At 40.8% G+C, this 52763-nt stretch overlaps 1 protein-coding gene across 4 annotated transcripts; it reads left to right on the forward strand.

The window, feature by feature from the left end:
* Positions 1-6937: 6937 nt before the first annotated feature.
* EXD2 (exonuclease 3'-5' domain containing 2) lies at positions 6938-50075 on the forward strand. Of its 4 annotated transcripts, XM_012438137.2 has the most exons (11): positions 6959-7031; positions 10151-10259; positions 10409-10513; positions 17558-17937; positions 36020-36276; positions 37733-37859; positions 41895-42226; positions 43235-43341; positions 43606-43741; positions 44780-45136; positions 48611-50075. In XM_012438137.2, the coding sequence occupies exons 4-11, from the start codon at positions 17605-17607 to the stop codon at positions 48825-48827; spliced, it is 1866 nt and encodes a 621-aa protein (XP_012293560.2). In that variant the 5' UTR covers positions 6959-7031; positions 10151-10259; positions 10409-10513; positions 17558-17604; the 3' UTR covers positions 48828-50075. The 4 variants fall into 4 exon arrangements, with proteins under 4 accessions (XP_012293557.2, XP_012293561.2, XP_012293558.2 ...); XM_012438135.2 differs by lacking the exon at positions 10151-10259 and having other exon boundaries at positions 6947-7031; XM_012438134.2 differs by lacking the exons at positions 10151-10259; positions 10409-10513 and having other exon boundaries at positions 6938-7031.
* The last annotated feature ends 2688 nt before the right edge of the window (positions 50076-52763 follow it).

Genomic DNA, 52763 nt, shown 5'->3' on the forward strand with positions numbered 1-52763 from the left:
ATTGAGAGTACAGAAAGCTTCCATATACCCCACACCCAATTTCCTTTATTTTATTTTATTTTATTTTTTGAGATGGAGTCTCAATCTGTTGCCCAGGCTGGTGTGATCTCGGCTCACTGCAACCTCCACCTCCCAGGTTCAAGCAATTCTCCGCCTCAGCCTCCTGAGTAACTGGCATTATAGGCACCTGCCACCATGCCCGGCTAATTTTTGTATTTTTGTAGAGATGGGGTTTCACCATGTTGGCCAGGCTGGTCCCAACCTCAAGCGATCTGCCCACTTCAGCCTCCCAGAGTGTTAGGATTACTGGGTCACCACACCTGGCTTCCTCTATTATTAGTATCTTATCTTAGCACGGCACATTTGTCACAACTAATGAACCAATATTGATACATTATTACCTAAAGTTCATACTTTACTCAGATTACTTTATCTCTTACATAATGTCCTTTTTCTGTTCCAGGATCTAATCAAGGACACCACATTAGTCATCATGTCTCCTTAGGCTCTTCTTGGCTGTGACCGGTTCCCACACTTTCCTTGTTTTTGATAACTTTGATGGTTTTGAAGAGTGCTGGTCAAATATTTGGTAGCATGTCAGTCAATTGGGATTTTTTTTTTGTTTTTGAGGCAGGGTCTCACTCTGTCACCCAGGTTGGAGGGCAGTGGCATGATCTTGGCTCACTGCAACCTCCTCTTCCTCCTCCCAGGTTCAAGTTGATCTTCCTGCCTGAGGTTTCCAAGTAGCTGGGACTACAGGCACACACCACTATGCCTGGCTAATTGTTTTTAAAAAATTTTTTATAGAGACGAGGGCTCACTGTGTTGCCCAGGCTGGCCTTGAACTCCTGGCTTCAAGTGATCCACCCACCTTTGGTCTTCCAAAGTGCTGGGATTGTAGGTGTGAGACATTACCCAACCTTAATTGAGTTTTGATTGATATTTATCTCCTTATTAGACTAGGGTTATGTGCGTTTGGGAGGAAAGCCATAGAGGTGAAATGCCAATCTCATCAAATGTATTAATTAATGCCATTGTTCTAGAATTTTAGAAGGAGGTGGGTTGTGTGTGATTCAATCTATTAGCTTTAACTGGAGATCTCTTTCTGTGCTCTTTGCTCTGTGACTAGATGTCAGCTGTCCATCCTCTACCCTCCACCTCCAGCAGGCCCACAATTCACCTTTGTGACTTGTGGATGCAAAATCCAATAGGTATTCAAATTCCTCCAAAGAATCCGCTGGATCAAAAGGGTTAGAGAATGACATAGACTTTCCTGAACCTTACCTGTGGAAGATAGAAGATGAAGTTACATAACGTTCACAAACCCCATAGCAAAGGACTTAAATTCACCTCCCCAGACATTTTAAACATTTCTTTATCCCCTAAAGTCTCTTCTCGGTAGATATCTTCTTTCCAATAATTTTGGAGCCTTGCTGATTCCTTTCTCAATCTTTGAATGACTCATTGAGCCTTCTAATTCTTTATCCTTTTACCCTACAAAGCAATTCAGCTCAGCCCCTCATTCTGCCCCAAATATACCACTTATTGCAGAATGAAAGACATGCTGATTCACCAGTCTTTCAGCTCTCATTTTGGTGAACTTGCCCTTGGTGTGTGTGTGTGTGTGTGTGTGTGTAAGGGTGACTCACCTTTATTCTAAGAGGCTTTAGTGAATTTCTTCTAAATTAAGAAGAGGTAGAGATGTATGTGCCTTAGGAGAAAAAAAAAGAAGTTCTCTAAACCACCAAAAACCTTTCTCACTTGCTAACATTCTTTTTTGTGTTTTCAACTAGCTCCAGAGCTTCTTGAGTGCACAGACAATAGCTATACATTTTATAATCTTTATAGTACCTAATAATATTACCCAAATTTATAGAGGAAAGGAATCACTGGGCAGAAAGGATGGATAGAATATCATCGGAAGAGGCCAAGCACAGTGGTTCATACCTGTAATCCCAGCACTTTGGGAGGCTGAGACAGGAGGATTGCTCGAGGCCAGGAGTTTGAGACTAGCCTTGGCTGCACAGCAAGACCTTGTCTGTAATACAAATTTAAAAAATTAGTTGGGTGTGGTGGTGCACTCTGTAGTCCCAACTACTTGAGAGGCTGAGGTGGGAGGATTGCTTGAGCCCAGCAGTTTGACGTCGCATTGAGCTATGATCATGCCACTATACTTCAACTGGCCTGGGCAACAGAGCAAGACTGTTTCTTAAAAAAAGAAAAAAAATCAATGGAAGGAAAAATTTTTCAGAAAGAGTTTATCAGGCAGCGATTCCTCTAAGTTTTGACTTCCATCTTCATCTTCTACCTTTTTTGTGTATCTTCAGTGCTGGGCATTGTATTAAATAGGTTTTAGTTGACTGGTGTGGCATGCATTTATTATTAATATCTTTGTTTTCCCGTATCAGTTAGGGATTGGATTCTACCACTAGTAACATTGACTGCAGTGACTTAAGAAAATTAGAGGTTTGTTTTCACATGTAAAAGAAGTTCAGACCAGGTACGGTGGCTCACGCCTGTAATCCCAGCACTTTGGGAGGCTGAGGCGGGCAGATCACGAGGTTGAGACCAGCCTGGCCAATATGATGAAACCCCATCTCTACTAAAAATATAAAAATTAGCTGGGTGTGGTGGCATGCACCTGTAGTCCTAGCAACTCGGGATGCTGAGGCAGGAGAATTGCTTGAACCTGGGAGGTGGAGGTTGCAGTGAGCTGAGATCATGCCACTGCACTTCAGCATGGGTGACAGAATGAGACTCCATCTCAAAAAAAAAAAAAGAAGTTCAGAGGTAGGTTTCTCAGGGTTAGTATGGAAACTACAGAAGGCATCAGGGATCCAGGCTACATCTACTTCTACATTCCATCTTTCTAAGTACCTGGCTTCCATGTTTAAATTGCCTCTGTGATGGCAGAGAATTGTTGGAGCTTCAGCTATCAGGTCCTAGTCTAAGGAAGGAAGAAGTGGGAGAGCAATGACAAAAGGCAAAAGAGGCCTGTGGGAGTTATCTGTCCCCTCTTTATTTATTTGACAGAATTTCAGTCTGTCTGCCAGGCTAGAGTGCAGTGGTGCAATCATGACTCACTGGCACCCTTGCCCTCCCTGGCTCAAGGAATTCTTCCACCTCGGCCTTCCAAGTAGCTGGGATTACAGGCACACGCTATCATGCCCAGCTAATTTTTAACTCCTTTATAGAAACGGTGTCTCCCTATGTTGTCCAGCCTGGTCTTGAACTCCTGGGCTCAAGTGGTCTTCCCGTCTTGGCCTCTCAAAGTGCTGGGATTACAGGCGTGGGCCGCCACACCTGGCTTGTCCTCTTTGTCCCCTTTTACTTTCTTTTTTTTTTTTTGAGACAAAGTCTCTCACTCTGTCACTCAGACTAGAGGGCAGTGGTGTGATCTCAGCTCACTGCAACCTATGTCTCCCGGGTTCAAGCAATTCTCATGCTCCAGCCTCCTGAGTAGCTTAGATTATAGGTATGTGCTACCACATCTGGCTAATTTTTGTATTTTTAGTAGAGATGGGGGTTTCACCATGTTGACCAGGCTGGTCTTGAACTCCTGACCTCAAGTGATACGCCCGCCTTGGCCTTTCAAAGTGCTGGGATTACAGACGTGAGCCACTGCACCCAGCCTGTCCCCTTTTTAGAAACATTACCAAAAGTCTCATGCAAAAACTTTTGCTTATAACTCATTGGCCAGAACTTAGTCACATGGCCATACCTACTCCTAATGAAGACAGCAAGTTGTATTTTTTAAGTGCAATTTTTTAATGCCCCTGACTTTCATTGCTAAATGGAAAGGGAGAATGGATACTAGGTGGGCAACTAGCACTTCCTACCACAGTTCCTCTTGAATTTTCTGCACATGATGTTCCATGAATCCCTAGCCCAGTGCTTGACGTTAAGTTGTCCTTGGAATGAATAAACAAATGAAGAAAGCATTTTAGATAAATCAAGCAGTTCACACAATGACCTTTTTTTAAAAAAAAAATAGTTGACTTTGTTTCTAGAGGAGTTTTAGGTTTACAGAAAATTTGAACAGAATATGTAGAGAGCTCCCACATACCTCCCCTCATTACATACAATTTCATCTATTATTGACAACTTGCATAAGTATTGTACCTTTGCTACAAAATTATACTGACACATTATTAGCCAAAGTTTATAGTTTACATTAGAGTTCACTCTTCATGTTGCACAGTTCCATAGGTTTTCACAAAAGCATAATGTCATGTATCCACCATTGCAGTATCACACAGAATAGTTTCACTGCCCTAAAAATCCCCTTGCTCCAGCTATTCTGCCCTTCCTCCTCCCCTGGAATCTCTGGCAACCATTGATCTTTTTACCATCTCTACAGCTCTGCCTTTTCCAGAATGTCATATTGTTGGAACCATACAGTATGTGGCCATTTCAGACTGACCTCTTTCACTTAGAAGTACACATTTAAGGTTACTCCATATTTTTGTGTGTGTGTGTGTGGCTTGGTATCTTCTTCCTTTTTAGTTCTGAATAATATTCCATTGTAAGGATGTACCAGTTTGGTTATTCTTTTACCTACTGAAAGACATCTTGATTGTTTCCAGCTTATAAATAAACCTGCTATCAACATTCATGTGCAAGTTTTATGTGTGGTCCTAAGTTTTTAACTCATTTGGGTAAATAACCAAGGGGATGACTGCTGGATTGCATGCTGAGACTATCTATCTTTACCTTTATAAGAAACTGCCAAACTGTCTTCAGAAGTGGCTGTACCATTTTCCATTCCCAAGAGCAATGAATGAGAGTTCCTGTTACTCCACATCCTTGGCAGAATTTGGGGCTGACAGTGTTTTCGGGAGGCTGAGGTGGGTGGAGTCAAGGTCCATGAGGTCAGAAGTTCAATACTAGCCTGGCCAAGATGGTGAAACTTCGTCTCTACTAAAAATACAAAAATTAGTTGGGTTTGGTGGTGGGCGCCTATAATTCCAGCTACCTGGGAGGCTGAGGCAGAGAATTGCTTGAACCTGGGAGGCAGAGGTTGCAGCAAGCCAAGATCGCACCACTGCACTCCAGCCTGGGAGATAAGAGTAGACTGGGTCTCAAAAAAAGAAAAAAAGAAAAAAAAAGACAGAAAGAAATAGAACATTACCAGCACTTTGTGAGCCTCCTCATGTTCCCTTCCAGTTATTACTCCCCTAAGATTAGTCACTATATACAATGACTTCTAACAGCAGGGACATTTGGGTAGTTTCCAGTTTGGGGCTGTTAAAAGTATGAGCTTTTTTTTGTACATGCCCTTTTGGTGAATATATGCAGACGTTTCAGTTGCATATATATAACTAGGAGTGAAATTATTTTTTGTTGTGTTTTTGAGACAGGATCTAGCTCTGTCACCTATGCTGGACTGCAGTAGTGTGATCACAACTCACTGCAGCCTCAAATTCCAGGGTTCAAGAGATCCTCTTGCCTTAGCCTCTGGAGTAGCTGTGACTAGAGGTGCATACCACCGTGCCCAGCACTTTGGGAGGCCGAGGTGGGAGGATTGCTTGAGGCCAGGAGTACAAGACCAGCCTGGGCAACACAGTTAAACTTCCTAAAGTGCTGAAATTACACCTTGAGGCACTGTGCCCCACCTAGGGGTGAAATTGTTGGAACAAAGGTTTTTCATATATTCAGCTTCAGTTGATACCACTAGTTTAACAAAGTGATTGCATCAATTTAAGTTCTCTTCCGGAGCATATCAGAGTTGTGGTTGCTCCACAATCTTGCCAGGTATATGATGGCATCTCATTGTGGTTTTAATTTGCATTTCTTCTTTATCTTTTATTTTTTAAGGGTTTCGAGATGGAGCAGATAAAAATTCAGGGAGTTAATCCTCTATGATAGCTGCAAATTTCTTCCATAGGTACTTATTCAATGGAGTTTAAAACATTTGCCCCTGAATTGGAGACAATATAATGTACAGAATGAGGGCCACATGCTTTGCAATCAGATGCATGAGGTTTGATTTCTAACTCCAGTGCTTACTTGCTGAATTACCTTGAGGAAGTTATTTAACCTTTTTCTATTTTATGTAAAATGGCACTAATAATAGTACTGCATCATAGGGTTGTTAGGGGGATTAAAAGAGAAAAAGTAAGTAAAATGCATTGCAAAGCTCCTAGCAACAGGTGAACACAAAGTCAACAAATGGCAGCTATTATTATAACTTATATTGGTTATTTATGCACATCTAATTTCTCCTTCTGTTTTACACATTACACGAGAAAGGAACAGCATGCATGTAGCACACATTAACTGCCTCACATAAAATTAATTGCTAATAAAGACTGATAGGATGAATGATTTAATTTATAAACAGAAGGTACTGTGGTTATTACTATAAAAGATGGTGTAGGTTGGGCATTTTGCAATCCCAGCACTTTGGGAGGCCAAGTAGTGAGAATCGCTTGAGACCAGGAGTTCGACACCAGCCTGGGCAATGTAGGGAGGGAGACAGTCTCTAAGAAAAAAAAAAAAAAAAAAAAAGAGGGTAACATAAAATTATTATAGTGACTATAGGATAATCAGTACTGGTAATAAGGACTACATTACTTAAATACAGTGTTTTTCCTTCTATTTACTGTCATCGTTGAACAGAAAAACAGTACACAGGATACTAAAGAATGAAAAGTAGATGTCCCAGATAGCATTTGTGAGGGTTCTGAAGGGTTCTCCCTTCAAAGCCAAAACCAGAACACAAAAATACCATCCCAGAAAAAAATGCGTCACTTTTCTGAAGACGACATTAAGCCCTTGGAATTTTAACAGATCCTTTGTTCAACAGAGGAGAGAGACTGGGGTAGGCAACACTCGCCCCAGTAGCTTCCGTACAAGATGGCGTCGCCCGTTCGCACACCCCAACTGGGATTACGCCCTCTAGGCCTGCCGCAGGAACGGAAGTGGTTACGGCCCTAGTGAATCCGGGTGGGTTCGCGCAGGCGGCCTCACAGGTTCCATCTCTTTAACGTGAGCCCGCGGCAGGTGTGCGGGCCAGTCCGAGACCGCAGGTAAGTGAGGCTGAGGGGCCGGCAAGGCCTCGCGCCGGGATTGTGCTCGGGACATAGGGGCTTCCAGTGCAGACCAAGAGGGGTCGTGGAGCGGGGGATATTACCGTGTGCGGAGGTGACAATGCGGGGACCTAACTGTCCCGGAGCGAGTTGGCCCTGCCCCTCTCCCCGCCCCTCGACGTGACCCTCCTCACCCACGTCGCCCACGCGGGGCGACTGAGCACCCAGGTGCGCAAGGAGGGCCTCACCCCTGCCCGCGGCCTCCCACGCCCTCTTGGGCCTCTTTTCCGACCCCCTTACTCTGTCTCCGGGAGTCCCTACCAGACCTTTCGGGCTGCGTGTCCCAGTCAGCTAAAAAGGAGGCCCCGCCCGCGGCACCTGGTAGCTCCTCGGGCGCTGCGGGTTCGAGGCGGCCACAGCTGGTGTTTTCTCCCCTGGATTAGTGGGAGCCGCCACCCCCCGCTACCATTCCTGTCCTCCCGGACCACACCCTGCTCTGGGCCTGGTCGGGAGCCACCTCTCGCTTTTCACATCCCTGGGATGGATCAAAACTTAAGAAACTTAATCATTATTTATTACAAAATTGACACCTGCTCCTTAAAATACAAACAAGCATCCTTCGATAAGCTTTTGATGTGCTTTTGATATGAATACAATATTCAGACTCCTCTATATACCCTCTCCTCAAAAACACAAAATTATACTTTTTTTTTTTTTTAAGTTCTGTTACAAGGATAGAAGGAATTGCCGTGAAAGGTTTTTTAAATCATAGGAATTAGGAAGTGGGGGTCGGGGCGCAGGGGGGAAGATGGATTAAATTTGGTCAAGTTGAGCTTGTTTTAAAAATGTGTTTTTTAAATATTCCAGTTATAGTCCATGCATAAAGTCTTGTAACAAAAGTATGTAAAAATGTTAAACAAGATAGATTCTTCTTAGCTTGCTGTGCTCCTTGGTGGTGAGGGTGGGGAGTGAGGAAGACAGATCCTCTTTGATTTTTTTTCTCCATCTCCACCTTTTCTTCTTTACCAGTCCCTTTCCCACAAAATAAGAACTGTTGTCAGTTTGGGTGTATTTTTCTTTGCATTTATTGACAAGTATGTGTACGTGTAAGATATACGTTTGTAAGCTTTCATGTTAAACTTTTACAAATATGTATGTTTTATGCATTCTGCAACTTGACATTTTATGCTTAAAAATGGGTCTTGGAATTTTTTCTTTGTCAGTACCTAGAGATCTACCTATTCTTTCTACTTGCTCTGTAAGTTCCATGCTTATGTAAGATTCCATAGATTGTTTCCAGCTTTTTAATGTTAGACACAGTGTGGCGGAGAACATCCTTCCACACGCCTCTGTGCCCATGTGAGCATTTCTCAAGGATGGGTACCTGCAGGTGGAATTGCTGAGTGGGCGAGTATGGACATATAGGAATGCCAAACTGCCACCCCCAGTGTATAAAATAATTTTCTCCATGCTTTTTTTTTTTTTTTTTTTTTTTTTGAGATAGAGTCTTGCTTTGTTGCCCAGGCTGGAGTACAGTGGTGTGATCTTGGCTCACTGTAGCCTCCACTTCCTGGGTTCAAGCAATTCTCCTGCCTCAGCCTCCCAAGTAGCTGGGATTACAAGTGCCTGCCACCATTCCCCGCTAATTTTTATATTTTTAGTAGAGACGGAGTTTCACCCCGTGTTGGCCAGGCTAGTCTCGAACTCCTGACCTCGAGTGATCCACTGGCCTTGGCTCACTGTAACCTCTGCCTCCTGGGCTCAAGTGATTCTCCTGCCTCAGCCTCCCAAGTAGCTGGGATTACAGGAGTGAGCCACCGTGACTGCTCCCCCATGCTCTTTTGAACATTTAATGGTATGAATCTTTTCTATTTTTCCCAATCTGATGGATGGAAAAGCGATTTCTCATTGCTGTTTTAATTTGCATTCACCTAATTACTATTGAGATTGACTATCTTTTCATGATTGATGGCCATTTGTATTTCCTCTTTTAAGAAACATCTCTATTGGATTTTCTTTTCCTTATTATAGTAGTATTTTATATGTTCTGGATTTTGATCTTTTGTTATTCATATATATTTATAATATTTACTCCTTATTGCTTTTTTTTAAGTTGTGGCTTGTCTTTTAACTATATGGCATCTTTGTTGAAAAACAAAGTTTAAAATTTTAGGTTTTAATTTATCAGTCTGTTTTGTGTGTGTTTGTATTTTGTGGCTATCATTCCCAATCTGAGTGGTTGTTAAATGGGAGAGATTTTTGCTCTCAGGGTTATTTGGCAATGTCTGTAGACATTTTTTATTTGTTCTACTAGGGTGGTGCTGCTATTGGTTATCTAGTGAGTAGAAGACAGGGGTGCTTCTAAACATCCTACAGCGCATGGGAAAGCTTCCCACAACAAAGAATTTCACCAGCCAAAAATGTCAGTTATGCTGAGGTTGAAAAATCCTCCTCTACTCTTTTTTTTTGAGATGGAGTTTCGCTCTTGTTGCCCAGGCTGGAGTGCAATGGCATGGTCTTGACTCACTGACACTTCTGCCTCCCGGGCTGAAGCAATTTTCTTGCCTCAGCTTTCCGAGTAGCTGGGATTACAGGCATGCGCCACCACACCCAGCTACTTTTTATAATTTTAGTAGAGATGGGGTTTCACAATGTTGACCAGGCTGGTCTCAAACTCTTGACCTCAGGTGATCTGTCCACCTTGGCTTCCCAAAGTGCTGTGAGCCATTGTGCCTGGCCCCTCCTCTACTCTTAGAAAGAGCAGGGTTTTCTTCTAAAACTCTGTTTTCTCCTCAAAGTTCTTCTTGTGGGAATAGTTGAGTTTTTCTTTAATTCCTCCGGAATTGTGTGTAATTGTTGTTTTCCAAACACTGTCACTTTGAGTAGTCCGTTCATTCTTGAGCCATTAATCTGAAATGTCACACTTATCATGTACTAATTTCTTTTTTTTTTTTCTTCTTAATTTTTATATGTAGAGATAGAGATGAGGTCTTGCTATGTTGCTCAGGCTAGCTTCAAACTCCCAGCCTCAGGAGACTCTCCCACCTTGACCTTCCAAAGTACTGGGGTTACAGACATGAGCCACCTTGCCTGGCCTCATGTACTCATTTCTCTTACAGGGTCTATTTCTAGACTTACTTCTGTTCTGTGGCTTACTTTTCCAATTTGCTGGACCAATACCACAACATCCTCTATTAAACTGTATGTTATATGTTGACATCTAATAAGGTAAATACTCCATCATAATTATTTTATTGGAAGTCATATACTATATGAGCTTATGTCCTCTATTATTTAAAAAACAATATTTTGGCTATTATTAGTTTCTTTTCCAGATTAATTTTAGAGTCAACTTGTCAATTTTTTTTTCTTTTAAGAGGTAGAGTCTCATTCAGTCACCCAGCTGGAATGCAGTGGCAGCCTTGACCTTCTGGGCTCAAGTGATCCTCTTGCCTCAGCCCCCCAAGTAGCTGGAACTTCAGGTATGTATCACCATGCCTGACTAATTTTTGTATTTTTTATAGAGACGAGGTTTTGCCATGTTGCCCAGGCTGGTCTTGAACTCCTGGGCTCAAGTGATCCACCCGTCTTGGACTTCCAAAATGCTGGGATTATAGGCATGAACTACTCCAGCCCAAAATCATTTTTTAATGGCCTTATTGAGATGTAATTCACACACCATACAATTCATTATTCGAAGTGTACAATTTGATGATTTTAGTATATTCACAGAGTTGTGTAACCATCACCATAATTAATTTTAGAGCATTTTTACCACAAGTCACTCCCTCAGGGAGTAACTCCCTATCCCTATCCCCTAAAGTCACTCCCTATCCCTGACTCCCCTAAGACCCCAGCCCTAGGCAACCACTAATATTTCTGTCTTTCTAGATCTTGGTGTTTTGTATAAATGGAATCATAGAGTATGTGGTTCTTTTTTTTTGAGACAGAGTTTTGCTCTTGTTGCCCAGGCTGGAGTGCAGTGGCGCGATCTTGGCTCACTGCAACCTCCACCTCCCAGGTTCAAGCTATTCTCCTGCCTCAGCCTCCCGAGAAGCTGGGATTACAGGCATGCGCCACCACGCCCAGCTAATTTTGTATTTTTAGTAGAGACGGGGTTTCTCCACATTAGGCTGGTCTAGAACTCCCGACCTCTGATCCACCCGCCTTGGCCTCCCAAAGTGCTGGGGTTACAGGCATGAGCCACCGCTCCCAGCCATCAATGTGTGGTCTTTTGTGACTGGCTGCTTTAACTTCAGATAATGTATTCAAGATTCATCCATGCTACAGCATGTATCAGTTCTTCGTTCCTTTATATTACTGAATGAAGTTTCATCCTATTTCGTTTTGTAGGGCTGTGGTCAAAGTAACACAAACTGGTGGCTTAAAACAACAGAGATTTATTCTCTTGCAGTTAAGGAAGCTAGAAGTTCAAAATTAAGGTATCAGCAGGTTCGTGCTCTTCCTGAAGGCTGTAGGGGAGAATCCCACCTTGCCTCTTCCTAGTTTCTGGTGGTTGTAGGCAATCCTTGGCATTTCTCAGTTGGCAGTTGCATAACTCCAGTCTCTGCCTCTGTCTTCAAATAGTCACCTTCTCTGTGTGTCTGTCTCCACGTTGGATTCTCTTGGAGTACGTCTGTTTCTTTTCCTCCTCCCGTAAGGACACCAGTCATAGTGGATTAAGGGCCCACCCTACTTCGGTATGACCTCATTTTAACTTGATTACATCTGCGAAAACTCTGTTTCCAAATAAGGTCACATTCACAGGTACCGGGGGTTAGACCTTCAACATAACTTTTTGGGGAATATAGTTCAACTCATAACATACGGATATACTGTATTTTAATTATCTATTCATCAACTAATTGACATTTGGGTTATTTGCACTTTTGGGCAATTATGAATAGCTATGAACTGTAGTATGGGCATGTGTTTTCATTTCCCTTGGGTAGATACCTCCCAGTGGAATTGCTAGGTCATATAACTGTCAGACTGTTTTCCAAAGAAGCTGTACCATTTGACATTCCCACCAATGATGGATGAGATTTCTAATTTCTCCACATTATTGTCAGTTTATTTGTCTTTTTTTTTTTTGAGAGACAAGGTCTTACTCTATTGACCTGGAGTGCAGTGGAGTGATCAAAGCTTACTGCAGCCTCAAACTCCTGAGCTCAAACCACCTTCCTCAGCCTCCCAAGTAGCTAAGTCTATAGGCACGCTACTACTCCTGGCTAATTTAATTTTTTTTATATAGAGGCGGGGTCTCACTATGTTTCCCAGTCTTGTCTCAAACTCCTGGCCTCAAGTGATCCTCCCACCTTGGCTTCTCAAAGTGCTAGAATTGCAGGTGTGAGCCACCATACCTGGCTTTATTTGTTTTTGAATAGAACCATCCTACTGGGTGTAAAGTGGTATCTGATTGTGATTTGGATTTGCATTTCCCTAACAGCCAATGATATTGAACATCTTTTCATGTACTTATTGGCCATTTGTATTACCTTCTATCAGGAAATGTCTATTCAGTTAGCTGGACGTGTCTCTTCAGTTAGCACAACTGTAGTCAAGAGGCTGAGGCAGAAGGATCACTTGAGCCCAGGAGTTTGAGGCTATCTTGAGCTATGATTGCATCACTGCACTGTAGCCTGGGCAACAGAACCAGATCTTGTCTCTAAAAAAATATATTAAAAAACAAATTGAAGAAGAAAAATACCTAATCAGATCCTTAGCCAGTTTTTAAAATTTTTTAAATTATTTGATTGTAAGCAATTTATATATATTCTGGATATACACCCTTTCCAGATACATGATTTGTAAATATTTTTTCCCATTCTGTGTGTTGTCATTCTACTTTCTCGATGGTTGATTCATTCTTTTTATATGTATGTGTAATTTCAACTTTTATTTTAAATTCGGGGGTACATGTACAGGTTTGTTACATGAGTATATTGTGTTATGCTGGGGTTTGGGGTATGGATGAGTCCTTCATTCAGGCACTGAGCATAGATAGTTTTTCAGCCCACAGCCCCCTTCACTCTCTTCTCCTCCACTCTAGTAGTCCCCAATGTCTGTTGTTCCCATCTTTATGTCCATGTGCACTTATAAGTGAGAACACGCAGTATTTGGTCTTCTGTTCTTGCATTAATTCACTCAGGTCGTTAAAAATTTTTTTTTTAACTTTTTAGGCTTTTTCGTTAAAAGCTAAGACACAAATACACACATTCATGTTAGCTTAGACATACAGAGTCAGAATCATTGATATCACTGTCTTCTACCTCTACATCTCATCCCACTGGAAAATCTTCAGAGACAATAACAGGCATGGAGCTGCCATCGCCTATGATGACAATGCCTGCTGGAATAACTCCTGAAGGACCTGCCTGAGGCTGCTTTACAATTAATTTTTTTATAAGTAGAAGGAGTACACTGTAAAGTAAAAAATACAGTAAATACATAAACAAGTAATGTTTATTGTCATTATCAAGTATATACTGTACATAATTGCATGTGTTGTGCTTTTATGCGACTGGCTGTGCTGTAGGTTTGTTAACTCCAGCATAATTACCCACATTGGTGAATAATGCATTGTGCAGTAATGTTAGGACGGTTAGGATGGCTATGAAGTCACTAGGCAATAGGAATTTTTCAGCTCCATTGTAATCTTACAATTTTGTAGAACTATTGTGTGTGTGGTCTGTTGTTGACCGAAACATCGTTATGTGGCACGTGACTATATTTAACCCAGTATATTCCAAACATTATTTAAACATATGTATTAAAAAATTAATATGGAATTCATAGAGATAGAAAGTATAATAGGAATTATCAGGGGTGAGAAGAAGAAAAGAGTAGGGAATTCTCGTTGAGTTATAGTTTCTGTTTGCAAGGATGAAATTTTTCTGGAAATGGGTGATGGTGATGGTTGCATAGCAGTGTGAATGTACTTATTGTCATTGAATTGTACACTTAAAAATGGCTAAAATGGGCAAGGTGTGTTGGCTCATGCCTGTAATCCCAGCACTTTGGGAGGCCATGGCAGGAGGATCCCTTGAGCTCATGAGTTTGAGACCCGCCTGGGCAACATGGCGAAACCCTGTCTCTACAAAAAAAATTAAAAAAAAAATTTTAGCTGGGCATTGTGGGGGGAGTACCTATAGTCCCAGCTACTTGGGAGGCTGAGATAGGAGGATGGCTTGAGCTTGGGAGATGGAGGTTGCAGGGAGCTGAGATTGCACCGTTGCACTCCAGCCTCTGTTATAGAGCCAGACCTTGTCTCAAAAAAAAAAAAAAAAAAAAGGCTAAAATCGTAAATGTTATGTTATATATATTTTACCACAATAAAGAAATCACCATAAAAATCAGTATGGAAATTATCAAAAAAATTTACATTTTTTGTAGTAAGTATTCAAAAGTTTGGTGTGTATTTTACATGTATAGTACAGATTACATTCTTTTGTTTGTTTGTTTTTGTTTTTGTGATAGAGTCTTACTCTGTTCCCCAGGCTGGAGTACAGTGGTGCAATCTTGGCTCACTGCAACCTCTGCTCCCAGGTTCAAGCGATTCTTGTGTCTCAGCCTCCTGAGTAGCTGGGACTACAAGCACATGGTCACCACACCTGGCTAATTTTTGAATCTTTATTAAGGATGGGTTTTTACCATGTTGGTAGAAATGGAGTTTTGCCAGGTTGCCTAGGCCAGTCTCAAACTCCTGACCTCAGGTGATCCTCCCACTTTGGCCTCCCAAAGTGCTGAGATTACAGGCGTGAGCCACTGCACCCGCCTATATTTTACATTTGTTTAAATGTGTCGCCTACCCTGTTGTGTTTCCTGCCCTTTTATTCGTATACAAGCTATTCCTTCCACCTGGGGTGCCCTCCTCCTATCTGCCTCGTGCACCTGGAGAACTCTCACTCCTGTTTGAATGCCAGTCTCAGACACCATCTCTCTCAGCAAGTGTTTTCTCTTAATAATACCCCAGCTTGGCCAGGTGTGGTGGTTCAAGCCTGTAATCTTAGCACTTTTTTGAGGTCAATGTGGGCAGATTGCTTGAGCTCAGGAATTTGAGCAACCTGGCAAAACCCCATTTCTACCAAAAATACAAAATATTAGCTGGGGCATTGGAGCTCAGGAGTTCAAGACCAGCCTGGGCAACCTGGCAAAACCCCATTTCTACCAAAAATACAAAATATTAGTTGGGGTGCTGGCATGCATCTGTGGTCAGTCCTAGCTACTTGGGGGGTTGAGATGGGAGAATCACTTGAACCCAGGAGATCAAGGCTGCAGTGAGCTGAGATTGTGCCATGGCACTCCAGCCTGGGTGACAAAGTGAGGCCCTGTCTCAAAAAAATAAAAATAAAAACAATATCCCCACTCTTTCCTCAAGTACAAGCCATTCGCGTAGTTGTATGTGCTTCACTTGTTGGTGTTATCTCACTCTTTGCAACTTGTTCGTCATGTGTATTTTTCCTTGGCTAAATTGTGAATTTTTTGAAGGCAGATTGTGCCTTTCAGACTCTTTTTACCCAGGGTCTATTACGGCGTCTGGCTTATTGAATGTATTATACACATAGGTTTGCTGAATGATCCTTTGGCTTAAAAAGGAAGAAAAACATGCAGCTTACAAAACCTCTCCAAATAAAAATGAATTAATAAAAGCTTATGTTAGAATATGTCATTTTCTCTGAAAACAAATATTCAGTTTTGTATATAAAATTATGTTTAAGTTGAGAGAGAAACATAATCAAGATGCAAATTGGTCTCAATAGATGAAACATTTGGCTGAAATAGACAAGATGAAATTTAGAAGAAGCATTTTTGATTTAAATGCAAAATATAAATTACAAATATATAAAATGGAGAACTTGATTTGGCGTCAGTGAATTTTTAATTTCCTATAGGCTTTATATGACCCAACAATGAGATTCTGTTACTAAAAAATATATCATTTCATACAGCATTAATAAAATATAGGGTCCAGCTACTGGGAAGTAATAGTGTCACTGTAGCCGGCATCAGTTAGACTGTATCTCAAGTTTGTTTGTTGTTTGTTTGTTTTAGACAGGGTCTCACTCCTGTCACGTAGGCTGGACTGCAGTGGCGTGATCATGGCTCACTGCAGCCGTGACTTCCCAGGCTCAGGTGATTCTCCCACCTCGGACTCCTAAGTAGCTGAGGCTATAGGTGCGTGCCACCACGCCTGGCTAATTTTTTGTAAATTTTTTGTTTGTTTTTTTAAGTAGAGATGGGATTTTGCCATGTTTCCCTGGGTGGTCTTGAACTCCTGAGCTCAAACAATCTGCCCACCTCAGCCTCCCAAAGTGCTGGAATTATAGGCGAAAGCCATCATGCTCGGCCTCAAATATTGTATGTAGACCTGAATGCCACATTTGAAGAGATACATTGACAAACTTGGAACTGTGCAGAAGGCCTTGGTCAGGATGATAAGTCTACAAGCCAGGTCACGGGAAGACCGTAAAGTGGAGTCTCACAGCTCTCTCCACCTATTTAACAGGCTGTAAGGAGGGAGTAAACACTTGTCATTGCAGAGGCTATCAAAGAGGGCAATTTGTTAGTAGACAGCTTTACAGAATGCAAGAACTTTCAACAAAAACTGCCTCTGAAGGTAGTTTTTGTCCTCTTTTATTATATATTACTGTTGCACTTTTACTGTTATTTTAATAGTACAGAAATAGTGCTGTATACTCATTTCCTTCCCACATATGGAGAAAGCCACATGTTACAGAAAAATGAAAAAGGGACAATTTTGTGGCTTCATTTATTTACATTAACTGCCTGGCACTGTGGACACTTCAGTTTGTAACTACCTTCTGTGCATCTTGGATATCTCTATGTTCTACCTTTTTCTTTTTCTTTTTTGATCCTTTCTCTTTTCTACCACCCTGACTTACCCTACAATAACCAAATAGTTTCTATGGAAAACCACTGAGCCTTCTGGAGCAACAGAAAGTGTTGACTCCAGCCTGTTTCCTTCACTCCCTCACTGTTACACCTTCCAGAAAGTAAAAAAAAAAAATATTCCCACCAACTGACTGATGGTTATGATTTTTTTTTAATTGAGAAGCAAAAGTTTTTCTTCAACTATGAGGTGACCAAAGGTTTAAAATGCAAAATACTTTGAAGAAGATCCATTAACTAAAAAATTCATTCATTAATCAGCAGTTGGAGGTGAGGGTTTAGCTTATCGTTGTTTTTTTTCCCCCTAAATCACATTTCATTGTGCAGATAGCCTGTTGTTTTGATTAATATGTTTTTATATCATTAAGAGAGCCCTGGGGAACTATCAGAGGGCAGGGAGATTTCCTGGGGTATGGATGGAGATAGAGATGGAATACAGAGATTATGAAGATGAAGAAATCAAACTATTGCTGCTATTTCACATGGAAATTTATAGCAGTTGTTTTAGTTTGTGGGCACAGAGATTATAAATGGTACTTTTTTTAGGGGGAAAACTTGTTTACATAAAGGTTTATATTCTATATATAAATATCTTTTTGCCATTTGTTTTGCAGATTGTGGGATTAGTGATATGCTTTTCTAAAGAGTAGAAAAGTCGAAGATGTCTAGACAGAACTTAGTGGCTTTGACAGTGACTACCCTTCTGGGTGTGGCTGTAGGGGGGTTTGTCCTGTGGAAAGGCATCCAGCGCCGCCGAAGGAGTAAAACAAGTCCTGTGACCCAGCAGCCACAGCAGAAAGTGATGGTCACTGCAGAGCTGCCCCCTCCAGAAGATGACCAGCTGCACTCCAGTGCCCCCAGATCTTCGTGGGAGGAACGGATCCTTAAAGCAAAGGTGGTGACAGTGTCTCAGGAGGCTGAATGGGATCAAATCGAGCCCTTGCTTAGAAGTGAATTACAAGATTTTCCAGTACTTGGAATTGACTGTGAGTGGGTAAGTTAAAAAGCGAAAGTTAAAAAAGACAAAAACAAAACAAATAAACCTCCTGCTTTTCCAACTGGGACCCTGGATGATCAAGTAGAAAATAATGTTAAAGGAAAATGAATTCTCTTGTTCTCAACTTGCTTGTAAGCAGATTTTAGCAGCAGCAGAAGCTGATGCTCCTCTCAGGATAGGGGAGTGCTTACAATTATGGATTCTGGAGTGAAACCTGTATGAATTCTGTTTTCCCCACTTACCATTCTGTGAACTTGGACAAGCTATTTAGCCTCTCTGAGTGTTTGTTAGTAATAGGAATGTCATGATTCCTACCTCCAGTGGCTTTTCTAAGGATTCAAATTCCCCATAAATAATTCAGCACAGTGTTAACATAAGTGTTCATGAAATATTAACCACTGTTAATATTTGTAGTAGCATTTTCTTTTCTTGAGACAGAGTCTTGCTCTTGTTGCCCAGGCTGGAGTGCAATGGTGTGATCTCGGCTCACTGCAACCTCTGCTTCCTGGGTTCAAGTGATTCTCCTGCCTCAGCCTCCTGAGTAGCTAGGATTACAGGCTTGTGCCACCTTGCCTGGCTAATTTTGTAATTTTAGTAGTGATGGGGTTTCTCCTTGTTGATCAGGCTGGTCTCAAACTCCCAACCTCAGGTGATCCACCCGCCTTGGCCTCCCAAAGTGCTGAGATTACAGGCGTGAGCCACTGTGCCTGGCCTGTAGTAGCATTTTCATAAGGATACCATGGAGAAAATAGTTAAGGAAGTCTATTTAAATGGAAATTATTACTTAGGATTTTAAAAGATAACAGTTAACATTTGAAACACCGTTTAAACCATGTACTGTATGTTTTGCTCTCATCATCTCATTTAATTTTCACAGTATGGGCATAACGTGGAGATATTGCAGGTTTGGTGTTAGACCATGGCAATAAAGCAAAGGTTGCAATAAAGTGAGTCACATGAGTTTTTTGGTTTCCCAGTGCATATAAAAGTTATGGTGAGTGTGTTGGTGGCTCATGCCTATAATCCCAGCACCTTGGTAGGCTAAGGTGGGGAAAATCAGTTGAGGCCAGGAGTTTGATACCAGTCAACCTGCTCAACATAGCAAGACCCCGTCTCTACAAAAAGAGAAATTAGCCAGGTGTGGTGATACCCACCTGTAGTCCCACCAACTTGGGACACTGAGGCAGAAGGATGCTTGAGTCCAGGAGGTTAAAGCTATAGTGAGCTATGAACGTAACACCGCACTTCAGCCTGAGGGGCAGAGGGAGATCCTGTCTCAGGAAAAAAAAAAAGTTATGTTTATACTATACTATAGTTTATTAAGTGTGCAATAGCATTATATCTTTAAAAAGTACGTATTTTAGTTAAGTAGTTTATTGCTAATAATTATCTGAGCCTTCAGCAAGTTGTAATCTTTTTGCTGATGAAGGGTCTTGCCTTAATATTGATGGCTGCTGACTGATCAGGGTAGTGGTTACTGAAGGTTGGCGTGCCTGCGACAGTTTCCTAAAATAAGACAGCAAAGAAGTTTGCCGCGTTGATTGACTCTTCTTTTTATGAAAGAGTTCTCTCTACTATGTGATGCTGTTTGATAGCATTTTACCCACAGTAGAACTTCTTCTAAAATTGGAGTCCTCTGAAACCATGCCATTGCTTTATCAACTAAATTTATGCAATATTCTAAATCTTTTGTTGTCATTTCAACAGCGTTCACAGCATCTTTACCAGTAGATTCCATCTCAAGAAACCACTTTCTTTGCTCCTCCATAAGAAGCAACTCTTCAGCTGTTAAAGTTTTATCATGAGATTGCAGCAATTCAATAACATTTTCAGTTTCCACCCCTAATTCTATTTCTCTTGCTATATCCAGGAAATGTAATCAAAAGAGGCCCTAAGCAGAATGGCTCCACAAAATCAGTTCACAGGTTGGTAGAAGAGGCCACTAGATGCCAACACTGATGACCAAGAAGAGAATACCTGACAGTGTGGCAGTCACAAAAGCCCTTACACCACAGCTACTGAGGGTGTTTCTTTATATCAGCAATAGTAGTAGTAGTTTATACCAGTTACCTTGGGCCATCAAGAAAGGATCAGTGATTTTGATCTATTCTATATGAAAAGTTATATCATTTTAGAACTATTTACATCAGCAACAATGAAAGAAAACAGAGTTTAAGTGGTAAGGCTTAGCAGATTAGGAAAATTCACATGTGCCAAGCACCTAGATTATTCCAACTAAACGAAGTATACCTTGAGCAACAACAGGGTAGACTGAAGTGAACAGTAATTGATCTAATAATAATACACTTTAATTACTATAGCAGAGGCATAGATAAAGTGGCAAATAATCTAACATCCACATCATTTTGACTTTTGATATGTATTAAACTCAGGTTAGATGCCACATTTCCCTTCAGGCATGACTGTGTTTTCCTGATTGCTGTTATAAAAAACTTAATGAAAAAGTCATTCATGGCTTTTTTTCTTGTAAAAAGAAGCATAAATTTAAGAGATGAATAAAGAAAACAAAAATATGCTAGGCATGGTGGCCCATACCTGTAATCTTAGCACTTCGGGAGGCTGAGGTGGGTGGATCACTTGAGGTCAGGAGTTCGAGACCAGCCTGGCCAACATGGTGAAACCCCCACTCTCTACTAAAAATACAAAAATTAGCTGGGTGCGGTGGCAGATGTCTGTAATCCCAGCTACTTGGGAGGCTGAGGCAGGAGAATCGCTTGAGCCCAGGAGGTGGAGGTTGCAGTGAGCTAAGATCACACCACTGCACTCCAGCCTGGGCAACAGAGTGAGTGAGACCTTGACTCAAAACAAATAAAAAAGAAAACAAAAATGAAAGGAAAAATCATCCATTCTTGCTCTCTTTATTTCTCCATTCCTGTTTTGCTTTCTTTTTCATTCACTTTTATATAAATGCATATTCAATTATTATTTTTGTTTTTCTTTCTTTTTTTCTTTTCCTTTTTTTTTTTTTTTTTTTAGGAGACAGGGTGGTGTCACTCTGTTTCCCAGGCTGAAGTGCAGTAGTGCTATCATTAGCTCACTGTAACCTCAAACTCTTGGGCTCAAATGCTCCTTCTGTCTCAGCCTCCCAAGTAGCTAAGACTACAGGTGTGCGTCACCACTGGCTAATGTTCTTGATTTTTTTTTTTTTTTTTCTGAGACAAGGTCTTATTCTGTCACCTGGGCTGGAGTGCAGTGGTGGGATTTTGGCTCACTTTAGCCTAGACTCCCTGGGTTCAGGTGATTGTCCCACCTCAGCCTCCTGAGTAGCTGGAACTACAGATGTGTGCCACCACACCTGGCTGATTTTTTTTGCATTTTTAGTAGAGATGGATTTTTACCATGTTGCACAGGCTGGTCTCAAACTCCTGAATTCAAGAAATCTACCTGTCTCGGTCCCACAAAGTGCTGAAATTACAGGCATGAGCAACCGTGCCCAGCCTATGTTCTTGCTTTATAGTCAATATTTGTTTAGATTTACCACAGTGTTTACCCTCCTCTATTCTTATTCTTTTTTTTTTTTTAGATGGGGTCTCACTTTTTTCCCCAGGCTGGAATGCAGTCAGTGGTGTGATCACAGCTAACTGCAGCCTTAACCTCCCAGGCCCAAGTGATCCTCCCACCTTAACCTCCTAAGTAGCTCGGATTACAGGTGTGAGCCACCACACCCTGTCTCTTTTTTATAGAGGCAGGGTTTTGCTGTGTTGCCCAGGCTGGTCCCAAACTCTTAGGCTCAAGTGGTCCTCCTGCCTTGGCCTCCCCAATTGCTGGGCTTACAGGTATGCATAAGCTACCATGCTGGGCCTTTTTTTTTTTTTTTTTTTTAAAGAGATGAGGTCTTGCTCTGTTGTGCAGTTGTATGATCATGACTCACTGCAGCCTCAAACTCCTGGGCTCAAACGATCCTCCTGCCTCAGCCTCCTGAGTAACTGGGACTACAGGCATGTGCCACTGCACCTGGCTAATTTTGTTTTTTGTAGAAATAGGGTCTTGCTGTGTTGCCCTGGCTGGTCTTCAATGCCTGGCCTCAAGTGAGCCTCTCATTTGGTCCTCCTACAAGCAGAAGCCACTGCACCCAGCTATATTTACCTTTTTCTTTGCTTACCATTTCTTATATCTCTGACCTTCTTTGGGGGATCATTTTCCTTAAAATCATTCTTTGACGGTTTAGGGCCCATTAATAATGAACTTCGTTATTCTGAAAATGTCTTTATTTTTATTTTAATCTTAAAGAGGTTTTTCTCTGAGTATAAAGTTCTGGCTTGGCAGTGTATCATTTTCAAGATAGCATTCCATTGTCTTCTGGCTTCCATTATTACTGTTGAAGATAACTGTCAGTCTATATCTTGATTCTTTGTAAGTAATGTAATTTTTCCATATCTCTTCTTAAGATCTTTTCTTTGAGTTTATGGTTCTGAAGATTCACTATGATGAGTCTAGGTGTTTTATTTCTGGCTTGGGATTCAGAAAAATATTTGGATAATAGGATTGATATATTTTATCAATTTAAAAGTGCTCTTTGAAGATTGTCTTTATCCTTTCTTCTTTCTTGCTGGAATATAATATTTAACGTATCTTAGTCTCTCGAGATTCATTCATTAGTACAATTTCTTCCCATCTCTTTTACAATTCCCTTTTTCTTTATTTGGCTTTGTCTAATCTGTTTAATCTGTCCCCTGAGTCTTTTTTTAGACTTCTTTATTGTGAAATATAACTCATCAAGAAAAGTGCCTGGAACAAAAATAAACACTGAATGATTTATGTAAAGAGAACAGCTGTGTAACTAGAAACTAGGTCAAGAAACAAGATTCCTAGGACTCCAGAAGCTCCTGTTGTGCCCACTTGCAGTCTTTGTCCCCTCACTGCCCTCTAAGGGTTACCATTATCCTGCTTCATGATATTTACTTTCTTGTTTTCTTCATACTTTTACTACTTAGGCATGCCTCCCTAAGCACTGCCATTTAATTTTACCTGCTTTTAAAATTTAGTATAAATGACTCATCTAGTATGTGCTCTTTTTTTGGTCTGGCTCCTTTTTCCAAACATTGTGAGATTTACCTGTGTTGTGTGTGACTATGATTTGTTGCCATATAGTATTCCATGGTATAAATGGAATATACCATGATTTATTTATCCATTCTACTATAGTGTATGAATATAATACAGTGTAGGCCAGGTGGGATGGCTCACGCCTGTAATCCCAGCACTTTGGGAGGCTGAGGCGGGTGTATCACCTGAACCTGAGGTCAGGAGTTCAAGACCAGCCTGGCCAATGTGGTGAAACCCATCTCTATTAAAAATACAAAAATTAGCCAGACATGGTGGCACATACCTGTAATCCCAGTTACTCCCAGTTACTCAGGAGGCTGAGGCAGGAGAATCGCTGGAACTGGAACCTGAGAGGCGGAGGTTGCAGTGAACCAAGATTGTGCCACTGCACTCCAGCCTGGCTGACAGAGTGAGACTCCATCTAAAATATATATGTATATATACACACACATATATATGTACATATATATAAAATACAATATAGCATCATTTACATTTGGGAGCTCTTGCAAAGAATGCTGCAGTTGAACATTTACACTCATTATTGGGCATATGTGTCTATGAGTGGAGTTCTGGGTCATGGAGTTTATGTGTGTGTGTGCCCATGTATGTGCAACTTTAACTTTTATAGATGATGCCAAACTGTTTACCAAGATCGTTTTCATGAATGTACCTTCCCATCAGTAGTATATGAATGATCCCATTGTTTCCAGCTGTTTTCAGAAGTGATTATACTAATTTAACCTCCCTCTATATGAAAATTGCCTGTATGAAAATTGACTTCATTTTACATCCTTGTCAACATTTTGGTACTGTCATATTTTAAAATTTTATCTATTCTGTTTGGCTTATAGTAATAGTTCATTATGATTTTAATTTGCATATTCCTAATCACTAATGAAATCGATCATCTTTTTTGTATTTTATTGGTCATTTAGATATTTTCTTTTATGGAGTGTCCGTTCAAGTCTTTTGCCTCATTTTCTTTTTTTTTTTCTTACCTCATTTTCTATCAAGTTATCTTTACAGGCATTCTTTATATATTCTGCATATGAACCCTCTGGGAGTTAAATTTATGTTGTAAATGTTTTCTCCTATTCTGTGAATCGCCTTTATATTCTTTTAATGTTTTCTTTTGATAAACAGAAGATCTGTCTAGTACAGTTTATCAAGTCTTTCCCTACACACAGTCATGAACATATTCTCCCTAGGTTATTTTCTTGGAGTTTTATGGTTTTAACCTTGGCCATTCAGATTTACAATCCACCTGAAATTGATTTTTTAGGTGTGTTTGTATATGATGTACAATAGGGTTAAGTTCCATTTTCTCTCCCAAAGGAATAGCCAATCTGCCTAGAACCACAAATTGAAAAGATAAACCTTTCCTCATTGCTCTGCGATGCCACTTTATCACAAAACAAGTGTCTGTATATGTCTAGATCTGTTTTTGTTCTCTTTGTCTATTTTTCTATTCTTACACCAATTATTAGAAACTTCCTTATTCACTGTTGTTTTAGAATAACTCTGGATATCTGGGACAGCAAAACCTGCCATCTTGTTCTTTTTCTACAATATTGTGGATATTCTTGATGCTCTACATTTTCTTTTCTTTTTTTTTCTTTTTTTGAGATGGAATCTCACTCTGTCACCTGAACTGGAGTGTGGTGGCACAATCTTGGCTCACTGCAGCCTCCACCTCCCGGATTCAAGCCATTCTCCTGCCTCAGCCACCAAGTAGCTGGGACTACAGGTGCCTGCCACCATGCCTAGCTTACATTTTCTTACAAGTTTTAGAATCAGGTTTTCAGGTTCTATAAAACTTTCTTGAGATTTTGATTGAGATTGTATTGTGTAGATCAGTTTTTAGGGAACTGACTTCTTTATATTATCAAAGGGTTTTTAAAAATTGACATGAAATTGTATGTATTATGTAAAGGATAATGTTTTATGCATATATACATTGTAGAATAATTAAATCTAGCTAATTAACAAATGCATTTCTTGACATAGTTATCATTTTTTAATGATGAAAACACTTAACCTACACTATCTTTGCATTTTTCAGTAATATATCATCATTAACTATAGTCACCATGCTGTACACTAGATCTCTTGAACTCATTCCTCCTATATAACTGTAATTATATATTCTTTGATCAACATTTTCTCATCCTCCCCTCCTCCCAACCATTCTAGCCTGTGGTAACCACTATTCTACTCTCTTACTTCTATGAGATGAACTCTTTTATTTTTTATTTTTATTTTTTAGAGACATGATCTCTCTCTGTCACCCAAGCTAGAATGCAGTGGCATGATCATAACTCAATACAGCCTTGAGGTCCTAGGCTCAATCAATCCTCCTACCTTACCCTCCCAAATAACTAGGACTATAGGCATATACTACCACATCTGCCTAATTTTTAATTTTTTTTTAGAGATGAGTTCTCACTATGATTCTTAGGCTGGTCTCAAATTCCTGGTCTCAAGCTATCCTTCCACCTCAGCCTCCCGAGTAGCTGGAATTACAGGAGGGAGCTACCATGCCCACCAAGATCAACTTTTTTAGATTCCACATGTGAGTGAGCTCATGCAGTATTTATCTTTCTGTGCCTGGCTTGTTTCACTTAACATAATATCTTCCAGGTTTATCCATGTGGTTACAAATAAGAAGATTTTATTATTTTTTATGGACAAATAGTATTCCATTTTAGAAAGATATATATATATTTTTATTATATATATATCTCTCTCTTTCATAATAGCATATGTGACATTTATCCATTCATCTGTTGATGAACACTTAGGTTGATTCTATATCTTGGCTATTGTGAATGGCGCTGCTGTAAACATGGGCGTGCAGATGCAGATATCTCTTTGAAATACTAATTTTATTTTGGTTGGGTGTATACCCAGTAGCGGAATTGCTAGACCACAATATTGAGTTTTTGAATCTAAGTATTTATTTAGACCTTTAGTTTCTCTTAATAATGTATTTATAGTTTTCTGTGATTTTAAAATTTAAGTATAAATGGAGAGTTTAAACATTTTTTCTGTTTCTTTCTGGTACATGAAAATGCAGTTGAGTTCTATATAATTCTCTTGTATTAAGGAACCTTCCTAAACTCACTTATTCTAATTACTTGTAGATTCTTTTGGATTTCTATATGGACTATTATCTTTGAAAATGACAATTTTATTTCTTTCCTGTCCTTTATGTTGTTTCTCTCTTTTCTTCCTGTGGTCTACCTGGCTAGGATCACAGTACAGTGTTCAGTAGATGTGATGATAGTGGGCATCCTTGACTGATTCTCTGTCTCAAAATGACAGCTTTCAACATCTCATCTCTCCAGTAGGCTTGTAGATCCCTTTATCAGATTAATATGTTCATTTCTATTCTTGGTTTACTAAGAGTTTTTTTTTTTAAATCATGAATGGTTGTTGAATTTAATGAAATGTTTTCTGCATTTCTTGAGATAATTATGTGTATTTTCTCCTTTATTTTGTTATTGTATTGAAATACATTGATTTTTGAATTCTTGGGATAAATCCAACTTGACCATGATGTCTTATTCTTTTTATAGATTGCTAAGTTCATTTTGCTAATATATTTTAGAGGATTTAAAACAAAATCTGTTTATGAGTCATATTGGCCTATAATTTGTCTTTCTTAAAATGGCCTTGTCGGGCAATTGATTTATTTATTTATTTTGGAAACAAAGTCTCACTCTGTCACCCAGGCTGGAGTGCAGTGGCACAATCTTGGCTCACTGCAACCTCTGCCTCCCAGGTTTAAGAGATTCTCCTGCCTCAGTCTCCCGAGTAGCTAGGATTACAGGTGTGCACCACCACACCCAGCTAATTTTTGTATTTTTAGTAGAGACAGGGTTTCACCATGTTGGCCAGGCTGATCTTGAACTCTTGACCTCAGGTGATCCGCCTGCTTTGACTTCCCAAAGTGCTGGGATTACAGGCATGAGCCACTGCACCCAACATTTTTTTTTTAAGGAGACAGAATTGTCTTTTCACTCAGGCTGGAGTGCAGTGGCTCAGTCATAGCTCACTGCAGCCTCAAATTCCTGGGCTCAAGCAATCCTACCACCTCAGCCTCCCAAGTAGCTGGGACTACAGGTGCACACCACCATGCCTGGATAATTTTGAAATTTTTTTTTTGGAGATGCGGGTCTCGCTGTGTTGCCCAGGCTGGTCTCAAACTCTTGAGTTCAAATCCTGCCTCAGCCTCTAAAGTACTGGGATTACAGGTGTAAGCCACTGTGCTTGGATATTGTCAGGCTTTGATTTAAAAAAGTCATGCTAGCTTCATACAACAAGTAAGGTGTTTCCTATTTTTATGTTCTCTGGAAGAGTTTGTATAAGATTGTCATTGTTTTTTCCTTAAATGTTTAGTTAGAATCTACTGGTGAAGCCATCTGGAGTTTTCTTTTAAGGGAAGTTTTTGAATTATGGATATAATTTTTTGAATTGTTATGGAGCTATTTGTGTATTCTATTTCTTAATATCTCAGTTTTGTAAATTATATATTTCATCTATCATCTAAATATGTCATCTTTCAAAATTTTTAATTGTTGACATAAGCCAGGCATAGTGGTTCGTGCCTGTAATCCCAGCACTATGGGAGGCTGGGGAGGGAGGATCACTTCATGCTAGGAATTTGAGACCAGCCTGAGCAACACAATGAGAATCTGTCTCTACAAAAAATTTTAAAAATTAGCCTGGCAAGGTGGCGTGAGTCTGGAATCCCAGATATTCATGAGGCTAAGGTGGTAGGGTGGCTTGGGCCCAGGAGTTCAAGGCTGCAGTGAGCTATGATGATGCCACTGCACTACAGCCTGGACAACAGAATGAGACCCTGTCTCCCCCTCCAAAAAAAAATTATTGGCATATACTTGTTTATGATATCCTCTGACAATTTTTTTCCTGTTTGGTAGGTAACTAGGAAATGTCTCTTTTTTCATTCCTTACTTTGCTTACTTGTGCTTCTCTCTTTTTTCCTGATAATTCCTTCCATGGGTTTATCAATTTTATTAGTCTTTTCAAATAACCAACTTTTGGCTTTGTTGATATTCTTTATATATGTGTTCTATTTCATTGATTTTGTTTATTTCCCTGTTTTCTTGGGTATAATTTCTTATTCTTCATTATTTTTCAACCAACTTTAATCTGACATCTTTTCATGTGACAACACTGAAACTGATCAAGTTGGTGGCTTTCTTGTTTTCCAGTCCAGTGGACACTTACTTGGACTCATTATTCTAGCTCTCAGAAGCATCACACTCACATTCTTCTATCTCCTATCTTATTATCCTTTCACTTTTTCCTTTTCTGATTCCTGTTTTACCTGATATCTAAATATTGAAATGGCTCAGGCTTGGTTTCTTCTGTATCCACCCCAGAAATTGCAAACTCAGATGCCTACAAGAGCCAAACAGGTGATATAAATGAATGATATAGAGTGATTGTTTGCATTTTCTAATACATAGGAATGTTCTTAAATTCATAAGGAAATATAGCCCCTCTCATTTTTTCTTTAAACATAATGCTTCTAGGATCTATCTTTCATTTTTGTAGTATTATTAGAAACGTGGATCCTGAGAAATATTTCTTTGTATTAGAAAAATAGTGGTATACAAATATGATGGTAAGTGGAAGATAACAGTTGGCTTCAGTTGAAAAGACATTATGGTGAATTAGAGAATTCATGCCTCATATAAATGAGAAAGCTGCCATATAGTTCAAGCCAACTGTTACTGGGTTGTCCAGTTCTTTAAAAAGATACTTGGAGTATGGATTTTTAAAAAATGTGAACTCTACTAATTTAAAAATTCTGGCATAAGTTTTTAAATACATGGAGACCAAAAATAATATTATAATAAAAGCGTGTCTGTGAGTCAGCAGATGGATCTGTAGGCCACTAATTTATGTCTTCTAATTTACATTCGTTTCTTGTATTCTCATCTAATTGTATGACTTCAAATACCATGGTGATTGCTCTCAAAATCAGAATGCCAGCCTTTCATATCCACCTGCCAACTTGACATCTCTCCTTGAATGTCTAATAGTCATCTCAAACTTAACATGTTTCTAACAGAACTCATTCTTGATTTTTCTTCCCAAACTTGTTATCTCTAGTCTTCCCCACCTTTAAGATTAAAATCAGCGAGACATTCTTCTCCCTAAGAGTTGTCCAACGGGATGGTGATACAATTGAAAGTCAGAAATAAACAGGCAGTTATAACATGTTACATTTCTTTAATGGCAAAATATATGCAAATTCAAATAAGTGGTAATACAAAGCAGGAAATAACACAGCATGCTATCACAAAGAGGTATAGGTTTCTTTGAGTTACCCATAGTGATGTGTAACTGTGGATAAATCACCTGTACAAAATGAATATTCTGCCATGTTTTAGAAGCTATTATTGCTCTTCTCCTGAGGCGGGTGGAGACATTAAATGCCTTTTTGGTCCCCTGACTCCTGCCTTGTCCTTTCTGGAGACTCTGGCTACATATTTCCTTGCGTAACAGGTACAAATAATTGGTGCAATAAAGGTTGAGCTAGGGATTTTTCCAACACCATCATCCTATAGATCCCATGTATTAGTCCATTTTTTCCCTGCTATTAAAAAAAAACCTGAGACTGGGTAATTTATAAAGAAAAGAGGTTTAATTGGCTTATGGTTCTGCAGGCTGTTTAGGAAGCATGGCAACATCTGCTGCTGGTGCGGCCTCTGGGAGCTTTTACTCATGGTGGAAGGCACAGCGGGAGCAGGCGTCTTATATGGCAGGAGCAGGATCAAGAAGAAGGGGAGGTGCCACACACTTTTTTTTTTTTTTTGATATAGGGTCTCTGTCGCACAGGTTGGAGTGCAGTGGTGTGATCTTGACTCACTGCACTCTCCACTTCCCAGGTTCAAGTGATCCTCCTACTGCGACCTCTGTAGTAGCTGGGACTACAGGCGCACACCACCATACTTGTCTAATTTTTGCTTTTTTTATTTATTTGTTTGAGATGGAGTTTCGCTCTTGTTGCCCAGGCTGGAGTGCAGTGGTGTGATCTTGGCTCACTGCAACCTCTGCCTCCCCAGTTCAAGCGATTCTCCTGCCTCAGCCTCCCAAGTTGCTGGGACTACATGCATGCACCACCATGCCTAGCTAATTTTGTAATTTTTTTTAGTAGAGACGGGGGTTTCACCATGTTGGCCAGGCTGGTCTCAAACTCCTGACCTCAGGTGATCCACCTGCCTTGGCCTCCCAAAGTGCTGGGATTACAACAGGCATTAGCCACCGTGCCCAGCCTTTCTTTCTTTCTTTCTTTTTTTTTTTTTTTTTGTAAAGATGGGGTTTCCCAACGTTGCCCAGGCTGGTATCAAACTCCTAGACTGAAGTGATTCGCCCACCTTGGCCTCCCAAAGTGCTGGGATTACAGGCAGGAGCCACCACACACTTTTAAACAACCATATCTTGTGAGAACCACTCAGTATACAGTACCAAGGGGGAAGGGTACTAAAGCATTTATAAGAACTCTGCCCTCATGATCCAGTCATCTCCCACCAGGCCCTACCTCCAACATTGGGGATTGGAATTCAACGTGAGATTTGCATGGGGACACAGATCTGAACCATATCACACCTCTACTACCTCCTTAGTCCAAGCCTCAGGAATCTTTCATCTGGGCTATTGCAAATCTTCTGACTAGCCTCCCTGCTTTGACTCTTGCACACATACAATCCTTTCTCCATACAGTAACCAAAATATTTTTTAAAATGCAAATCAGATTTTGTCAGTCCTCTGCCTAAAACCCTTCCATTGCTTAGAATGAAACGCAGATGTCTCAGTTACCTACATGTTCTTAAGGACTTACTTGCTGTAGCTTCTTTCAGCATCTCTGATTTTGTCTCCTCCTACTCTCTTCCCATCCTACTCTTATCAGCGTCTAGCCACAATGGGCCATAATTCTTTTGCTTGACAGGGTAAACTCATTCCTATCTCAAAACCCTGGTCTAAATTTAACTGATACATAAACTCCACAGACTAGGGGTGCTCATTAGTTAACCTGTTCCAGCCCAAAAGATGGCCCATGTCATTCTTTACTCTCTGCTGCCTTCGTGGGGTCATTTAAAGAATCACTGGCCATTCCAGAAACTAGTTTTTAAGAATACTGTTTTGTTGTTGTTGTTGTTTTTAAGAATACTGAAGCCAAAATGGATTATCCCCTGGCTTCTAGAAGGAGGACCTCTAACCCAACGTTCTCTAAATGAATCACTGAAACAGCAAAGAGTGTTAAAAATTTTATCTATGGCCAGGCACGGTGGCTCAAGCCTGTAATCCCAGCACTTTGGGAGGCCAAGGCGGGTGGATCACAAGGTGAAGAGATTGAGACCATCCTGGTCAACATGGTGAAACCCCGTCTCTACTAAAAATACAAAAAATTAGCTGGGCATGGTGGCGCGTGCCTGTAATCCCAGCTACTCAGGAGGCTGAGGCAGGAGAATTGCCTGAACCCAGGAGGCGGAGGTTGCGGTGAGCCGAGATCGCGCCATTGCACTCCAGCCTGGGTAACAAGAGCGAAACTCCATCTCAAAAAAAAAAAAAAAGAAATTTTATCTATAATGATTGTTGGTATTACTCAGTTAAACTTTGTACTTTTGTGTATATATAATAATATAACACATTAATACAGTATATATGTGTAATTTATAAACATATACAGTATATGTCTCAAATATTTTTAGATATGTTGACTAATTTTAAAAACCCTAGATTAAATAATGCTAAAAAGACCACTGAATTAAATAATGCTAATGAAATTAAAGCGTGTCACTTTTTAATAATGTTGGTAGGACAAGGTTTTCATGTTTTCCATGAGTAGTGATGTCACGGTAAAAAAAACATTAAAAAGCAAAAGGGGAAATATGAGAAATAAAGACTAGGTATCTTATTCTTTAAGCCAATTTGGCTTAAAGAAACATTATCCTCTCCTGGAAACATTATTCTTCCAATTATTTATTCAATATAAGTTATGTACCTAGTGGAATCATAAACATTTGGATTCCTAGTTGAGAAAACTTTGATTATAGTATATTGGATCTTAAGCACAATCCAGAAACATTAAAGACATCTCAGTTTACCTATCTGTCTGTCTATCTATTTATTTAATGTATTTTATCTTTGTCTTTTCTTTTTACTCACCAGCATATTAACAAGGAAATTAATGCATGGTAGACAATGGGACCTGACTGTAAAGAGGTACAAATATCCAACCTAGGAATTTGTAGTGAGTTTTATGTCAAATTAGCAGTACTACCTATTAGAAGTAGAGATTTATAACTTTTTCTTGGAGAAAGTTAATATTATAGAGGGAAGGAAGTACTCATTAATTTTTAAAAAGGTGATTTGGTCACATCAAGATGAATGATTAGAGAACAGGAACCCCAGTAGTCAAGTTTTTTATAGGTCTTTTTAACCTTGGCTGAGCTTCAAGAAATAGATGACAAGTTCAAACTGTCATGCTTTCATGTAAGGATACGGAAATAGCCCTCATTGGTAAAGCAGTGCCTGAGAAGGAAGCCTAAAACTTTTGTGAATTAGATCATGGTTTTACTCAGCATTGGAGAAGAAGCTGAGGGCTAGAGGGCTGGGCATGGTGGCTCACACCTGTAGTCCCAGCACTTGGGAGGCTGAGGTGGGCAGATCACTTGAGGTCAGGAGTTTGAGACCAGCCTGGCCAACATGATGAAACCCTTTCTGTACTAAAAATACAAAAATTAGCTGGGTTTGGTGGCAGGCACCTATAATCCCAGCTACTTGGGAGGCTGAGGCAAGAGAATCACTTGAACCCTGGAGGCAGAGGTTGCAGTGAGCTGAGATTGCACTACTATACTCCAGCCTGGGCAACAGAGCAAGACTCAGAAAGAAAGTTGAGGGCCAAAGCCCTCCCCAATTTTTTTTTAACAGCAGTTCTTTTTTGATCTTGACTATTTCCTCTGTGTGATTTTGGTCACTTCAACTATGCAATGTCCCTCCTCTGATTACTTGTGACACTTTGCTTGAAACATTCCTTTGGCATTTACCATGTCATTTTCTGTGTGTGTGGGCTTGTGTGTATGTGTATCCATCCTACTACTCCTGTAAGATGATAAATTCCTTAAATCAGCACGCTGTCTTCCATTACTTTGTATGCAACTGTGGCACTGCAGGCCTAGCAGGCAGGTAGTACAGTAGGGAGAGGACCACACTGCCCTAGAGCAGAGTTTCTCAGCCTCCTTGCTATTGACTTTTTGCGCAGATGATTCTTTGTTTTAAGGGGATATTTTGTACCTTGTAGGATGTTTAGCAGCCTTTGGCCTCTACTTACTAGATGCCTGTGTTTCCTCCCCACTTGATCTGACAACCAAAAATTTCCCCACATACTGCTAAATGTCTCTTGGGGTGCAAAATTACCCTCAGTTGAGACTGGGAAATTTAGGTGGTAGTCCTAAGTTTGCCATGATCTCACCATATGTGGTCAAACTGATTCGCCTATATTCCTCTCCTAACAAGTGAGAAGGACTAGAATTTATTGGGTGCTTAATCTGGGTTTTGTGGATAGCTTTAGGGAAACTTTAATCCCTTGAAAATGTATGTGAGTTTTGTGTGTACATTTTTCTAGGAATAACATCCTTAGCTTTCAACATTTTCTCAAGCTTATCTATGACTCTAAAAAGATTAAACCTCAGCCAGGCGCAGTGGCTCATGCCTGTAATCCCAGCACCTTGAAAAGCCAAGTCAGGAGGATCACTTGAGGTCAGGAGTTCAAGAGCAGCCTGGGCAATATGGTGAAACCTCATCTCTACAAAAAATACAAAAATTAGCTGGGTGTGGCTGCCTGTGCCTGTAATCCCAGCTACTCGGGAGGCTGAGGCAGAGGAATCACTTGAATCTAGGAGACGGAGGTTGCAGTGAGCCAAGATCGCGCCACTGCACTCCAGCCTGGGCAACAGACCCAGACTCTGTCTCAAAAAAATAAAGAAAAAAGATTAAACCTCAATCACTTATTACATCAAGTTTTTTGTATCTTTTACAATTTAAAGCCCCTAACTTAGGCTCAGTATACATTTTTTTTCTTTCTGTGAACATGTGACTAGAAAATGCTGAGAAAGCACTTTGTGCTACCAGGATTCATTATATTGTCAGGTACCACTTATTTACACTACTGTATCTCCTACCCCTTTTTTAAAAATTGGATTTTGAGTTAGTGATGATAAAGTAAATGACTAGAGTTACCTGCATGTACATTAGAGAGACTGGATAATGAAAAGAGGATGTTTATCATTTTGAACTCTACAGCCTTTTTTTTTTTTTTTTGAGACGGAGTTTCACTCTTGTTGCCCAGGCTGGAGTGTAGCGGTGTGATCTCAGCTCACTGCAACCTCCGCCTCCAGGTTTCAAGCGATTCTCCTGCCTCAGCCACCCAAGTAGCTGGGATTACAGGCATGTGCCACCACCCCCAGCTAATTTTTGTATTTTTAGTAGAAATGGGGTTTCACCATGTTGGCCAAGCTGGTCTCAAACTCCTGACCTCAAGTGATCCACCCATCTCGGCCTCTCAAAGTCCTGGGACTACAGGCATGAACCACTGTGACTCGGCCTCCTTAGCCTTTTAAAATCGGCATGTTCTTTTGCTGTGCAGAAGCTCTGGAGTTTAATTAGATCCCATTTGCAAAAGAAACAATCATTAGAGTGAACCGGCAACCAACAGAATGGGAAAAAGTTTTTGCAGTCTACCCATCTGACAAAGGGCTAATATCCAGAATCTACAAAGAACTAGAACAGATTTATAAGAAAAAAACAAACCTATCCAAAAGTGGGAGAAGGATATGAACAGACACTTTTCAAAAGAAGACATATATGAAGCCAACAAACATATGAAAAAAATGCTCATCATCACTGGTCATTAGAGAAATGCAAATCAGAACCACATTGACATATCATCTCACGCCAGTTAGAATGGTGATCATTAAAAAATCTGGAGACAGCAGATGCTGGAGAGGATGTGGAGAAATAGAAACACTTTTACACTGTTGGTGGGAATGTAAATTAGTTCAACCATTGTGGAAGACAGTGTGGAGATTCCTCCAGGACCTAGAAATAGAAATTCCATTTGACCCAGCAATCCCATTACTGGGTATATATCCAAAGGATTATAAATCATTCTATTATAAAGACACATGCACACGTATGTTCATTGTGGCACACTTTACAATAGCAAAGACCTGGAACCAACCCAAATGCCCATCAATGATACACTGGACAGGGAAAATGTGGCACATATACACCATGGAATACTATGCAGCCATAAAAAACGATGAGTTTGTGTCCTTTGTGGGGACATGGATGGACCTGGAAACCATCATTCTCAGCAAACTGACACAAGAATAGAAAATCAAACACCGTATGTTCTCACTCATAGGCGGGTGTTGAACAATGAGAACACATGGACACAGGGAGGGGAGCATCACACACTGGGGTCTGTTAAGGGGGACCATGGAGGGACAGCGGGGGGTAGGGAGTTGGAGAGGCATAACATGGGGAGAAATGCCAGATATAGGTGATGGGGATGGAGGCAGCAAACCACATTGCCATGTATGTACCTGTGCAAGAATCCTGCATGTTCTTCATGTGTACCCCAGAACCTAAAGTGCAATAAAATATATATATATTTAAAAAATTGGCATGTTCCATATGACTGCCAGTGTATGTCCCAGAGCTTCCCTGTGTCGGCTGGTCACTGGTTATGGCTTTTGGGGTTCTCAGTAACCTTTGTTTAGGCTGCTGCTTCACAAAGTCCATTGCATTTGTTACTGTAGGCTTATCTGTAAATGTAAACCAAAATCTGGTCAGATGCTCCCTTTGGGAAGTTAAGGATGTACCTCTTAGACTTTTTTTGTCATAGTTATATGTTGTGCTCGCTGCTGTGCTAAGGTGTGAACCACAACCCTGTCTTCTTCTGTTGCAGGTAAATTTGGAAGGCAGAGCCAGCCCTCTGTCACTTCTACAAATGGCTTCCCCAAGTGGCCTCTGTGTCTTGATTCGCTTGCCCAAGCTAATCTGTGGAGGAAAAACACTACCAAGAACATTACTGGATATTTTGGCAGATGGCAACATTTTGAAAGTTGGAGTGGGATGCTCAGAAGATGCCAGCAAGCTTCTGCAGGATTATGGCCTCGTTGTTAGGGGGTGCCTGGACCTCCGATACCTTGCCATGTGGCAGAGGTGTGGTTTGTATGAATGCTGGGATTCCTGTAGCTGCAGGACAAATATTTTAGCAAAATTTATAGATGCCTGGGAATCAATAGTGAAATGATAGTGAAACATGAAATTGTATAGGAGCCTAGAGGCTTCTGAGATGCATATAGAATTTGTGAAGAGACGTTCCAACTTCTGTGAAGCTTTAGTTACCTAGAATTGGTCTTTTTAGATGAAACATTAATGAGATATCTCTGTAAGCTACAGGCTAAAAGCTGGTGGTCCCACTGGCTAAATTATGGCTGCAAAGGTTTTTTGTTTTTCTTTTTTCCTGAATTATATTTTGGGAAATTTTTATGTAAATCAAGAAGATTTAATGTAAAAATCTGTATTTCTGGCTTCTCTTGAAAAATTAGGTGATATGACTATACTGAGTCTACAGTTCTAGATGGCAGCATTTGGCTGGGTAGCATTTGTGCCCTTTAGATGAACATACTCTGTTTAGTTTGCCAGAGTCCCTTTCGCTACCATTGTAACCCTGGCTCCTCCTGATAAACCTTTGAGGTTGTAGACCCTGCTTTAAGCCAAAACTGATGGTAGACCAGCCCTTATTTGGGAGGAGGAGAGATTTCCTTTTCCTTTAGAATTTTATTCCTATGGAAATTTGATTTCAGCTTGGCTTTTAGGGGTGGGGCCTCATAATTACCTCCTCATGTTTATGTACAAATCCTCGCTTATAACAACATGGACTGAAACAGCCTCTTGCCTTGCCTGAAGTGACACAGTCACTAAAAGGTTGGAGATTTGGTAAACTAAGAGAAGTCCGGATTAAAATCTTTGTTTATCACAGTTTTTTTCCCCTCTCCTCTGGCGTGTATCCTGAATATCACAGTTTTTTAGTATAAAATGGAATTTTATTTTAGTTTGTTAGTTTGGCTTATATAAAGCTCTTATAAGTGAAGTATAATTTTTAAAGCAATACATTAAAATATTGCTATAAAAATTAAAACTCTTTGAAAGTCTATGGAGTATAACAGTACAAGCCTCCCTTCATCAGCTTTCTTTGGCACCAGCTCCCCAGAGGTGCCACTGTCACTGTGTGCTGTTAGAGGCAGTGTGGATAGAGGCTAAAAGTTGACCTGGGAGCAGACTGCATGGGTAGGCGTCCCAGTGCTGCCACTTTCCAACTATATGACCTTTGGCACAGTACTAAGCCTCTCTGTTCCCCAGTTTCCTCATCCATAGAGATTACAGTGTGGCCACCTCATAGGGTTGGTGTGAGTATTAAATGAATTAAACTACGTAAAGGATTTATAAATAGTGTTTCACAAATAGATAACAGATTGTCATTTTCTTTGATGTCTAGTGAGATTGAGTATCTGTTATCTCTGTTTATTGGCTATGTATATGCCTTTTAAAAATGTTCTTGTTCATGTCCTTTGCCCATTTTTGATGCATGGTTTTATTTATTTCTTCCTTTTAGAAACAATTTACTCAGTAATGGACTTAGCCTGAAATCCCTCGCTGAGACTGTTTTGAACTTTCCCCTTGACAAGTCCCTTCTACTTCGTTGCAGCAACTGGGATGCTGAGACTCTTACAGAGGACCAGGTACTTCTTATCAGGGTAGATGAAGAATGGAAAGTTATTGCTTCTGAAGTATAACTTTTTAAAATTCAAATTCTATAATATAGTATAAGTGTTGGATGGAGATGCCTTAAAATAGATTCATCATGTGGTGATAGTCCAGCTAACTGGTCTACAGTAATCACTTAAATAAAAGATAAGAGTCCTGTTGTTGTTTTATTTTTGAGATGGAGTCTCACTCTGTTGCCCAGGCTGGAGTGCAGTGGTATGATTTTGTTTCACTGCAACCTCTGCCTCCCGGGTTCAAGCAATTCTCCTGCCTCAGCCTCCTGAGTAGCTGAGATTACAGATGTGTGCCACCACATCCGGCTAATATTTTTTGTATTTTTAGTAGAAACGGGGTTTTACCATGTTGGTCAGGCTGGTCTCGAACTCCTGACCTCAAATCATCCACCCACCTCAGCCTCCAGGTGTGAGCCACCAAGCCCAGTCAAGAGTCCTGATTTTTTTGAGTATTTCCTATGTTGGACATTTCAGAAAAAGGAATTTTTTTTATGAATACAAATGCATAATTTAAAAAAATCATAGTGTTATAAATGAGTAGGAGTTATAACTTATTTTAAGAAGCAGTCAGTAGTTCCCTGCATTATCTTTGCCCATTCCTAATCCTTCTTCTTCTTCTCAGAAGCAACCACTTTCATTTCTTTCTGGTAATTACCATTATACTTCTAAATTACATGCATGCATTATTCTTTCTTATTTATATATATTGTCTTTTGACATTGTACCATGGAATATATGGTTTAGTACTCTTGCAGCTCCCCTGCCTTCAGACAAATACTTCTTTTCCCCATCCTCCCGATTTAGGTAAATCATTATTTTTATCAGGTTAATATCTAGTATTTATATTATTTATAGCTGAGTCACATGGTAAACTGCAGTTACTTCCCAGGATCAATAATTAGCATTTTGTTTGCATAGTGTTCTATGTACCTGTTATTTCCACCTGAGACTCCTTACCTAGGGTAAGGAAATAAGGATCTCCTCTGGGCTGGTTCAGACTCACGTCAGGTCACTTACTTGGTTCATTTTCCCTTGGAGCTCTCCCTCCTAGAGCCCTCTATCATCTGGCTCCTCCCAGGACAGGCTGCACTCTAGGCCTGCTGCCCAATCCTCATCTTGGAATTTGCATTTATCATCAGCCTGGGAATTCCCTTCACCTCTCTCTCTTCCATAGTAGATATCTGTTTTTTAAATTCCATGTCTTTTTCCTTTCTTATCTTGACAGAGTACATTCATAACAGCTTCTTGAGAAAGGGAGCATAAGAAGTAAAAAAAAAAAAAAGTCAGTAACTGTGTCTTTTCTCTCAGGTGACTTAGTTTCTCCGGAGATGAATCATCTAGTCTTCTATTCAAGAAGTATAAGCCCCACTGCCTATATTCCAGTTTCTGAGTGCAGGAAAGGTGCTGGTGGTCTTAACATTCAGTGTGTAGTCTCTCCCTTAATCCCCCTTTCTTCAGGTGACATTTTGTCCCTCCCTTCAGTTGTACCTGATATTACCAGGTCCAGATCCGCTGTGGTTTAACCATTATATGATTTAAACTTGTACTGTCTTTTGAACTAGGGAAGGGATAGTTGTCTGGCCCTGTGCTGTAAAGGAGGAGATCAGGATGTAAGTGTTCTCTATGGAGATTTCACCTTATCCTTCTGTTTTCACTCTTGCTTTCACAGATACCTGGTGCCTCCATTCCTCATGCTTTCCTGGTCTCTGTGGCTCAAACCCATTTGAACTTTGGCTTTTTGCCATACCACTTCCATAGGCCTAGTTTCAACCTTGTTTGCCAAGTCAGTTACCACATGTTCATCCTTGAGAAATGTTAACTGGTTTCCAAAGTAGCTAGACCATTTTGTATTCCCACCAGCAGTGTATGAGGGTGTTGATGTTCTGCATCGTTGCTGACATTTGTTATTGTCAGTCTTATTATTAGAGCCATCCTAGTAGGTATGAAGTGGTATTTCATGGTGGTTTTGATTTTTACATTTCCCTTGTGACTAATGGTGCTGGGCATCTGTTCATGTGCCTGTTGGCTATTTGTATATCTTCTGTGGAGAAATATCTATTCATATCCTTTGCCCATGTTTTAATTGAGTCATTTGTTATTTTATTTGTGAGTTTTAGGAATTCTTTGTATATTTTAGATCCTTTTCAGATACATGATCTGTAAAGTATTTTCTCCCATTCTGTGGGTCATCTCTTCACTTTCTTGATGTGGTTGTTTGAAGCACAATAGGTTTTAATTTTGATGAGCTCCAGTTATCAGTTTCTTTTTTAAAATTTCTTCTTTTAATTGCTTATGCTTTTGGTGTCATATTCAAGAAATCATTGCCTCACCCAAGGTCATTATGATTGACTCCTATGTTTTCTTCTAAAAGTCATATAGTTTTAGCTCTTGCATTTAAGTCTGTAATCCATTTTAAATTGGTTTTTGTGTGTCACGTGAGGTAGGAGTCCACATTCACTCTTTTGCATGTGGACCTCCAGCCCTAGTACCATTTGTTTCTTTATCATTAGAAAATAACGTGTTAAAGAGTACTCTGACGTCTTCGCATTCAAGGACACATTCTTCTTTGGGAAACAGTCTGCTAATAGATATGTAGATTGTTGGATCTAGGTGGAAAATTTTATCAAAACTTGTTTTATTCTAAAAGTATAAATGATCCTTACTAATGGAATTATTCACTGCCTTGGTTATTAAAGGTGAACTAATAGAATTTTTTAAAAGTTCTTACACTTTTTGTGGGGGAAAGCTATTAATTTTAGTTTTTTTATGTGACAGGGAGTCTCACTCTGTCACCCAGGCTGGAGTGCAGGGGCGTGATCTCGGCTCACTGCAACCTTCGCCTCCCAGGTTTAAGTGATTCTCCTGCCTCAGCCTCCCGAGTAGATGGGATTATAGGTGTGCACCGCCATGCCCAGCTAATTTTTCATATTTTTAGTGGAGTCGGGGTTTCACCATGTTGGCCACGCTGGTCTCGAACTCCTGGCCTCAATTATCCGCCCACCTCAGCCTCCCAAAGTGCTGAGATTACAGGCGTGAGCACCATGCCTGGCCTAATTTTAGTTTTGACCACAGTACTTTTCTTTTTTTTTTTTGAGATGGAGTCTTGCTCTGTCTCCCAGGCTGGAGTGCAGTGGCACAGTCTCAGCTCACTGCAACCTTTGCCACCTTTATTCAAGTGATCCTCCTACCTCAGCCTCCCGAGTAACTGGGATTACAGGTGTGCACCACCATACCCAGCTAATTTTTGTATTTTTCGTAGAGGCAGGGTTTCACCATGTTGGCCAGGCTGGTCTTGAACTCCTGATATCAGGCGATCCACTCACCTCAGCCTCCCAAAGTGCTGGGATTACAGGGGTGAGCCACTGCACCTGGCCCACAGTACTTTTCTTTATGACCAGCTTGCCTATCACCAGGTGCTTAGGAGGATGACTTACCACTATTAAATAAATAAATTCTAGGAATGAGCCCGGTGACTTTGATTTGAGGCCCATGTTTGAAACTTATTTGTTTTCTTTGTTTTCAATAGACATGGCAGGTCATTTCTGATTGACAGTCACACAAGCCTCTTAGTGAATCATGGTTTCAACTATCCCAGAGGATGACTGCCTCCAAAGTGAATTTCATGTACTAATTGTCAGGCCTTTGTTAACTACCCTTCCCCCAAACTTGACAGAAATCTGTCCAGCAATTTGGTAGCAGATAGAAACTTCACTAATTTATATAGGTGAGGATTTTCTAGCATTTGGAGTAAGTCATTATTTTAGCTATTTGAGTTAAAAATATAGGGAATATGAGATTTAATCATACTATTCAATTGACTTTTGTATAGTTTGAAAATTTTTATAATAAAAAGTGTTAAGGAAGTATACGGTATCTAGGTTGTCAAATATTTTGAATTAGGATCCTAAGAGTTATCTATTTCTTTGTGGTTGACTTTGAAGTTGCTCTCTCTGGTTTGCCTTCCGGATTCCACTGATCTCTGACTTTTCTCTTCAGGTAATTTATGCTGCCAGGGATGCCCAGATTTCAGTGGCTCTCTTTCTTCATCTTCTTGGATACCCTTTCTCTAGGAATTCACCTGGAGAAAAAAACGGTGACCACAGTGGCTGGAGAAAAGTCTTGGAAAAATGCCAGGGTGTGGTAGACATCCCATTTCGAAGCAAAGGAATGAGCAGAATGGGAGAAGAGGTTAACGGGGAAGCAACAGAATCTCAGCAGAAGCCAAGAAATAAGAAGTCTAAGATGGATGGGATGGTGCCAGGCAACCACCAAGGGAGAGACCCCAGAAAACATAAAAGAAAGCCCCTGGGGGTGGGCTATTCTGCCAGGTAACCAAGTCACTCCCTGTCTAGTAAAGAGTCAGTGGCCCAGCCTTAGCAAAGGGTGTGATGCTTCCCTTGGGTCTGGGGAGAAGGCTTGTAGTTGAGGAGCAGCAGCTCTCCAGGGGTTAATCTTGCTTTTTCTTTCCATCAGAGACATTTGGACTCTCCTTTGCTTTTTTTGTGTATTTTTCTCCCTTTCCCCTTATTTTACTTTTTTATCTTTTGATGGAGTGAAAATGAGGAAAGCTTAGCTTAGTTCTGTCATTGACTCTGATGTGACCTTAGGCCTTAACTTCTCCAACTGTAAATGGGGGTATAATTATCATTCCTTCCTCGTCTCAGGATAGCTGTGAAAATAAATAACACGTAGTGCCTCATACTTTTCAGGAGAAATGCATCATCTGATTTCTTGTTCATATGTCATTTGATTATTTAGAGTGACATCCAGCTCCAAGAAAATGTTATTCTCTAGCCAATGAACAATTTCCTGTACACCTTATTCCTCTATCGTAGAAAGATGACTAAGTACTTTGGAGCAGAAATTTGGTCCCTGTAGCAAAGTGCCTTTAGGAATTAATTGGATAATTAAATTGAAGGAAGTGTTATTGCATGTGAGTCAGAAGTAAATCCACATGGCCCTCATTACTTTGGCTTGAACTTTAAAATTTTAATTTACTTTGTTTAACCCAATGATTTGGCAGTTTTCTTGTTGCTCTGTTCTTGTTTGCATTCACAGCAGAGCTGTGTGTAAACCACCCAACTCACTCCCTAACGTCCCAGTCTGTAATTGTAAAAACTAGAGGCAGAAAAGAATTCATTTTTAGTTCTGTTTCCTATACCAGTGCAGGTGGAGGATTAAACATGGTTTCTTGCTGTTTGTTTTTTCCATAGTGGTGAATTTGACCTTAGTGTTGAGAATAGTTTGAGTTACTCAGAGGAGAGCATGGGAAGGCAACAGACATTTTGACCCACAGTTAGCTTTCAGTTTGAGATTTCTCATTCCCTTCCCTGCAGAAAATCACCTCTTTATGATAACTGCTTTCTCCATGCTCCTGATGGACAGCCCCTCTGCACTTGTGATAGAAGAAAAGCTCAGTGGTACCTGGACAAAGGCATTGGTGGTATGAGATTCAGCTGTCCTCACTTATCTCTTAATTAGGTGCATTGGATGCTGGGAGGATTGGGGAGTGAGATAAGGAAGAGGGAGGGATAGAAGAAGGCAGGGAGACCTTGAGATGTGCGGGACTGGGTAGGCACAACCTGAAAATTGTGTTCTCTTCCAGGACACAGCAGAGAACAGTGAAGGTAGTGCTGCTTCTTGTCGGAGGGGGGGTGCGGTGGGGGAACGGGGGGAATAGTCAAACACTGATGTCTCTTCTCTTAAGAGCTGGTGAGTGAAGAGCCCTTTGTGGTGAAGCTACGATTCGAACCTGCAGGAAGGCCCGAATCTCCTGGAGACTATTACTTGATGGTTAAAGAGAACCTGTGTGTAGTGTGTGGCAAGAGAGACTCCTACATTCGGTGAGTGTGGCATTGGGCCACCCTGGTTTTCTGTGGCAGATGGAAATTGCTTTTGTAGCCATATGTAGATCCCTTGGGGGCTGTGGCTGAGTCTGTCCACTTTGGCTGAGAGGCTTGTCCCTAGGGAGCATCCAGCTTCCCCAAGAGCTCTGGTACTCTGCTGCCCTTGCTATAATGGCCCTAGTCTCTCCTGAGCCATTTCTCAGTTTCTGGAATGCAACACCATGCTCAGTAATGGTCTGTCATGGAGAAAGTGGTTCCCTTTTGCTCATGAAAGACTGAAGACCAGTTCCTTCAGAAGCTGCGTCCTTCACATCCTCACTTGACTGGTTCACCAGCTTTCTAAGCCGTGGTTTTATTCATGGAGTATCCAGATGTCCTGAAGCCTGCTCTGTGCTGTAATACTGTTTCACATCAGTGTCCCTGCACCATGAGGGTGAGGCTGCCGACTATGCCTGAGTGCCCGGACACTTGGGCTTTCTCCCTGGCTTCTGTGGAGTCACTCACTTTCCTCCATTCTCCCCTGCAAAGGGAGACAAAGTCATTGCTGCCAAGAGTTTTTCCTGAAAGTGTAGTTCTCCTTAGAAAATAATGAGGGACTCTGGTAAAGCAGGGAAATAGAGTAAGGGATTCCTCAGATGAAGGAAATTGACTTTGTCAGGTTCCTAGGCTTTCTTGAGAGAGTTGTTTGCCAGGTGTCAAAGCCCATTAGAGTATCTTTTCAGTTTTCTGAGATTTTCCCTTCTGGGAGCACAGCCTTCTCAGAGGTTGTTATTAACCTCTCACTACGCTGGCCCTCCACTGAAGCCCACAGCAGGTGGTCTGTACTTACTTGCAGGAGAGAGGAAGCTGAGACACAGGATGGGCTGAGAGTGGAGTAGGTGATAGTGCCTTTCTGTGATCTGTGTTGGGCGGTGGTGCCCAAGGCTTCCCAGTCATACTTAGGCCCTGATTAGAACCCCAGTAGCCTGTTTGCTTTCTTCCCATGTGCTCGATCATACGCTCATGAGCACTGCTTTCTGGCTGGGCTTGTTCCAGGAAGAACGTGATTCCACATGAGTACCGGAAGCACTTCCCCATCGAGATGAAGGACCACAACTCCCATGATGTGCTGCTGCTCTGCACCTCCTGCCATGCCATTTCCAACTACTATGACAACCATCTGAAGCAGCAGCTGGCCAAAGAGTTCCAGGCCCCCATCGGCTCTGAGGAGGGCTTGCGCCTGCTGGAAGATCCAGAGCGCCGGCAGGTGCGTTCTGGGGCCAGGGCCCTGCTCAACGCGGAAAGCCTGCCTGCTCATCGAAAGGAGGAGCTGCTGCAAGCACTCAGAGAGTTTTACAACACAGACACGGTCACAGAGGATATGCTTCAAGAGGCTGCCAGCCTGGAGACTAGGTACAACGCACAGTTCTGCCCAGAGAAGGGATCGTGGGTGTACCAGGGACATTAACCCTCACTACTTAGTAAGATTGCTTGCCAGGGAGGGGGCATCAGCTTACTTAGGTGCAGTGCCTAGCCTCATGCTTTGCCTAGTAGGTGTCTAGCAGTTGAAGATGCCTTGGGAGTGGAATAGAACAATCTACTTGACGATTTCCTTTTTATAGGAAACTTGCTTTTTGTGAGGTGCCTCTTTGACATTTTTTAAGATCATACACTTAAGTTCGGTCATTTTTGTGATTAGCACGAGAGTGCAGTTGTGATGGAGCTGCATCTTACACATTCTATGCAGACGTAAATCCTCATGCCAGCACATGGGATGAAAAAATAGTCCAATAATACTCTCAAAGCTCTGAAGTTCCCCTCAGTATCCATGGGGTTATCCATGGTTCCAGGACCTCCCTTGGATACCAAAATCTACCAGTGCTTAAGTGCCTGATGTACAATGGCATAGCATTTGCATATATCCTATACACATCCTCCTGTATACTTAAATCATCTGTAAATTACTTATAATACCTAATACAATGCAAATGCTATGTAAGTAGTTTTTGTAAATTGTTTATGAAGTGATGATTAGAAAAAGGTTTGTGTATGTTCAGTACAGATAGTACAGATATATTTTTTTCCAAATAGGTTTTTCTTTTGACATAGTATATGGCTCTGTCACCCAGGCTGGAGTGCAGTGTCACTAGCCTGGCTTGCTGTAACGTCTGCCTCCCAGGCTCAACTGATCCTCTCACCTCAGCCTCCCAAGTAGATGGAACTACAAGCATGCGCCACCACACCCAGCTAATCTTCGTATTTTTTGTAGACATGGTGTTTCGCCAGGCTGCCCAGGCTGGTCTCGAATTCCTGACCTCAAGCAACCCACCTGCCTTCACCTCCCAAAGAACAGGGATTACAGGCATGAACCACTGTGCCTGGCCCCAAATCATTTTGATCTGAGGTTGTTTGAATCCACAGATGCAGAACCCACAAAGGTGGAGGGCCAACTATATATGTGGTTTTGTGTCTCTGACATTATACAGGTCTGTGAGAACTGTGACTAATGAATTCATAGTTCTTATCTCACCTGTACTCCAGGGTATTGGCCCACTAAATGGAATGTTGAGCAGAATTGCTGTTACTATTTAAATTACTTTCCTCTTTTTTCCTTCCTTCCTTTCTCCCTCCTTCTCCATGAGTACGTAGTTGAATTCATGTGACATAATGCAGTGTTCTGAAATGAGAAATGAATGGCCACATGGCTCAGATATAAGAACTCTAGGCTACCGTACACGGTTCTGCCTCCCAGCTGTCACTTTTTCCAACAGGACTAGAAGTTGAAATAAGGAAACTGATAAGTTCACAAATCATGAAAGTGGTGCTGGTTGTCTATAGGATTTTTGTTAACTAAAAAATAAAAAAGTAATTATAACAGCCAATATTTAATTTTTTTTTTAAACAAAAATTTTTTTCACTCATGCTACTGATCCATTACGGACACTGCAAATATTTATTGAACAGATATTTATAGATGTATTATATCTTGCAGCAAGCAAGCTAATAAACTTCATGTAAATAGCCTTAATTGTTTCTCATGACAACCTGACGAAGTAGGATTTAGATTTCTTACTGGTTAACTGCTACTGTTATATCTTACATTAAAAAAAACTTTCAGAATTTTAAAAGAATTACTGAATTTTATCCCCATAACTGTTTTGTGAGGTTGTAGAATAGATGTTGTTTTGTACATTTTTTTTGTTGGATACCCTGAGGTTAGAGTTAAGTTAGTTGCCAAGATCATGTGTGTTACAAATAGAGAGACATGGCTACTTTGACCCATTTCCAAATATGTTTTCTTTTCCTTTTTTTTTTTTTTTTTTTGAGACAGAGTCTCACTCTGTTGACGCCTAGGCTGGAGTGCAATAGCATGATGTTAGCTCACTGCAACCTCCACTTCCTGGGTTCAAGTGATTCTCCTGCCTCAGCCACCCAAATAGCTGGGATTACGGTGTGCGCCACCACGCCTGGCTAATTTTCATATTTTTAGTAGAGACAGGGTTTTACCTCGTTGGCCAGGCTGGCCTCAAACTTCTGACCTCAAGTGATCCTCCCACCTTGGCCTCCCAAAGTGCTGGCATTACAGGCGTGAGCCACCATGCCTGGCTGCCAATATGTTTTCTGAAGTAGCTAAACCTCTCCTTTCAGCCACAGACTTTTCTAACAAATTCATCTTGCTGAATTGGATAGATAAATGCTGGACTTGTGACTGAGAACAGCTGTTTGGAGGCAGGCAAGTTAGTAGGAAGCGCATGAACTAAGTATTAATAATAAAGTGTCTGCAGATACCCAGAGGCACCAACACTACTGGGGTGGTGGGCGTCTTGGGAGGGAGGATTGAAAGTGGGGTATGGATGTAGGGAGAGGAGAGCGAGTGTAACCAGGGTACTTCCTTGAGGAAGGTCATCTTTATTCACAGGAGGTGAAAGCACCATTCACATGGTATCACAGCAGTTTTTAAGAACTCTCTGCTTAGGAGGGAGGGAGGGAGGGATTTGTCTTGTCATTTCATGGCACCATTTGCACTACTGAGCAACCATGGTAGCATTTAACTGAGACTGAAACACTTCTCACCACTGTGGCTTGGGATCTTTTTATGAGAAAGACGGCTCTAAAGAAATACGCTACCTTGCATTTTGCATTCAGTTATTAAATTGTGTTGTGAAAAAGTGAAACATGGGCCAATTTAACAGCCTCATATAAATACTGCGTCTCAGAATGAACAACTTAAAAGAGGGGTGAGCTGGTCACTGAGTAATCCTGGAAGAAATGGAAGGCCATCATTATCATCTATTATCATCAGCTGGACAGTAGGGCCCCTCTAGTGAGGGCTGAACTTTATGCAGTGGCCTTCTCTCAGTAGAGCTCAGAACCCTCAAATACCTTCTGTTGGGATTGAGAGTCCTGCGTTAGGACTATACACAAGGACAGAGATAAGAAAGAGGATGTTTTGCCGGGCGTGGTGGCTCACACCTGTAATCCCAGCACTTTGGGAGGCTGAGGTGGGCAGACCACCTGAGGTCAGAAGTTCAAGACCAGTCTGGCTAACATGGTGAAACCCTATCTCTACTAAAAATTAAAAAAAATTAGCCAGACGTCGTGCACCTGTAATCCCAGCTACTCAGGAGGCTGAGACAGGAGAATCTCTTGAACATGAAAGGTGGAGGTTGCAGTGAGCCAGGAACATTGCACTCTAGCCTGGGCAGCTGAGCGAGACTCCATCTCAAACAACAACAACAAAAGAATGTTTCGAAAACACCAAAGTAACGAACCCTTTAGGAGTCCTTCAACCTCCTTGTTTACCCTTGGCCTGCAGCATTTGAAGCTGTCTGGGAGACCATCCTGTGCTTGTTTCCCTCAGACCCTTTGTTTTTCATGTCTTGGCAGAATCTCCAATGAAAACTATGTTCCTCACGGGCTGAAGGTGGTGCAGTGTCACAGCCAGGGTGGGCTGCGTGCCCTCATGCAGCTGGAGAGCCGCTGGCGTCAGCACTTCCTGGACTCTATGCAGCCCAAGCACCTGCCCCAGCAGTGGTCAGTGGACCACAACCATCAGAAGCTGCTTCGGAAATTCGGGGAAAATCTTCCCATTAAGCTGTCGTGATAGCTGCTTTCCTCCCAGTTAGGACAGGTGGGAAGCTGGAGCCAAGGTTGAAGAGTCGCCTCTTCCCATTTTAATACACCATTAATTGTCAGAGCCTGAGTGACACAACTCAGAATACTAACCTAGCATAATCCCAGGATGCTTCTGGTGGAGCAAGGATAGTGTTTGAAGGAGAGCTTATAATTTTGGATTTTAAATGGGCAGGGTCTTTTTTCCTCTCTTACTTTTGTGGACAAGAGAGGCCTTTGCCTTTATTTTTACTCTCCCTCTTCTGATTTCCCTGTGCAGAGGAAAAATGAAGAAATCTTCCGGAAGTGACTTGTCAGGACTTTGAAAAAATGTTTTTAATGCATTTCTTCCTCATCTAGTGCCTCGGTTTATCTCTAACCGGGGCTGTCCAGTATATTGGTCCTGTTAGGAGGGGAGAAAGTTCTTCCACAGGCTGGGGAAGTAAACAAGAAGTCAAATTTACTTTCCCAATTCAACTTCATAATTACCATTTCTTTGGCTTCGTGCTCTCCTGTAACTCATGTAGTTGGGATCCATCCCATCTGCATCACTTCAGTCTACTTCACATACTTGAAAAGGCTTCCCTTTACACATCCAGGACCAAACAGCAACTTCCTGCCATGTGCTTCCACCCTATAACTGGGAGAAATCCTTTTCTGGAAATGAGACTTTGACTTGGGTGGAGCAGAAAGAACCACAAACTCCAGTAGAACTTTGAAATTCGCCCAGTTTTTCCTTTCATGCTGTTTGTTGCCTGCTTGTTGCACCCCTCTTGCCCTCAAACTGCAAGATTTAGCTTCATCCCTTTCTGAGAGGAATAGTTTCTTTTATCTGAGTCAGTATCAGTTCCCCTGTATTTTGTTCCATTAAATTTGCAAGATTCGCCTCTTTTAAGCATTTAATTCACTCCCAGAGTCATCTAGTCAGGTTGCAGTATGAGGACTTCTCTGTCTCCTCGGTAGCCTGGGACACTGAGATTACTTGATATATTAGATGTTCAAAAGAGGAGTGTTGTTTCATCTTTCAAAATGTTAGGCCATCACTTTGAGTATAAAATCGACTTATTAATAATTAGTATTTTTTCTAAAGTATTAGGAAAACTTTCTTATTTTATAAGATCTTAACAAGCTTAAAAAATAATTTTATGACCAGAATCCAACAAGAGCTCTATTTTGGAATTGTGCCCAAGTTGGCAATGTTTGCTCTAAAATTGATAAATAAAACTACTTGTAAGCATAAGGCTCACTGGATGTAAATGTAAAACTTCATGACTTCATAAAATTAGTAAGCATTCCTGGGGGAGGGGATATTTATCCTGCAGGTCCCTGCCTCCTGGTACTGCCATGGTACGTGTGCGTGGATATGCCACACACAGTCACCATCGGCCATCAATAATAGCAACCCATGAACCCACGTGCACATCCCGCATCTTACTCCTCTGACCCTTCATTTCCACTTGTTTTCAAGCAGGCATTTCTGGGATCTAAACTAGAAATCCTTGAAAACAAATAGTACCAGCCACGTTGAGGAATGTGCATTCACTGTAGTGGGTTATGATGGGGCTCTGCCTCCTGGCTGTGTTAGACAGAGCCCAGGAGTGGGGAGCAGAGCCATGGAAATAGATGGGGAGAGGTTGGTACTGGGTTTGTGGTAATAGTTAGGCTTGCCACAAGAGGGCACTCATAGATTTGTTTTTATATGCATTTTTGAGAAGAAAGTGACTGGTTACTGAACGTAACTCGTGACTTATGTTTCAAATTTTGCATACCTGATTTTGAGTCATTTTGATAGCTTTGCAAGAAAAAAATTTTCCTTTGAATCGAGAGTAGGGCTGTTTCATTTTCTTTCCTTCTAATCCTCATGCTAAGAGATGAGAACCACTTAAGGTCATTTAAGGTGCAGTGGAAGAGAGAATGGCTTCTCCCATCGAGCTTTCTACGAGGCACAGTAAAATAGAGCCAGCAGCGAAGTAGAGGAAAAAACCAGATTGTATCACACAAGATTTCACATCCTTTTCAGAAGAGAGTTACTGTGTAGATTTGAATCTTTATTCTTTGAGTCTGCCTTGAACGTTAGCAGGCTTTTCCTAAGACTGACAATTGTCATCTTAAATGAGAGATTTTAGGGTAGACTTATTTTATGGTAAATGTCTATTTTTCTGATATAAAAGTAACAATGCTCATTACAGAAGAGTCTAAACAAAGAGTAAAAATCAGCCATCTTCTCTCTAGAACAGAGCTAAACTTTGCTGATATATTTATGAATTTCCTTTCAGCATTCAAAAATGCATATAAAGTATATAATATTTAAACAAAATTGAAGGTCATACGTATATACAGGTCAGCATCCTAACTTTACCCTCTCACTGATAACGTGGTGTCATAAGTAACTTCCTATATCTTTAAATCTTTGAAAATAGATTTCTAGTGGTTCTACCTTACCCATCCCCACACTGTTGAAAATTTTGGTTGTTTCAGATCTTTTATTATCAATAATGATGTGATAACGTTTCTTGTGTATATCTCTTTGGCTGTTATCTTTGGTAATTTCTTTAGAAGCTTAGAATTGGATTGTGAAGAGGGGGACTCAACGTTGCTGGGGTTGAGTACGAATTGACATCACCTTTCGTAGGATTGGAATGCTTCTCTTTGACCCTTCAGCTCCAGTGTCGTGGCATAGTCACTGAGCTTCCTGTGAGTAGCAGTGAGAGGACAGCGTCACAGCAAGGGCCTCTGTGCATGCTCCCTGGTCATTGTGTTTGCAGGTTCAGCATCACTTCCTGAGTCCTTCCCATCTTCCATACTTATTGCCTCATTTCCCCCTTGTAGTCAATGTTTTTTGGAAACACTGTTTATATTTATTTTAAAATAAAAATGTAAAAAAAAGGTAAAAAATAAAATTTTAAACTTTAAAATAAAGACTATAGGCAGATGTTTTTTTCCCTGCTACATAAACAATTAGTGATTGCCATCCCAAAGTGAATGAGGCTCAATATTCAGGGATTTGTTACTGCTTAAGAGTACGGCCAGAAGTTACTTATTTTTATCCATGTCACGAATAGAGATCAGATGACAAAATGTGTTCTGTTGAAATAAAGCCATTTTAATCCTGCATTTTAGACTCTTAAGAATCCAGCAGGCAGAAAGAGGTTTTGTTCACCTTCCTATTCTGCCTGTTAGTTTGAGGCCCTAACATTTGACTGTAAGTTCTTAGTTTACCCTGCCGCTCAGTTTCTCGTTCATTTATTTATCCTTTCTTCCTTTTTCCCCCTTCCTTATGTCTCAGCCTTATAAGAAGTATCATTTTTTTTTCTTTTAAAGGAGATGTTTTCTCAGTTTGCTAGTTTACTAATTATTATGTACTTTAAATCTTTTTTTCCTGGTCTTTTATGTTTATTATAAGATGGTTATTTTTTGAGAGTACCTAATCCCTTCAGGAATACAGTGACAGTTTTTGTTGGAAGAGGTAAACTAAAAGCGGGTATAAGAATGATTCTTGTTTTGATTAACTAATGATTGATCTGAATAACATAAAAATAATACATAATACCTCCAGTACGTTTTTTTGACAGGGTCTCACTCCAGACTGGAGTACAATGGTGCCTTACTGCTGCTTCTACTTCCAGGGCTCAAGCAGTCTCCCGTCTCAGCTCCCCAAGTAGCTGGGACTACAGGCTTGCAGCACCGTGCCCAGCTAAATTATTTATTTATTTATTTAGAGACGGAGTCTCACTCTGTCACCAAGGTGGAGTGCAGTGGCACAATCTCAGCTCACTGCAACCTCCACCTCCCTGATTCAAGCAATTCACCTGCCTCAGCCTCCCAAGTAACTGGGATTACAGGCTCACACCACCACATCTGGCTAATTTTTTTGTATTTTTAGTAGAGACAGGATTTCACCATGTTGACCAGACTGGTCTCGAAATCC

Source organism: Aotus nancymaae, unplaced genomic scaffold (genome assembly GCF_030222135.1).
Source record: "Aotus nancymaae isolate 86718 unplaced genomic scaffold, 86718_ANA_hifiasm-v0.15.2.pri h1tg000011l, whole genome shotgun sequence".
NCBI classification, from domain to species: Eukaryota; Metazoa; Chordata; class Mammalia; order Primates; family Aotidae; genus Aotus; species Aotus nancymaae.

Bases quoted from the DNA above. Each gene is read 5' to 3' on its own strand.
- EXD2 (XM_012438134.2), top strand. From the start codon at position 17,605: ATGTCTAGACAGAACTTAGTGGCTTTGACAGTGACTACCCTTCTGGGT. The intron at 43,342-43,605 runs GTATGAGATTCA...TCTTCTCTTAAG, and splicing joins CCTGGACAAAGGCATTGGTG to AGCTGGTGAGTGAAGAGCCC. The intron at 43,742-44,779 runs GTGAGTGTGGCA...GGCTTGTTCCAG, and splicing joins AAGAGAGACTCCTACATTCG to GAAGAACGTGATTCCACATG.